The sequence below is a fragment of the Oryctolagus cuniculus genome, chromosome 12 (assembly GCF_964237555.1).
Source record: "Oryctolagus cuniculus chromosome 12, mOryCun1.1, whole genome shotgun sequence".
NCBI classification, from domain to species: domain Eukaryota; kingdom Metazoa; phylum Chordata; class Mammalia; order Lagomorpha; family Leporidae; genus Oryctolagus; species Oryctolagus cuniculus.
Window position 1 is genome coordinate 54,787,564 of NC_091443.1, and position 72,089 is coordinate 54,859,652.

The 72,089-nt window shown below is 36.3% G+C and overlaps 5 protein-coding genes across 5 annotated transcripts; all 5 read left to right on the top strand.

The window, feature by feature from the left end:
• The first annotated feature begins 16,768 nt into the window (after positions 1 to 16,768).
• On the top strand, positions 16,769 to 18,079 carry LOC100345354 (olfactory receptor 4K2). Its single transcript, XM_002717846.2, has 2 exons — positions 16,769 to 17,686; positions 17,978 to 18,079. The coding sequence occupies exons 1-2, from the start codon at positions 16,769 to 16,771 to the stop codon at positions 18,077 to 18,079; spliced, it is 1,020 nt and encodes a 339-aa protein (XP_002717892.2).
• Positions 18,080 to 32,987: 14,908 nt separating this feature from the next.
• LOC100345099 (olfactory receptor 4K15) lies at positions 32,988 to 34,021 on the top strand. Its single transcript, XM_017348380.3, has one exon. It carries the CDS (start codon positions 33,032 to 33,034, stop codon positions 34,019 to 34,021), a length of 990 nt encoding a protein of 329 aa, XP_017203869.3. The 5' UTR covers positions 32,988 to 33,031.
• Positions 34,022 to 43,959: 9,938 nt separating this feature from the next.
• LOC100344844 (olfactory receptor 4K15) lies at positions 43,960 to 44,894 on the top strand. The gene has a single exon (XM_017348401.3). It carries the CDS (start codon positions 43,968 to 43,970, stop codon positions 44,892 to 44,894), a length of 927 nt encoding a protein of 308 aa, XP_017203890.3. The 5' UTR covers positions 43,960 to 43,967.
• A 5,732-nt stretch (positions 44,895 to 50,626) lies between these two features.
• Positions 50,627 to 51,607, top strand: LOC103351148 (olfactory receptor 4K5). The gene has a single exon (XM_008269274.2). The coding sequence runs from the start codon at positions 50,636 to 50,638 to the stop codon at positions 51,605 to 51,607; it is 972 nt and encodes a 323-aa protein (XP_008267496.2). The 5' UTR covers positions 50,627 to 50,635.
• A 14,267-nt stretch (positions 51,608 to 65,874) lies between these two features.
• LOC100344592 (olfactory receptor 4K1) lies at positions 65,875 to 66,810 on the top strand. Its single transcript, XM_002717843.3, has one exon. It carries the CDS (start codon positions 65,875 to 65,877, stop codon positions 66,808 to 66,810), a length of 936 nt encoding a protein of 311 aa, XP_002717889.3.
• Positions 66,811 to 72,089: the final 5,279 nt, after the last annotated feature.

A 72,089-nucleotide genomic window follows, 5' to 3' on the forward strand; every position in this document is an offset into this window, starting at 1 on the left:
CTGCCTTTCAAATAAATAAATAAATAAATCTTTAAAGAAAAATAATAGAGTGAGTAGTGTGGGTGCTTCCCATTGTCTGGAAATATTTGATCTACAAAATAAGAATGTGCAAGTAACTCTTCAATACTAGCATATTTACTTTTCTTTTAAGCACCCTCTAAACATTTATTTGAGAAGGAAACATGAAGCCTGTTCACATCTGCTGGCTCACTTCCCAAATGATCAAAATATCAAGAGCTGACCAGGCCATGCCAGTAGCTAAGAACCCCATGCTGGTGACCAAGTACTTGAGCCATCACCACTGCCTCCCATGATCTACATTTGCTGGAACCTGGAATTTGGAGCTGAAGTTGGAAATTGAATTCAGGCACTCCAATATGGGAGATGGGTATTTTAACCCACATCTTAACTGCTAGACCAAAGGACTGCCCAATCATTTACTTTTAAATGATATTCTTGTAATTTACCAAATCAGAGTCACTCATTCTCTTTCCCTTATATATAATTTTTTACTTGCAGTGAGCCTAATAAAATGAAATGATCCAACTTAAAAAAATAGTAAATCTTAGTGTCATTCTAGTAAAATAAAAATATTTAATAAACGCTCAAGAAATGAGATCATGTCTGTTACTGTTTTAGTTGAAAGGTCATTTATTTAAGTACAAAATTGTGAGTTTTGCAAGTACTAAAATAAATCTGGCTAAAGATCATGATCAAATACTTACTTCATTCTGTTGCCACTTATAAATATATATTGTACTACATAGATACAGAAATTCAGCCAGAAAATTCCTTCATCAATAAAATGGAATGATAAGATTAATTTAACTCTAAATTCCTTGTGAATTCCCACTTTTTAAAAATTAAACTCACAATAATAATTTAGAAAGATCGATGGTCTTGGAATCATTTATCTGATTCTCGCGCTGTGGCTAAGTTTTCATCTATCAAATAAAGTAATATATTTGACTCTTTCAATATTGCAGGGGTAATGTGAATATTAAATGAAGTGGTGATGACACTTAATATATTACTAATCAATGTGTGCTTAAATCAAAGATAATCCTGAAAGCATTTAGATGTTAAGAGGTAGCTCTACTGAATGGAAACAATACCACGAGAACCTTTATCAGTATCTTTGAGTAAAGCCTGGGGGAATTATAGCTGTGTAAATCTGAATAATTAATGTATAGAATAAATTGTACAGGTGCAATAAAGTCTTCATGTGAAAATGTCAATGCAGATCATAGTTGTAGCCCAAAATTTTCTCAGTTCTACAAACTTTCTCTAACCACAAAAGTCCAGTTGATGGATGCTAGAAGCACAGGCAATGGAAGAAATGCTCATACCTCTAAGAGTGGAAATGGAAATGCCGTGGCTTACCTTCTGCAAAAGTCGTAAAGCCTGTTATGTTTTTCTCTGGAGCCCTTATCCTACCCTTTCTGTGTCTTTTTTCCCTTCCCGTACCTTATAAGGAAAATAATACATGTCAGTCATTTGTATGATTCTTGATTTTTAACCCCGGATGTCAACTCTTCTAAGGCTACTAACAATCTCACTTAATTATAATAACTGAGTTAAAGGTTGTGTCCACCATTAAAGTATTTCTAGTCATCAAAAACAGGTGAACATGTATTGGAGGTGAAGATAAAAAATATCACGCTGCTGAATTTAGACCTAAGCCTTTGGTTTGTTTTCCGACTGACACCCTGGCTGCTGTTTTCACTGCGCATAAAGACAGCAGATGAGCCAAGAGAATACTTGCAATATTTTTTTCTATTGTTCCTTCCTTTTTGTTTCTTGCAAATATGGAGCCTTCCCCAGAAATTGGAATCTCCAGGAATATTATGTTACTCTTAAAAGATGGCAATCCTTCCCTTTCTAATAAGAAATTAACTGATCATTCTTGCTATTGCTCATAAATAGTTGTTGTTACGTAGGGAATCTTAGATTTTGAAATCCACTCTCCTGATGTTATAATGGAGAAAGTGCTTTCGGGATTTGAGACTATCACAACCAAATGAATGCTTCCAAAGGGAGTTATTAGACTAACCATTTTAGTTATCAAGTAAATCAGGAAAAGGAAAATACCAGAGCTCTGCTAGGACTAAATATTTTTAAAACATGCAACCTAATAACACAGAGAAGTAATTGAGTAATATTTATTAGTTTAGAAGAAAATAAGTTGAGAAAAGTTAATTTGCACTTGACAATAAAATTCAAAAAAAGGAAAAAGTAAAAAATGTTAAACGATCATTGGTGCAAATCGAGAAAGCAAGCAGGGAAGAACAAGACAAACGTGTATTATAACCAGTATGCTAGCTTGCCCTCAGTGAGCATATAGCAATATACATGATCAACCTTGAGTTGTAGAGGAGTTTATTCTTCCAGATTCTGTGAAGCTAATGTTGAAAAAAGGCTGTCTCTCAATTTTCTTTACTCTTACTGTGAGAGCGTTCACTCATCCTCTCGAGTGAGATGTTCATTTATTCTTAAGTGATCTGCATGGCACTTGTCCATTTCCTCACTGGGTTGTTAATCACACCCTGTTTCTATTCTAAAATAGAAAATGAACTATTTTTGCTTTCAAGTATTTTTTAAATTTAGATTCTTTTAAAAGAAATGAAGGAAAATAAATAAATGCTAAACATGTTATAAAAATCAGAAACCTGTAAAATATATACATTTGAAACAAAACATTAGTCTGAATACTACAATAGTTATCATAGAAAACATGACAGAATTAACTGCAAACTTACATAAAAAGGAAAATACATTGGAAAACTGCCAATTTTTAGTTATTTGTAATAAATACGTAGGTAAATATAAAATGGTTAGGTAAATATTGCCTGTATATATGTCCAGTAACAAAGCGGAAAGGAAGATCTCATTAATAATGGCAACAGAAAATATAAAATAAATTTAAAAACAAGAACTGTAAACAAGGTCTTTTGATGGTTTTTGTCCCTGCCTAGTAACCCCACAAAAGGCCGCCACAACCAGAGCTATGCCAATCCGAAGCCAGGAGCCAGGTGCTTCCTCCTGGTCTCCCATGTGGGTGCAGGGGCCCAAGCACTTGGGCCATCCTCCACTGCCTTCCTGGGCCACAGCAGAGAACTGGACTGGAAGAGGAGCAATTGGGACTAGAACTCGGTGCCCATATGGGATGTCGGTGTCACAGGTGGAGGATCAACCAAGTGAGCCACGGCGCTGGCCCCTCTAGTAATATTTAAAAAATTAACCCAAAATTAGCTAGAAGGAAGGTCAGTTGAATAACTAGCAATGAGCAGTCATGAAGAATTTGTAGCAGTGTTACCAGTACTATAAATCATAAAAGCTACTATGGTAAAAAAAATTAGTAGATTAAAAGATAAATATAAAGTAATTTCATAAGTAAGTTGGGATATTTGACTGTTCACTAAGGCTGGCAGGGTGTTTAAAATTACATACTAAAGCAAATTAAAATTCATATTTAAATGTTTACATTTTTACATTTAAGATATTTTAAAGTGCAGGATCTCACTTAAAGTTCAGTTGAAGGGCCAGCGCCACGGCTCACTAGGTAATCCTGCATCTGTGGCGCCACACCCTGGGTTCTAGTCCCGGTCGGGGCGTCAGATTCTGTCCCAGTTGCTCCTCTTCCAGTCCAGCTCTCAGCTGTGGCCTGGGAAGGCAGTGGAGGATGGCCCAAGTGCTTGGGCCCTGTACCCTCATGGGAGACCAGGAGAAGCACCTGGCTCCTGGCTTCGGATCAGCGCAGCGCACTGGCCGTAGTGGCCATTTGGGGGGTGAGCCAATGGAAGGATGACCTTTCTGTCTGTCTCTCGCTCTTGCTGTCTAACTCTGCCTCTCAAAAAAAAAAAAAAAAAAAAAAAAAAAAAAAAAAAAAAAAAGTTCAGTTAAAGATGTGCTTTTGGTGATAATAGTATCAAAAGTACAATAAAGTAGGTACAAACTGAAATTTTACTAGAAATAATTAGAAATAGGGGATCAAATGACTCCACTAAGAGACTATTGGAACTCATAAAAGAGCTTGGTAAAGTGGAAGGATATAAAATCAACACAGAAAAATTGATAGCTTTTATTGAAATTTATTCTAATATACTTTATCCTTTTTATAGTCATTGCAATTGGAATTATATTCTTCATTTCTTTTTTATGCAATGTCTATTGGTGAATAATGATGTTGATTTTTTGTATTTGATTTTGTGTCTATTATCTTCAATGAATTTGGTCATTAGTTCTTTTTTGTTTTGTTTTGTTTTTAACTTTTATTTAATGAATATAAATTTCCGAAGTACAGCTTATGGATTACAATGACTCCCCTCCCCATAACTTCCCTCCAACCCGCAACCCTCCCCTCTCCTGCTCCCTCTCCCCTTCCATTCACATCAAGATTCATTTTCAATTCTCTTTATATATAGAATATCAGTTTAGTATATATTAAGTAAAGATTTCAACAGTTTGCACCCACATGGAAACACAAAGTGTAAAATACTGTTTGAGTACTAGCTATAGCATTAAATCACAATGTACAGCACATTAAGGACAGAGATCCTACATGAGGAGTAAGTGCACAGTGACTCCTGTTGTTGACTTAACAAATTGACACTCTTGTTTATGGCATCAGTAATCACCCTAGGTTTTTTTTTTTTTTTTGACAGGCTAGTGGATAGTGAGAGAGACATTTTGCCATTGGTTCACCCTCCAATGGCTGCTGTGGACAGTGCACAGTGCTGATCCGATGACAGGAGCCAGGTGCTTCTCCTGGTCTCTCATGGAGTGCAGGGCCCAAAGACATGGGCCATCCTCCCTGCACTCCCTGGCCACAACAGAGAGCTGGCCTGGAAGAGTGGTAACCAGGACAGAATCCGGCGCCCCGACCGGGACTAGAACCCGGTGTGCCGGCGCCGCAAGGAAGAGGATTAGCCTATTGAGCCGCTGCGCCGGCCACCCTAGGCTCTTGTCATGATTTGCCAAGGCTATGGAAGCCTTTTGAGTTCACCGACTCTGATCATATTTAGTCAAGGTCATAGTCAAAATAGAAGTTCTCTCCTCCCTTCAGAGAAAGGTACCTGCTTCTTTGATGACCTGTTCTTTCCACTGGGATCTCACTCGCAGAGATCTTTCATTTAGGTCTTTTTTTTTTTTTTTTTTTTTTTTTTTTTTTTGCCAGAGTGTCTTGGCTTTCCATGCCTGAAATACTCTCATGGGCTTTTCAGCCGGATCTGAATGCCTTAAGGGCTGATTCTGAGGCCAGAGTGCTGTTTAGGACATCTGCCATTCTATGAGTCTGCTGTGTATCCCCACCCATGTTGGATCGTCTCTCCCTTTTTTATCCTATCAATTAGTATTTACAGACACTAGTCTTGTTTATGTGATCCCTTTGACTCTTAGTCCTATCATTATGATCAATTGTGAACAGAAATCGATCACTTAGACTAGTGAGATGGCGCTGGTATATGCCACCTTGATGGGATTGAATTGGAATCCCCTGGTTTGTTTATAACTCTACCGTTTGGGGCAAATCAGAATGAGCATGTCCCAAATTGTACATCTCTTCTCTCTCTTATTCTCACTCTAATATTTAACAGTGATCACTTTTCAGTTAAGTTTCAAAATTTGAGAATAACTGTGTATTGATTACAGTATTAAACCAAAAGTATTAAGTAGAACAAACAAAAACAAATGCTAGGAGGGATAAAGTATTAAGCTGTTCATCAACAGTCAGGGCAAGGGCTGATCAAGTCGCCGTTTCTCATAGTGTCCATTTCACTTCAACAGGTTTCCTTTTTGGTGCACAGTTGTCACCGATTAGGGAGAACATGTGATATTTGTCCCTTTGGGACTGGCTTAATTCACTCAGCATGATGTTTTCCAGATTCCTCCATTTTGTTGCAAATGACTGGATTTCATTTTTTTTTTTTACTGCTATGTAGTATTCTGTAGAGTACATATCCCATAATTTCTTTATCCAGTCTACTGTTGTTGGGCATTTAGGTTGATTCTAGGTCTTAGCTATTGTGAATTGAGCTGCAATAAACATTAAGGTGCAGACCTCTTGTTTGTTTGCCAATTTCATTTCCTTTGGGTAAATTCCAAGGAGTGGGATGGCTGGGTTGAATGGTAGGGTTATATTCAGGTTTCTGAGGAATCTCCAGACTGACTTCCATAGTGGCTTTACCAGTTTACATTCCCACCAACAGTGGATTAGTGTCCCTTTTCCCCCACATCCTCACCAGCATCTGTTGTTGGTAGATTTCTGAATGTGAGCCATTCTAACTGGGGTGAGGTGAAACCTCATTGTGGTTTTGATTTGCATTTCCCTGATTGCTAGTGAACTTGAACATTTTTTCATGTGCCTGTTGGCCATTTGGATTTCCTCTTTTGAAAAATGTCTATTGAGGTCCTTGGCCCATCCTTGTGGAGTTTCTTGATCACTTTGTATATTCTGATTATTAATCCTTTATCTGTAGCATAATTTGCAAATATTTTTCTCATTCTGTCGGTTGCCTCTTCACTTTCCTGACTGTTTCTTTTGCAGTACAGAAACTTCTCAATTTGTTGCAATCCCAAATGTTAATTTTGGCTTTGATTGCCTGTGCCTCTGGGGTCTTTTCCAAGAAGTCTTTGCTGGTGCCAATATCTTGCAGGGTTTCTCCAATGTTCTCTAATAATTTGATGGTGTTGGGTCATAGATTTAGGTCTTCAATCCATGCTGAGTGAATTTTTGTGTAAGGTGTAAGGTAGGGGTCTTGCTTCATGCTTCTGCATGTGGAGATTCAGTTTTCTCAGCACCATGTATTGGATAGACTGTCATTGTTCCAGGGATTGGTTTTAGATCCTTGATCAAATATAAGTTGGCTGTAGATGTTTGGGTTGATTTCTGGTGTTTCTATTCTGTTCCATTGGTCTATCCATCTGTTTATGTACCAGTGCCATGCTGTTTTGATAACAACTGCCCTGTAGTATGTCCTGAAATCTGGTATTGTGATGCCTCCAGCTTTGTTTCTGTTGTACAAAATTGCTTTAGTTATTCGAGGTCTCCTGTGTTTCCAATGAATTTTAGCATCATTTTTTTCTAGATCTGAGAAGAATGTCTTTGGTATTTTGATTGGTATCACATTGAATGTATAAATTGCTTTTGGGAGAATGGACATTTTGATGATGTTGATTCTTCCAATCCATGAGCATGGAAGATTTTTCCATTTTTTGGCATCCTCTTCTATTTTTTCCTTTATGATTTTGTAATTCTCATCGTAGAGATCTTTAACGTCCTTGGTTAAGTTTATTCCAAGGTATTTGATTGTTTTTGTAGCTATTGTGAATGGGATTGATCTTAGAAGTTCTTCCTCAGCCATGGCATTGTCTGTGTATACAAAGGCTGTTGATTTTTGTGCATTGATTTTATACCCTGCTACTTTGCCAAACTCTTCTATGAGTTGTAATATTCTCTTAGTAGAGTTCTTTGGATCCCCTAAATAAAGAATCATATCATCTGCAAAGAGGGATAGTTTGACTTCTTCCTTCCCAATTTGTATCCCTTTAATTTCTGGAACTTGCCTGATGGCTCTGGATAAAACTTCCAAAACTATATTGAATAGCAGTAGTGAGAGTGCACTTCCCTGTCTGGAACCAGATCTCAGTGGAAATGCTTCCAACTTTTCCCCATTCAATAGGATGTTGGCTGTGGGTTTTTCATAAATTGGTTTGATTGTATTAAAGAATGTTCCTTCTATACCAATTTCCTTAGAGTTTTCATCATGAAAGGGTGTTGTATTTTATCAAATGCTTTCTCTGCATCTATTGAGATAATCATATATTTCTTCTTCTGCAGTCTGTTAAAGTGGTGTATCACATTGATTGTTTTGCGCACATTGATCCATCCCTGCATACCAGGGATAAATCCCACTCGATCTGGGTGGATGATCTTTCTAATGTGTTGCTGTATTCTATTGGCGAGAATTTTATTTTGGATTTTTGCATCTATGTTCATCAGCGATATTGGTCTGTAATTTTCTTTCAATGCTGCATCTTTTTCCAGCTTAGGAATTAAGGTGATGCTGGCTTCATAGAAAGAATTTGGGAGGATTCCCTCTTTTTCGATTGTTCTGAATAGTTTGAGAAGAATTTGAGTCAGTTCTTCTTTAAATATCTGGTAGAATTCAGCAGTGAATCCATCTGGTCCTGGGCTTTTCTTCATTGGGAGGTCCTTCATTACTGTTTCAATTTGTCTCAATTATGGGTCTATTTAGGTTTTCTATGTCTTCATGATTCAAATAAGGTAGATTATATGTGTCCAGGAATCTATCCATTTCTGATAGATTTCCCTGTTTGCTGGCATACAAGTTCTTGCAGTAATTTCTGATGATTCTTTTTATTTCTGTGGTGTCTGTTGTTACATTTCCTTTTTCATCTCTGAATTCATTGATTTGGGTCTTTTCTCTTCTTTTTTTTAGTTAGTTGAGCCAATGGGGTGTCGATTTTATTCATTTTTTCAAACAATCAGCTCTTCGCTTGGCTGATTTTTTGTAGTTTTTTTTTGATTCAATCCTGTTGATTTTTTCTCTGATTTTAATTATTTCTCTTCTACTAGATTTGGGTCTGGTTTGCTGCAGTTTTTCTGGATCCTTGAGATGTGTTGAAAGCTCATTTATTTGGTGTCTTTTCAATTTCTTGATGTAGGCACCTATTGCTATAAACTTTCCTCTCAACACTGCTTTTGCTGTATCCCATAAGTTTTGATACATTGTGTTGTTATCCTCATTTACTTCCAGAAAGTTTTTGCTTTCTCTTTTGATTTCTTCTTTGACCCAGTGTTCATTCAGGAGCATGTTGTTCAGTCTCCATGTGTTTGCATATGCTCTAGGGATTCTTGAGTTGCTAATTTCCAACTTCATTTCCCTCTGGTCTGAGAAGCTGAATGGTATGATGCTAATTCTTTTAAATTTGCTGAGACTTTCTTTTTGGCCCAGTATGTGGTAAATCCTAGGGAAAGTTCCATGTACTGCTGAGAAGAATATAAAATCTTTAAATGTAGGATTGAAAGTTCTATAGATATCTGTTGGATCCATTTGGGCTATATTGTCGATTAAATCTGCTGTTTCCTTGTTGATCTTCTGTCTGGTTTATCTGTCTATTTCTGAGAGTGGAGTAGTGAATCCCCCAATACTATTGTATTGGAATCTAAGTCTCCCTTTAAGTCCCTTAACATACATTTTAAATAAACCAGTGCCCTGTAATTAGGTGCATATACATTTATAATAGTTATATCTTCCTGTTGAATTGAACCCTTAATCATTATATGGTGTCCCTCTGTCTCTCTTAACAGTTTTTCTGTGAAGTTTATTTTGTCTGATATTAGTATGGCTACACCTGTTTTTTTTTTTTTTTTCCATTTCTGTTGGCATGGAATATCTTTTTCCAGCCGTTCACTTTCAGTCTGCATGCGTCTCTGTTGGAAAGATGTGTTTCTTGAGGCCGGCGCCGTGGCTCACTAGGCTAATCCTCCGCCTAGCAGCGCCGGCACACCGGGTTCTAGTCCCGGTCGGGGCGCCGGATTCTGTCCCGGTTGCCCCTCTTCCAGGCCAGCCCTCTGCTGTGGCCAGGGAGTGCAGTGGAGGATGGCCCAGGTGCTTGGGCCCTGCACCCCATGGGGAGACCAGGAAAAGCACCTGGCTCCTGGCTCCTGCCATCGGATCAGCGCGGTGCGCCGGCCGCAGCGCGCCGGCCGCGGCGGCCATTGGAGGGTGAACCAACGGCAAAAGGAAGACCTTTCTCTCTGTCTCTCTCTCTCTCTCACTATCCACTCTGCCTGTCAAAAAAAAAATATTAAAAAAAAAAAAAAAGGAAAGATGTGTTTCTTGTAAATAGCAAATAGATGGGTTTTGTTCCTTAATCCATTCAGCCAATCTGTGCATTTTAACTGGAGAATTGAGGCCATTACCATTAAATATGATTATTGATAAGTAGTAACTTTGCCCTGCCATTTCCCAAAGATATTTTCTAGTATATGCTTTAAGCTTCCTATGATCTTTTATTGGTAGGTTTTCTTCCTTTGCCTTCTTTCATATTGATGGCCGTGTTTCAGTGTTTCTGTGTGCAAGACATCTTTAAGCATTTTTTGCAGGGCTGGACGAGTGGCGACAAATTCTTTCAATTTCTGTTTGCTATGAAATGTCTTTATTTCACCTTCATTCACAAATGAGAGCTTTGCAGCATATAGTATTCTGGGCTGGCAGTTTTTCTCTCTTAGTACCTGGGCTATATCTTGCCATTCCTTCCTAGCCTGTAGGGTTTCTGATGAGAAGTCTGCTGTGAGTCTATTTGGAGATCCTCTGAGAATAATATGACATTTCTCTCTTGCACATTTTAGAATCTTTTCTTTCTATTTCACTGTGGTGAGTTTAATTACAACGTGTTGTGGTGAGGATCTCTTTTGGTCATGTTTATTAGGGGTTCTATGAGCTTCCTGTACTGGGATGTCTCTGTCCTTCTCCAAACCTGGGAAATATTCTGCTAGTATCTCACTACAAAAGCCTTCTAATCCTTTCTCCCTCTCCATGCCTTCAGGAACTCCTAGAACCCAAATGTTGTTGTGTTTTTTTTTTTTTTTTTTTTTTTTTTTTTTTTTTTTTTTTTTTGTTAATAGTATCCTGAAGATTCCCAACAATATTTTTCAGATTTCTAATTTCCTCTTCTTTTCTTTGGTTTGACTCTATACTTTCCTGTGCTCTGTCTTCTAAGTCTGATATTCTCTCTTCTGTTTCACTCACTCTGTTTTTAAGGCTCTCTAATGGGTTTGTCATTTGATCAATTGAATTCTTCATGTCATTATGATTTCTCTTCACTACCACAGTTTCATGTTCTACTAGTTGTTTCATTTCATTTTGATTCCTCCTTAATATTTCATTTTCAGGAGAGAGATTTTCTATCCTGTCCAGTAAGGATTTCTGTAGTTCAAGAATTTTTGAGAACTTCTAAATGTTCTTATCAATTTTTTGAGATCCGCTTCTTGCATTTCTTCTATCTCATCATCTTCATAATCTTGAATTGGGGTGTCTTTTTCATTTGGGGGTGTCATAGTGTCTTCCTTGTTCTTGTTACCTGGGTTTTTGCGTTTGTTGCTTGGTATTGTGGAGATATTCTTTAGATTCTTCTTCCCTCGCTGTGGTGTTTTTTTCTCATTATATTATGACTCTAGATTAAGTGGACCATCTGATTTTGATGGATCGTTAGTGGCTGTGATGGGTGTGGCCAGAGAGCTCTGTTTGGTTCTTCAGGGTTAAGGGTGTGCCAAAGGTGACTCACCCAGTTTGTTCTCTCTCTCGCTCTCTCTCTCTCTCTCTCTCTTTTTTTTTTTTGACTCAGAAGGGAAGTAATTCCACTCAGGTGAGTGGAATTGAGGGTAGTTGATGTATGAAATCTGGTGCCTGTGGGTATTAGTCTGCTCCACCCCAAGGACAACACATGGGTCTATGCAGACCTCAGTGTGGTCTCAAATTTCTCAGCAGTCTCTCACCCAGTGCCAAGGTTACCAAGTTTGTGTACTCGGTGAGTTCTCTCACCCACCCTTATATTTTCACAGTCTCAGTTCGTTAGCTCCACACTTTTACTAGGTTCTAACCTCCAGTTATTTCTCCCCACCAGAGTCAGGTTTTTCTGCTTGGCTGATGGCAGGTGCCACTTTATGTATGTCTAAAATGGCACCTGTTCTTTGTCTTGCTCAGCTTTGTAAGGTGAGTGGAGAGAGAGGCAAGTGTCCATGCCGGTTCCCTTATTTATTCGTGTTTTTTTTTTCCTCTCCTCCAGTCAGCCTGGTGAACTTTCCCCAGCGGGGCTTCAAGCCTCATTCACTCTAGGCTCTTTCTGCCTTTCCCCGCCAATGACTCGTGTTACCGAGGTTTTTGTTTCACTTCCCATTCCAGCGCTGGTGCGCAGACTCCGCCACTTGGCTTACGCAGCTTGGCTTCCGCGCTTTGGCTCCTGCACCTCGGCTTCTGTGCTGTAGGCATCCTTGCTCTCCCTGTAGGTCTTCTGTGTCACATCCACTAGATCTGGAAGAGTTTCCTCTGCAATTTTTTCCCGAGCCTTTTCCTGTGACTACAATAACTCCACTTTTATTAAACTATCTTTTCCCAGACTATCAGTGCACACCCTCACTATTCCACCATCTTGGCTCCTCTCCGGTTATTAGTGCTAACAGCTTTTTGGAATATCTTGGGATTTTCATATATACTATTATATTTTTTGCAAACAGTGACAATTTTACTTCCTCCATTCCCATATAGATGCCCATTATTTTTCTCCTGCTTAATTGTTCTGGCTAGGACTTCAAGTACTATGAAGAATAAAAAGGTGAAAGTGAGCATATTCACTGTATTCCAGATCTTAGAGAGGATACCTTCAACTTTTCTCATTCATATGATGTTAGCTGTTGGCTTATTATATATGGCCATTATTGAGTTAGGCTGCCTCCTTCTACTTTTTTCAGTTTTTTATTCTCTTTTAAAAACTATTAATGTAAAGAGAAGAGATTTCATGTATTTCATAGATACAATTCTAAGAGGATAATCATACTTCCATCCCTCCCTCCCTCACTAAATACCTTTATGTCTTTTCCTTTCTTTTTTTAATTTTTTCAATAACATACTTTCAATTTACCTTATAATCATAGGCTTAATACACCATTACCCATAATGTTCAACAAGTAAAAAGTACAAAGACCACTGCTCCACAGGAATATGGATAGGGCTATAAGCAATAAACAAATTATAAAATTTCAGCTTCTTTATTATACATTTTCTTGGTATCTGTATTAAGTACCACATATCAGAGAAATATATGACATTTGTCTTTTTGGGACTGGCTTATTTTACTAAGCATTAAGGGTCTCCATCTTCATTCATTTTGTTACGAAAAACAAGATTTCATCTTTATAGTTGAGTAGTATTACATCGTGAATCAGACTTTTAGTACTACTTTAGTGCCTCCATATTCTGGAAGAAGAACTTTAGTACTTCTAGATGACAAGGATTATTTTCTATTTAGAGATGGCAACATTCTTGGAAAATATATAGATTGAAATCTCTGTTGAAACAACATTACATGAAGCTTCCCATTCCACTGAAGTTCTGAAATCTTTCATCATGTAAATGGTTTGCATGTCTCTTTTATAATAAGCTATCTAAAATAATGACACCCATTGTCTCTAAACTTTAGTTTCTTTTTTTTATATAAAGATTTATTTATTTACTTGAAAGTCAGAGTTATACAGAGAAAGAGAGAGAGAGAGAGAGAGAGAGAGAGAGAGAGAGAGGTCTTCTTTCCACTGGTTCACTTCCCAGTGGGCCACAATGGCCAGAGATGTGACAATCTGAAGCCAGGAGCCAGGAGCCTCCTCTGGGTCTCCCACATGGGTGCAGGGGCCCAAAGACTTGGGCATCTTCCACTGCTTTCCCAGGCCATAGCAGAGAGCTGCATTGAAATTGGAGCAGCTGGAACATTTGGGATGACGCCACTGCAGGCAGTGACTTTACCTGCTATGCCACAGCACTGGCCCCTAAACTTTAATTTCACTTTTCTGGTGTCAATATTTACAAATAAAATCATAAATGAAAAAAAGGGGGAAGGGATTGGCACTGTGGCGCAGTAGGTTAATCTTCCACCTGAGGCAGCGGGCATCCCATATAGCACCTATTTTAGTCCTTGCTGCTCTTCTTCCAATTCAGGTCTCTGCTCTGGCCTGGGAAAGAGCAGAAGATGGTCTAATCCTGAAAGGAGGTTGAATTTTGTCAAATGTGTTTTTATTTATTTATTTATTTATTTATTTATTATTTTTAAAGGCATAATTTCTTTGGATTTTCATTTTACTTTTACTGGAAGATTTTCAGCCTTCACCTTCATTCACAGTCATGACCATGTTTCTGTGTTTCTGCTTGTAACACATCCTTAAGCATCTTTTGTAAAGCCGTACAAGTGGTGACAAATTCTTTCAATTTCTGTGGAGGGAGGGTAGGGTAGGAAGTATCACTGTGTTCCTAAATCTGTACATGAATTACATGAAATTCATTTACCTTAAATAAAAATAAAAAGTAAACAAAATAATAAAATAAAAAAATCCCAAGCCTTTTGACCTGCTTTATTATAGGCACATTTTTTGAGTTATTGTCTGCCACAAAAGGAGTCACAAAAAAGTAAAACAAATAAAAAATCCACTCCTGCAATTTTTTTATTGTTTTCTTTATTGTTTGTTCCTTTTTTTCTCTGTTGTTGTTCATCTTTGTGGCTTATGGTTTCCTTTATAGACCAAGTATGATTATTTTTCTTTTCATTTTTGGGTATAGTTGCTATCATTGAGTTTTATATGTTCATGTGTCTTTTTATTTATTTGACAGATAGAGTTAGACAGTGAGAGAGAGAGAGAGACAGAGAGAGAGAGGTCTTTCTTCCATTGGTTCACCTCCAAAATGGCTGCCACGGCTGGCGCTGCGTTGATCCGAAGCCAGGAGCCAGTTGCTTCCTCCTGGTCTCCTACGTGGGTGCAAGGGCCCAAGCACTCGGGCCATCCTCCACTTCCTTCCTGGGCCACAGCAGAGAGCTGGACTGGAAGAGGAGCAACTGGGACTAGAAGTGGCACCCATATGGGATGCCTGCGCCACGGGTGGAGGATTAACCAAGTGAGCCACGGCGCCGGTCCTCATGTGTCTTATGATGACTGATTTTCTTTTTGCTTCCAAATGTAGAACTCCCTTAATATTTGCTTTGAGACTGGTGTGGTAGGGATAAATTCATTCAGTTTTCGCTTGCCATGCAAAGACTTTTTTTTGTGTTATGAAAGGTGGCTTTGCTAGGTATCGGATCCCTGACTATAATTTTTTCCTTTGGGATTTGGTCATATAATGCCCTTATTTCCAGCGATTCTTTCCGCAGCAACCGTGGCGTGTGTAGCAAGTGCTGGGGGCCTTCTTACTGAACCCCACTGTGTGATGGGCCTTTGGGTCAGAGTTTATGTTGACTGCGGATATGGCATATAATGGCATCCTTGTTCTTCCAAACCACTAACCAGATATCTGGCTCCACCACATATAAATGGCATTGTTTCCTCAAAATATGCTTTTTCTTCTGCCAATCAAAATTATAGTTTTCAATCTAATTAAAGTTTATTTCCTGTCTCCTATAGGAATACATTCAAGATTGACTTATCACAGTGTTTTCGTTAGCTAAACTTCAGTTCACACAGGATCTCTGAGAATGACTGAGCACATGTTCTACTTCGTTGCATTCTTCACTGATTGTTCTAGTTATTAGTGCTCAATACCGCCCGAGAGCTCAGACTCACTTGAAGCAGGGCTGCATGTGTTTAAATTTCATTTTCAATTGCTTTTAGTACAGTGTTAGGTAACCAAGATTAGTTGTTAAAATTAGTTCACTTGTTATATGCTGCTGCCTTATGAAATGATGACTTTTTCAACTTTCATTCTCTAAATCTTTTAGTCCAGATGAAAACAATCATAAATTCCCATAAGATTCTTACAGTATCTCTTTTTGTGAACTCAATAATATCATCTTTGTTGTCTAATAAATCCCATTGCAAGATGATTTTTTGGTCAATTCCCTAGTCCATTAAATATTCATTTCATCTACAGCTGCTAAAAATGAATGGTTCAATTAGGTCATTTATTTATTTATTTAACATTTATTTATTTAACATTATCCTCACGTCCTTTGCCAGAAGTCTACTTAACTGAGTAATCTAAATCCATGGTTCTGCTGTAGCTCTAGTAAGTAGGTTGAATATTTTCCCTTCCTAATTCCATCAGCTAAGCTCTATCACATAGATCTGAGATCAATAAAATAATGAATATATATTGGCAGATCTGAGGGGAGAATTCGATTAGGGGTTCAATGGAAGAATTGATCTTCGGGCTATTTGCCATAAAAGTGATACAATATTTTCTTAAAGAGAAAAAAGGTAATGTTTTAATTTGAAGAATTATAAATGTTTATAAGAGAAATAAATACATATTTTAAATACATATTTTAAATGAAAGAAAATTGCTACCCAAAGAATCAAATACCTTTCATTAGTCTGGATTTCCATAATGTAGCAAACTTAATGTTCTTCCTCTGGATGAGTATCAGAAAAACTGTTTTTCTGGGTGTTTCTTCTGGATTTTAACTGGGAAATTTTAGTCTTTGAGTTTGCTAATAATTCTCTGGAAATTTAGAAGAGTTCTGCATTCATTCATTGAAGGTTCACTATAATGCTGCTTAAGAACCCCTCTATGTGATATAATTTTATGTGTTTCTTCAGCAAGTTTACCTTTATGCATAAATTCTAAAAGACTCAACAGGTATATATTTACACATAAATGTGTGTGTAACACATTGTAGACATAAAGCATTTACTAAATATTGGCTATTATTTATAGGACTATATAGATAATTGGATGGATAAATAGGTAGTTAAGTCTGTACAGAATATCTTGTTTTGATTTCCATTTACTGCCAAAAAAAGAAAATGTTATTTTCAATACCTCATTTAAATATTATTTTGCTATAATCACTATGACTCTATAATTTCCCTTCCAATTAATGTACTAAATGAGAAGAATAAAAATAATAGTTTGGAAAAATTCTCACAGAGTAAACAAAATCTACTAAAATAGATTCTTGGATTTGGAGATTTTGTTTCCTTTGAATAATGCTTTCATTTAACTTTTTTTCTTTTTCTTTTTAATACAGGCTTCTACCTGTGAATTAGACAATGGACCTTGCCAATCAGTCTATTGTTTCTGAATTTGTTTTGTTGGGACTCTCTAATTCCTGGGAACTGCAGATATTTTTCTTTACAGTGTTTTCATTGTTGTATGTGGCAACAATGGTGGGTAATAGCCTCATAGTCATCACAGTTATAGGTGACTCTCACCTACACACACCAATGTATTTCCTGCTTACAAACCTTTCCATAATTGATATGTCTCTTGCTTCATTTGCCATTCCCAAGATGATTATGGACTACTTAATCAGTAATAAAACCATCTCTTTTGATGGCTGCATCACTCAGATATTTTTCCTACATCTTTTCACTGGTACTGAGATTATTTTACTCATGGCTATGTCCTTTGATAGATACATTGCAATATGTAAGCCCCTGCACTATGCTTCAATTATCAGTACTCACGTATGTGTTGCATTTGTGGTAGCTTCCTGGATTGTAGGAATCATGCATTCAATGAGTCAGGTCATATTTGCCCTCACATTACCATTCTGTGGTCCCAATAAAGTAGATAGCTTTTTCTGTGACCTTCCTGTGGTGTTCCAGCTGGCTTGTGTGGATACTTATGTTTTGGGTCTCTTTATGATCTCAACAAGTGGCATAATTGCTCTGTCCTGCTTTATTCTTTTATTTAATTCTTATGTTATTGTCCTGGTTACTATAAAGCATCATTCTTCCCGAGGATCATCTAAGGCTCTTTCTACCTGTACCGCTCACTTCATTGTTGTCTTCATGTTCTTTGGGCCATGCATCTTCATCTACATGTGGCCACAAAGCAGCTTTCTGGTGGACAAGATCCTATCTGTGTTTTATACTATTTTTACTCCAATTCTGAACCCAGTGATCTATACCTTAAGGAATCAAGATGTACAGACAGCCATAAAGAAACTGAAAAATAGGTTTTTAAATTCCCACAAGACAATTCCTTCTCATTATTTCTTAGCTTTGATTTGCTAACTTCTAGTTTTAGCTTCTAAGGCATTATGTGTCATAGTTTGTGTGACACATAATGTTGATTACAACTCCATGCTAGGCTTCTATTTCTGTAGTAATTATCAAATTACAATTGCCATGAATTGGTGTGGGCACAAGGTCAAGTGCATTTTGAAGTTATTTTTATGTGTTTGTTCAAAAGTCATTTGAAATTTCAGAAAAATCATGTTAGCACAAATGAAGTCTTACAGAAACTAAAACCATAAAAGGTCAGAAGTGACTGTTCTGGTTAGGAATTCAATAATGGTAATTAATTCACTGAAAAAGGGAACAAAGAATGAGAAAAATAAATTAAAGAAGAACTAAGAGATAATTACATATAGTTAGTGATTGAATTATTTGGAGTTTTGGCTCTAAACTGTTATAATTAGCAATATTTCTATAATTCACACTTGTGTAGAAGCTCATCTTCAGACAGAAAAGTGATGGTTTCCTGATCACATCCTGTGCCATGCTTACTTAACATTTAAACACATTGTGATATCTCCTATTAAATGAAACTGTGAGTAGAATTTATTGCAAATGTTTATGGGGTGAAAAGCAAATGATGTAATATAGGAGGATGCATCAATCACATTTGGCTAATAAACAAAGCAGTCCTACTAAGATCCTTTTCTTTGATAACTCACAGTAAGTAGAAAGTTTGAAGAATTCTGAAAATTAGAAAATATGAAATGAGTTGCAAAGCAATGCATTTTTGTTTAACACAGATACTATGATTTCTTAATGCCTATAATGTTAAAACTAGAATTAAATCAAGATAGAGCTTATGATAGTTTATGGGGAACATATGCTTCCATTTTAAAGCATTATATTGCTTTACATTTTGGTTAAGTCATGTTTTCTGTTTATATTTGGATACAAATAAGTAATTTGAGCTTAATAATGTAATTTTATATACAAATAGGTATTATTTTTAAATTAAGAACTTTGGCTTTAATATTAACCAGCAGGTATGTAAACTGCCCCTATTCCCGTTTTTTAGTTACTGGAATTTCAGAGTTATGAGTCATGAGAAATACATAATTTTCTTGGGTACCTTGGTTTACAAGTCTTTTTTAAATAGTAGAAAACATTAAAAATCAAAAGTCATTTAGAATTGCTAATGGATATTTATGAAATGTAGGATCAGATTTATTATCCAACTTGTATCCACAAAAGAAAAGATACATTGGAATCATAGTATTTGACAAATATCAAGTTGTTATTTTTTTTCTGACATGATTAAGTAAACTGTTAAAGAATTATATGAATATGTTAATTACTGCCTCTGAGAGACAAATTAATAAGGGAAAATTCTTACTTTTAACTTTTAAGCCAAATAATGGGAATGTGATATTTCATCGTTGGTACATGTTTTTTCTTTATTAATGTATTAAGCAAATACACTTTGTTTACAAAAACAGGGAACAAATGTACAATTTAAGAGTGTGTGATATTGTGTTTAAAACCTATGCAGTTTTGAAATCATTGGATAAAAATGTCTACAGTATTAACACAGGCATACTAAAAATTTATGTCAATGAACTAATAGCACAATTTTATTTAAAAATAGGGATTCAAATGGATGAATTCAGGTTTTGTTTAACTTTCTCTTTTTTGCAGTGCCATGCTTACTTAACATATGTTCAGAATCAGGGACCTTATTTTTGTAGAATATTTTAGTTGATGTTTTATGAAAGATACAACGTGTCAGGAGAATATTTTAAGAAATGAGCTACTTACTTTTTGCAACATAAAATTGTAGAGTCTGTCGGAAATTATGCCATCAGTCATCAGTGCTTCTGTGGAAAACTCAAAGCTCAAGGCCATTTGCCAAAGCAGCTTCAAATGTAAATTATCAGCAGACAAGTCCATATGACAAGTCAGTAGTGAGCCTGGGTGGTGGAACTGAAAGTAGCTGAGAATGAAAGGGCTAGAGACTGCCTCTGGAGGACTTCCACATGTGAAGGGAACTGCTTTTTACCTGGCCTGGTGGCTAGACATGAGGAGTCAACATTCAAGGCATTTCTGCATTTAGAACCCTAATTAGGACTCATAGTGGATCATTGTATAACCAAAAATGCTCTGCAAGCTGCTGACACATTTTTTTAAACCCAGGGTAAGCTCAGCAGCATGGTCATCAACTCCTTAACTTGTTGGAAGGGTGGGTACATTAGCCACCAGCATAGCAAAAGGCAGAAAGTGAGCTTTGCATAGCATGTTAGACAATCAGAAAATGATCTGTTATTACATATACTTATATATAAAATATATGTAGTTTTAAATGGTCTGCACTATTTCCAGTAACACAATTGAGAAAATGTAGAAATACGAAGTATTTAAAAGAAAATTATATTCACAAACAACTTCAGCTCCTTATAGGTATTTGAAGAGCCATGAAGCTTGGTGATAAAAAGTCTATATGAGTTTTTAAAACTGTAAAAAATCAATTGTAATGAGTCTTGCAAAAGTAAGCAGAAAAGTTGAATGCAGTTGAAAAAATTCAAGTAAAATGAAAGATTAGTGATAAGTTGTAATAATTGAAAGAATTGCATATATAATAAAATGCCCATAAAATTATACATATTGCTTACTTTTAAAAATGGGGAGAATTTTCAGAATACCACACTCTGTACGGACCATGGACTTATCATGAAGCTAATGAAGCATAAGATGTAGACCCCTTCCTTTGCCTGTGTCTCCTCTGAGGCCCCGACTGAGCCCTAACAACTTTTTATTGATGACTTGATTTTTTTCTGAAACATGTGCCTTCAGATTGTGTTAGGCTTAGCCTCTGCAGAATCTAGATTCACCCTGAGTGCATGAGTAAGTTTTAGATCCTGGTATCTTTTTAACAGTGTTTAATGCCAGTTCCGCTGTTACTGCTATAAACTTGAGCAGCATATTTAATGTCTCTCAGCATTTCAACATCAATAAAAGGAAATAGTAGGGGCCCTTACTACAGAGTTGTCTGAGGAATAAAGGAAATAAATCATTTTTTTTTTTGACAGGCAGAGTGGACAGTGAGAGAGAGAGACAGAGAGAAAGGTCTTCCTTTGCCGTTGGTTCACCCTCCAATGGCTGCCACGGCTGGCGCGCTGCAGCTGGCGCACCGTGCTGATCCAAAGGCAGGAGCCAGGTGCTTCTCCTGGTCTCCCATGGGGTGCAGGGCCCAAGGACTTGGCCCATCCTCCACTGCACTCCCGGGCCACAGCAGAGAGCTGGCCTGGAAGAGGGGCAACAGGGACAGAATCCGGTGCCCCAACCGGGACTAGAACCCAGTGTGCCGGCGCCGCAAGGTGGAGGATTAGCCTAGTGAGCCGCGGCGCCGGCCAGTAAATCATTTAAAGCTCACAGTTGTTTTCAGTGTTAGTCATATTTTAGGTGATCAACTCGATGTCTTTTATTTATGGGACTTCATATTCTCTTGAATTTATAATTTTCATTTGTTTAATGAGTTTAAGTATTCATTCATATATATGTATGCATATATGTATATCATATACATTAAAAGTAATGTAAATCAAGTTTGATTTGGAGAAATAAAAATGATTTCGACTAAAAATCACATTGGTTCTTATGTTAATTCAAATTTCTGGAAATTTTTCTCTTGGCTCATAATTGTGTAAATCAAAGAACACATTTAATTGTTATCAATCATTATGCTATTGTCTATTTACAATGAGTAATTATTAAATTGATTTAATGATTTTTAGGATGAATTTTCGCTACACTTTTTTGTCAGAATAAGAATGATGATGCTTAATTGTTATATTATCAAGGTGAAGAGATGGGTGAATAGACTAGTAGACATAGAGGATAGAAAGGTGACAGACAGAGTTTTACACGACGCAAACTGTCTTCTATGAGTATGTTGTGTGACTATGGCTTAGGATAAACTGACCACTTTGACTCTGCCCAGTGAAAGAAATTTTCAATAAGATGTTATCTGAGCATATTCAGATTCTTTTAAGTATTTTCAAAGTTAATTTAGGATACCAGGGAAACCTTGCTTGTCAAATGAGCTTTTATAAAAAAAAAATTAAAGCAAAGTTGACAAGAAAGCTAGAATATCCCTTTCTCCTTGTTTTTTTCCTGACACTATTTTGCATGTTGATTTTTCAGTGTAGAGAGAACATAAAGAAGAGCTACGAGACCATGTGAATCTTTTTTTTTGAAGATTTATTTACTTATTTGAAAGGCAGAGTTACAGAGAGAGAAGGAGAGACAGAGAGAGATCGCTCATCCTCTGGTTTACTCCCCAAATAGCCACAACATCCAGAGCTGGCTAGTCCTAAACCTGGAGCCAGGAGCTTCTTCTGGACCCTCATGTGGGTACAGAGCCCAAGTGCTTGGGCCATCCCATACCGCCTTCCCAGGTGCATTAGCAGGGAGCTGGATTGGAAGTGGAGCACCCAGGACTCAAAATGGCTCTCATGTGGGAAGTCGGCACCGCAGGAGGTGACTTTACCAGCAGTTCCACAACACCAGCCCCAGGCCCTGGGAATCTAACATGTTTGTCTTCTCAGACTTCAACAAAATCCACTAAACAATTTGTTACTCTTTCAGTATATGTGAATCTGTTATGCTGATTAATTTTATGAATATCACAGTACTTTTCATTGCAAATTATTTTTAATGCTGTTGTTTATACCTGTGAAGTAACCACATACAAATTACACTGAAACAAACAAGACTGAAAATAGAACTTGGATCATGTGTTGGTGTATTCTATACATATCTGTATTGTTGCTGGCATAAACAATTGACGTTACATTTTTTTCTCTCTGATACTTTGTAAAACTAAACAAATCCCAATACTTGACATGTATTAAAATATTATGTGTACATTTAAAAATTATTTATTTATTTTAGATGCATTTATTAATTTAAAGTCAGCCATAGCAAAGGAGTGGCAGAGGCAAAGAGAGAGAGAGAGAATTTGCTGATTCACTCCCTAGATGGTCACAATGGCCAGGCCTGGGCCAGACCAAACCCAGGAGCCAGGAGTTTCAACTGGGTCTCCCACATGGATGTAGAGGCCCAGGTATTTGGGCCATTTTCTCATCTTCTGCCACTTTTCCCAGTACAATAGCAGGGAGCTGGATTGCAAGTGCAGCAGCTGGGACTTTAACCGGTGCCCAGATGGGATTCTGGATCAGCAGGTAGTGGCTTTACCTGCTTCACCACAGGGAGGACCCCCAGTTTTATTTTTCACTCTGGTAATTTAAACTACAAATATCAGAATCAACTATAAGTCTTTTGCATTTGTAATTATTTCTTTAAAATTCACTTTTTTATTAAAGATAATATTTTTGGCCTGGAGACCCCAGGATTTTTCCCTCATTAGTTTTGTATGACTATTAATAGAAAGCTTGTTGTCACTTTGTCTATCTGCATTCTCCTCTAAAAATTATTTACCGATATATGTATTTAGTTTTTGAAGGGAGGAGGAGAGCGAGAGCGAGAGCGAGAGAGAACAGGGAGATAGACACAGAGTTCCTGCAACAGTGCTGCAACACCAGGGCCGGGCCAGGTCAGAGTCAGGAGCCGAGAATTCAGTCTCTACATGACTGGCAAGGACTCAAGCATTTGAGCACCATCTGTTATTTCCCAGGGTGTGTGTTAACAAGATGTTGGGATGGGAAGCAGAGCTGGGATTTGAAGCAGGCGCTCAGATGTGGTACTTTGGTTCTCCTACAAACTCTGAACCACTGTGCCAAATGCTCCCCACCCCCCTTTCCTATTTGCATTCTTTATCATGGAACTCCAGTAAGACTCTGAAGCTATCAACAAAAGCTGGGGTTTCCCCCTTTTCCTTACCACAACCCAATGAATGAGAGAAAATACTTCTTTAGATTGAGACTAAAAGAAATCCTTTAATTATTAATTTATTTCTATGTAATTATGCATTCATCTAATTTTTCCCCTTGTCAGTGTAGAAAAGAAAAACCTTTAGGCATATTGAACAGATTTAACCATGCAGTAAATATTTATAAAATCTTTGTAAGATTTAGAGTGACAGGCACTGGGGTCACTACTGGAGCACTTGGGTTCCAAAGCTGATCTTAGTCATGGGATTTACAGGTCAAAAAGCCCATGTCCCTGCCCCTGCCTCACTGCCCTCAAAACTCCTGAAATCGTGAACAGTTGTAGAAACACAGTGCTCTCTCTATCTCTCTCTCTTTTTTTTTACAGGCAAAGTTAGACAGTGAGAGAGAGAGAGACAGAGAGAAAGGTCTTCCTTCCGTTGGTTCACCCCCCAGATGGCTGCTATGGCCGACATGCTGCGCTGATCCAAAGCCAGGAGCCAGGTGCTTCCTCCCGGTCTTCCATGTGGGTGCAGGGCCCAAGCACTTGGGCCATCCTCCACTGCCTTTCCGGGCCACAGCAGAGAGCTGGACTGGAAAAGGAATCCTTTGCCCCAACCCGGACTAGAACCCAAGGTGCCGGCGTTTCAGGTGGAGGATTAGCCTAGTGAGCCGCAGTGCAAACACAGGGCTCTCTTCACAGATGCTGTCCCTTGCATTGCATCTTCTTGCTCGCCAGCAGAGGGTCACATCAGTAGGCGTCCTCTGTCTCCTTTTTGCCTTCTAAGCTCTTGTTGGTGAAGCCAAGTGGTAGAATTTTCACAGAAAACCTTGGCTTAAAAAAACAGTTGATAGATTTAATTTTTTTTTTTTTGTTATCCAACAGAAAATATCTAAAAGATGTGGACCAGAGGCTGAATGAATCAGCCAATCAATATCACATTATTATGCATTTTTCATTATTATAATCTGATCCTTGTAGAGTAAAACCATGAAAAAGGAATGTTCAGCTTATTGAATTATTGTAAGGCAAACAAGATTAGAATCATTTTTCAGGACACAAAATAGAACTTTGGCAGCCACCCATAAATCCCATATTTGTCCACCACACTGACAAGTTTCTCTCCTTCTAAAACTATCCATTACCCTGATTTGGTATTAAATTCTTTGCATTTATCAGTTTTATGAATACATCTATATTCAAAGATACATTCTGAGACACTCAAAATTAGTCTCACCCACTTTGTTATCTTTTCATTACACTTATAACATCATCTCTTCTGGTTCTACCTAATTTATTTTTTAAAAACCTGAGCTTTCAACAATCTAGAACATGCTGATTGCATGCTCATAGTCCAGTTCAACACATCTCTGTCCTCTGCAATTTTCTTCAAATTGTAAATCCAGAGACTTGATCATATGCAGGTTGAAACTTCTGCAAGAAAGACTATACAGGGTGTTCTTTTCTCTCATCCAAATGACCTTAATATCTTGTTGTTCCCCCTTCCCCCCTAAATGATAGTAGCTATGTTGCTCAAGGCTACTGCCTGTAGCTGATGTCTCTGCTCAATTTTGGTGTTTGAAGCTTCTAATGTATTCTCTAAGAAAATGTCTTGAGAACCATATCTCTGATTTTGGCACACTGAGAACAATATCTTTGGTTCTTGAAACTTGACAAGTTTAAAATCAGTTTTGCTGTAAATTCCTTGGTCATCACTTTACACCCTCAAGTACCTTAAATTTAAATTATTACTCCATTTTTAAACAGTTTGGTACTCTAAGGTCTGTACTTTTTTTTTTTATTCACCTGACTACTTGGCAAAAATGAAGACTGGGATTGATTTATTAACTTTTTAAAAAATATTTATTTATTTATTTAGAAGAGCAGAGTTATGAGAAGAGAAGGAGAGTCAGAGAGGTCTCCCCTCTGATGGTTCATTCCCTAAATGGCCACAATGGCCAGGGCAGGATCAGGCTGAAGTCACATTCTCCCCTCCTTTCCCAGGTACATCAGCAGGAAGCTGAACTGGAAGCAGAGCAGCCAAGACTCAAACCAGACCCATATGGGTTGTCAGTATCTCAGGCGGCTTAACCCACTGAACCACAAGTTTGGCCCCTGTCTATTAACTTTTGCAGGGAAGTGTCAGTACCTCACTTTGGTATTTCTCTAAGCTGTCTCTCTAGGGTAATTACATAGAATCTCATTGCATCCAATAGTTCTTCAGACATTAAAATTTTGAAATTCCTTTACAAATATTAAATTTAACTAAAATTTTCTATCAAAAGCAACATAATTGGGTCATCATAAATTTGCCTATTTAATTTTTCTAATTATTTCAAGGAAGATACAGCTTTATCAGCCCTTTTGCTTCTTTTTCAAATAAATTAGAACCTCTATTTGCATCTTCAAGTGCTTGAGGCTGTGTCTCCCCATTTTACTTCACACATGCTACATTTCACTTTTCATCTCTAATTTTATTCACTTGGGTCTCCCCCCCCTTTTTTTTTGGTTAGTTGGGCCAATGGTGTGTCAATTTTGTTTATTTATTTCAAAAAGCCAGCTCTTTGTTTTTTGATCTTTTGTATTTTTGGGAGGGTTAATTTTGTTGGTTTCTTCTCTAATTTTAATTATTTGTCTTCCCCTACTAGTTTTGGGTTTGGTTTGCTGTTTTTTCTTTTAGATCCTTGAAATTCTTGATAGCTCATTTATTTGGTGCCTTTCCATTTCTTGATGAAGGCACCAATTGATATAAACTTTCCTCTTGCCAGCACCATGTCTCACTAGGCTAACCCTCCATCTGCAGCGCCAGCACTCTGTGTTCTAGTCCCAGTTGGGGCGCCAGTTCTGTCCCGGTTTCTCCTCTTCCAGGCCAGCTCTCTGCTGTGGCCCAGGAGAACAGTGGAGGATGGCCCAAGTGGAGGATGGTCTCCCACATGGGAGACCAGGAGAAGCATCTGGCTCCTGCCTTTGGATCAGCGTGGTGCACCAGCCATAGTGGCCATTTGGGGGTTGAACCAACAGAAGGACGACCTTTCTCTGTCTCTCTCTCACTGTCTAACTCTGCCTGTCAAAAAAATAAATAAATAAAATAAATAAATAAACATTCCTCTTAACATTGCTTTTGCTGTATACCATAAGCTTTGATATGTTGTATGGTCATCTTCATTTGTTTCCAGAAATTTTTATCAGAGGGGAGGTTTGTTCCTGTCTGTTGGTATAGACTCAGCTGAGCTCCTCTCCTTAGAGGAGACCGGTGCCTGGGCTCTAGCCCCAGTGGGTCCACTCTCCACAAGGACCACACAAAGGATCTGAGCAGTCATTAGTGTAAGTTCAGATTCCCCAGCAGTGTCCCTCACCAGACAACCAGGGAGCCTTGAGGGTGCAGAGCCTCCCACAGTGACTGTCCAAAGTCCCAGCCGCACCCTGAGTCCTCCCACACAGCCTCAGTGTTTTCACAGTCCCGGTACACAAGGCCTCTCACAGTCATGAGCACTCAGCCCCCTGCCTGGTCTCCCCCACAGACTCAGGAGTCTCTGCTCGGCTGGTTCCTTGGCGTGGACACTGGCTGGCTCAGCTGTTACATATGCCCAAAATGGCACTTGCTGTCTATCACCTTGTTACAAGACACCGTTGCAGGGTGATTGGGAGAGAAACGTAACCCCCTCTCTTTTCTCCTCTAGTTTGGCAGGTCCACTATCCCCCACAGGGTTCCAAGCTGGTTTCCCTCCCGGCTCTTTCTGTACCATTTTTGCCAGTGGCTTGGACAGCTGCAGTCTGGTGTCACCTCACTCTCCAAGGGTGGTGTGGAGGTTCTCGGCTGCTGGGTCCTGAGTTGTGTGCATCCACGCCCTCCGTGTTGGTCTACTGTGTCCCTCCAATTCTCATAGTCTCTCCACTGCTTTCTCCCTAACTCTTCCCTGAGACTGCACTCTCCACTTTTTAAAAACCACCTTCTCCTAGACTCGGATACCACTTCTGATTCAGATTCCACTTCCTGCTAATATGCCAGAGGCATGAGATGATGTACTTGGGTTCCTGTTACCCATGTGAGATACTCAGATAGAGTTCCCGAATCCTGGCTTTGGCCTAGTCCAGCCCAGTTTTTGCATGTATTTGTGGAGTTAATTAGTAGGAGGAAGAGCTATCTCTCTCTGTCTCTCCCCACTCTCTATGTCATTCTGCCTTTCAAATAAATAAATATTACAAAATAAAAACAAATAGTTTTGAGAAACCTAAATATCCACCTGCAGAAGACTAAGACTGAATTCTTAACTCACTTCATATTAAAAATATCAATACAAAATCATTAAATCCCTCTTGAATCTGTAAAACTAAGATGAAAATATAGGAGAAAATCTCCTAGACATTAATCTAGACAAATTGGGGGGTGGAGGGTTGTAACACCAAACCTAAGCAACTAAGCAGAACTAGATGAATAAGTTTACATCAAACTCAAAAGTTCTGCAAAACCGAAGAAATAATCAATTGGATGAAAAAAAAATCAATGTATGGAATGGGAGAAAATATTTGCAAATCATACTTCACAGTCATCATGCTGGTCGTCAGAGGATGGTGGATTTGGAGATCAGGAAGATGGTGAAAGGACAAGAGATTTCAGTTAGGAGAAATAAGTTCAAGAGATCTATTGTACATCATGGTGACTTCAGACTATAACAATACATTACATATTTGAAAATTTCTAGACAAATAGATTCTAAGTGTTCTCACAAACACACATGCAAATATTGGTAGGTATGTAAGGTAATTCATATGGTAAATAGATTGATTTAGTACTTCCCCAATGTGTACATGCTCAAAAGCTTTTGGGCAGGTATTTGGCACAGAGATTAAGACATGTCTTGGGCCACTGTTATCACATGTTGGATTGTTTGGGTTTGAGTCCCAGCATGCTTTTGATTCTATCTGCCTGTATTAACCACCCTGGGAAAAAGCAGATAACAGCTGAGTCATTGGCACTCCCATGAGAGATGCAGATTACCCGTGTTCTTGGCTTTAGCCTGCACCAATCTCAATTGGTGTAGGCATTTGGACAGTAAGCCAGCAGACAAAAGATCTCTGTCCTTTGTATCTTTCTCTCTCTCCCTTACAAATAAATGAAAATAAACTTAAAATTTTTAAAAATAAAGTAAAAACATGATGTTATGAATGATAAATGTATACAATTTTGTATCAATTAAAAATATCCTGCACTGTGCTCCTAGAAGGGTACAAGGATTACATTTTCATCAAAATAAAAAGATAAAAAAAACCAACCATGAGCTCTTGAATTGAAAAAAAGAAATAATCTGTACAGTTATAAGTGAAATTACAAGTATAATTCTTGGAGAAGCAAAAATGAAGATAGAAAGAAACAAAAAATCAGTATTGATTAAAGTTGACAGGAACTTCACAATCACTGGAGATTATAAAAATGGTCATAAATTACTATTTTGAGGTTAGATAATTAGAAAATGTCATGTAGAACAGAAGGTCACGGATTCACTCACACAAAATTTTCAATTTCATAGGAAAGCATACGCTAATGAATTTATGTAAGGAGAAGGGGAAAACTGAAGTTGCCAAAAACTATGCAATACTTTGAAAAAGTAGATAAAGATATATCCCTATAAAACTCACAAGACACATCTGCAACTTCTTCTAGACCATCAGAGAACAAATGGTGCAAAGATGTAGACATATTTTTCTGAGGGTTCCTACTAATTTTATGAGCAAGTGAGTCATTATCTTACCACCAAATTTGGAAGTGGAAAGATAGTTTAATAACTTAAAACTACCAAAGGGCAATTGCAGCTTGTAAACCTAAATGCAAGTATCCTAAGTATATATTTGCATATCAAAACCAAGTTGTGATATTAGCATATAATACACTAAAATTGAGTAATTTATGTTAAGAATGCAAAGATGTTTGCATTGGATGTATTGTCAATTATATTTAAGATTAAAAAATGAATTCATTGTACTTTCCCATTGCAATAGACCAGATTTCTTGACAAGAAAACACTGCTAAAGATAAAATTCAATTCAATTCTTCATGTAGTACTTCAGAAATCTCTACACATAAATCTCTGCCTAAAACTATTAGAAACATAGTGTATGTAACTGATTATTGCTAAGATCAGAGCTCTGGGAGTTGAGAGAAAGCTTCAAGTGGTTTGGGTTTCTGGACCTAAGCCATTTTCCCTATTTAACAAGCCAGCAAACATATAATACTAAGGAACTGACTTGGGACATCTTCCCATGGTCCCTGTACAACCTCAGTCCTAAATGAAATGGAGAAATGATAAAATGGGAGAATAGAGTGCCGAGAAGAAGAGGAAGTTTGCCTAAGTTAATACCTACTGCAGTTACGATAGCTCAACTCAAAATCACGGATGCAACTGATGCTCTCTCAGTTATAGGAGCATTTGAGCCGAGAGACGCTATTCTTGCTTCAGCTTCTCAAAAATTTGCAGAAATCTGAATAAGGTATGCTTTCATCATTTTATGTTAACTGCATGCTTTATCCATTTGCTTGAAATTTTCTCTTTGGACAAATGATAATAAGACCTTTAACTAGAGAAAGAAACTTGAAGCATCGCTTTTGGTGTTTGGACTAGAGTTTTATTCAATTTTCTTTGACTTAGTTGCAAAATATTTCAAATCTTAATCAAGCGTTTAAGACTTGACTTTGAATGTGACAGATTATAGTTTTAAGGATCAAGTTTCATAATATTTAAGCTGTGATTTTTTTGATTCTCAGGTTATTCTTAAGAAATAATGAATAGAGGAGACTCTTCAAAAACATATTAATATTTTACATTTATCTCAGTTAATTCCAGCCCAGTACAACATCTAGATGAAAATAGCTGTTGTCAAGTGATACTATGTCACTCATTATGATGATTTCTAGCACTTCTCCTCCTCTGTTCCTACAACATTAGTTTCTAACACCAAAACACAGTTTGTCATTTGATAAGTAACTGACCAAATTAATAGATATGGTCAGGAACAGTGTTATTCTATTTGGATAAAGATTTTCTTCCCAACAGACATAATGTCCCAGGATGAAATCTCTACTCAGCCAAGTTATAATTATTTATCTAAATATGCTTTATAATGGTTACATTTTAGTTATATTTTCACAGTATGCATTGCTCACTCACTTCATTATTTTGTATGCTTATGTTTATAGAAGAAACTTTGTAAGGGTAATAGAATAACAGTCCTTGTCACAATTATTATCAGGGGATAAAGTATTCCAGACTAATGAATTATAAAGTAAAATATATACCTTTAAGTAAAAATCATTAGTCATTTTGGAAATTAAAATATACATTACCTCTTGCTATTTTAACCAGAGAGGGCTACTGCTACAAAGTATATTCATGGATTTTTAACAAGGATTTACATCAACTCTCCTGACTAATCCTTTCATTTTCCATTTCCTACATACTCTTAAACCACATGTGTTTGATGCCCTTAGAGGCTCTATTATCAAGGATTTCAGAAACAGCTCTGAAAACCTGAGATGAATTTTTGGATTTGTTACTTGCTTGCTAAATAATATGGAGCATATCAGTTAACCTCTTGAGTTTTAATTTTCTTATATAAAAATGAAGACCATCTCTTCCTCACCAGATTGTTATAGAGTTCAATGCTCATATATTGCACATAACAACACTTTCAAGCTCAACCGTTTTGTAAACTGACACCATTTTTTCACCATCTTTTATGGAGATGGACACTATCACTTTCAATTATAGCACAGAATATGAGTTGTGAAGGTCTTCTATCTTAAAAAAAAAAAAAAAAGCAAATAAAACCCTTCTTGTAAACTAAGTTCCTTGCCCTTGTAAACACAGTTTTTTTTTTTCTCTTCATTCTATTTGTTGAACTCTTTACTTAGTGTAGGGTTAATCTTATGTGTATGAAGTTAACTGAAAATAGATCTTTGTTAAAATAAGAATGGGAATAGGAGAGGGAGGAGGAAGCAGTGGGGGGAGTGCAGGCAGGAGCAAGAGATGAGTGGGAAGAATAACTATGTTCCTAAATTTGTACATATGAAATGTATGAGGTTTGTGTACCTTAGATAAATGTTTCTAGGTAAAAAAATGAAGTATAGAGTTGTTATCTATCTCCTTGGGAGACTTTTCTGTGTTGTTCCAAAGAAGTTGCATGGCAAACACAAGTAGAATAGATTATCTTTGCACCAAAAGAAACTTATCTTGCAATTTCATTTCCCATGAGCTTTATAAAGTACCCCTAAACTTACAACTTTTTCTTATCTCAACTGTTAATTCCCATAATTGTTACTCTATTAATCTTAATTTTGCTAAGTGAGAAAGTACTATGTTGTTGGATATTTTTCAAAGAATGTATTTTATTTTATTAACTGACAGGTTTTAGTGAAAGCCTATAAATCATATATTCTAGTGAAAATTATTTCTTTTGGGATTCTTTGATCAGTGAAATGTCACAGTTGCCTTTTAAGTGATCTACTTTCCAACTCTAAACTCATTCTGATGTTGTATTTTGTGTTTATTGCTATTCTGTACTGACATATTGGCAATCTCAGTTTACTCATGTTTATATAGTGCAATGCTTGCTCAGGAGACTGTAACCAAAAGTGGTTATCATAACTTCAGAGACAATGTGTACTAAGCACTTTTAATAGTGTGATTGCTAAGCTTGTGTGATGGAGAAAAAGAGGCAAGAGGAGAGAGAATCAGAGTAAAAAAAATACAGGAAAAAAAGATAAGTATTTTTCTTTTAGATGTGACCTCTTACAAATTTTCTAAGAACTATAGCTGCTTGTTGTTAACTTTGACTGGAACAAGAAAAGCAACAGGGCAAAGAGGGTAGTACAAGAATTTGGAAACTTCACATCTCTTCTTAAATTAAGGCCTTTGTGATGTACATTCACTCTTTGCTTAGTACCAGGTTTAACCCACATATTTATTATAAAGATATTTGAAAGAATGTACATGTCAAAATTACTAATACATCATTTCTTAGGGCAGATGTTTGGCCTAGCAATTAAAATACCTGCATCTTCCACCAAAGTACCTGGGTTTGATACCATATTCCAACTCCCGACTCCAGCTTCCTATTAATTAGATCCTGGGAGGCAGCTTTGATGGCTCAAATGAATAGGTTCCTGTGACCTAGCTGGGAGACCTGAATTGCAGCCCTGGTTCCTGGCTCCTGTCCAGGTAAACCTCGGCCATTGTAAACATTTGGGGAGTGAGCCAGTTAATGGGAGCTCTCTGTCTCCCTCTGACTCTTTCTCTGCCAGTCAAATAAATAATAAATTAAAAATTAAAAGAAGAAATTATCTAATAGGATAATTCTGCAAAATTTCTATTTAATTTTCAGAACACTTTGGGATTTCAGTCTACTTTTCTGTTCTTGTTAATAATCCTTTAATGTTTATCTTTGTAGGCATTTCTCTTATACCCTGAGACTATGGACGAGAGAAACTATTCTAGGGTGGCTGAATTTGTGCTGCTGGGACTCTCCAGTTCTTGGGAGCTTCAATATTTCTTCTTCATTTTTTTTAACTTTCTGTACATCACCATTGTGCTGGGCAACTTCCTCATTGTCCTCACTGTGATTTCTGAACCTGCCTTGCATACTCCCATGTACATTATGCTCAGTAACCTTTCTGTTCTTGATGTTTTTCTGGCTACTTATGCCACTCCCAAGATGATCCATGATTTCCTTCACGAACCCAAGACAATCTCCTTTGAGGGCTGCATGGCCCAGATATTCTTACTCCATGTATTTGCTGGTGGTGAGATGGTGCTCCTTGTAGCTATGGCATATGACAGGTATGTAGCCATTTGCAAACCTCTCCATTATGCAACCATCATGAACTTAGGCAAGTGTACAGGCTTTGTGGTAGGCTCTTGGGTCATTGGGGTTATTCACTCCCTGAGCCAGTTAGCCTTCACTGTAAACTTGCCTTTCTGTGGCCCAAATATTGTGGATAGCTATTATTGTGACCTTACTTTGGTTATCAAACTTGCCTGTACAGATACTTACATCCCTGAAGTGCTCATGCTTTTGGACAGTGGCCTGATGGGGATGACTTCATTCCTGCTTTTGCTGATCTCCTACACATTCATCCTGGTCACCGTGCGCCGCCATTTCTCAGCAGGTGTGGCCAAGGCCCGCAGCACTCTGACTGCCCACATCACTGTGGTGACCCTCTTTTTTGGGCCTTGTATTTTCATTTATGTGTGGCCTTTCAGCAACTTTCCAGTGGATAAACTCTTTTCTGTGTTTTCTACTATTTTCACACCTATATTGAACCCCATTATCTACACATTGAGGAACAAAGAGATGCAATCAGCAATGCATAAATTGAAGACTCAGTACATAAGTCCCAGGCTGTCTCTCCCAGGACTAGACTTGTTGAACTGCGCAGACAGGAGGAAAATTGAGGTCACATAGATTTTACTTTTTCTTATGTCTAGCACTTTTCTTAACAACTACTGTCCTTAAACCAATAGATTCAATATATGTTTTTGTTGAATATTGGTAAACTTACACACAATTACATATTCTCTAATCATATTTGTAATAGTGTTATCATTTAGAGCTATTAGCTTCTATTTATCACCTAAAATCAGCGATACAATGTTTTACAAATTATTTTATAATTGAAGCTGCATGGCACTAATTTTAAAAAATTTAAGCTGCACATTTATATTGGATAAATTGTGAACACTGTTTCCTTTATATTCTAAAATACTCCAAGTAATACATATGATGTAGTCTCACATTAAAAACCAATTCCATGAATATTCTTATGTGTTTTTACATCAAAAAAGTTTGTGCTCTTGATTGAAAAGATCCATGAATTAATTCAACATGAAAATAATACTTTTAAAAATTTGAGGTAACACTTTTCATTGTTATGTACCACCATGGTTTCCTCTAAGGTTATCTCATTTTAGAATGTCAGGTCCATATGAAATAAAACAAAGACAGACACTTACTCTGTAGAAGTATTATATTCATGTATGCATTCACTGTGTTATTAAACACAATTCATCCTGTTAACTTATTGCCATCATCCTGTGTTTTAAGTTGGTTGTACTTTCTTGGTATCAGCATTATGGTCAAACATGATCTGTATAGCAATGACTACTATTGATATCCCATCTACAGTTTTTCCCATAGTGTAGCAAGTATTTTTAAAGTCCATGGTGAGAGTAATTAGAGTTGTCAGTGTTCTTCTTTAAACACATTATCCTTGGGTCTCAAGGACTTAATCAAATCATCCTGCTCATTTTCAAAATACAAGTATTTCCTTTGCAAACATCAAAATCAGGATCATTTGTGCTTCTGTGTGCTTCAGCAAGAAACTGACCTATATTATCAACTATACCTGTCTGTCAAAAAGTTTTGAGTCAAGACAGATTTGACTTTAAAAGATTTGACTTTAAAAAATTATGAAAAGCTGAAATGTAACCATTATAGAAATGTGAATCAAAAACATGGAATTCATACTTCATACATCAAGTATATCCTGATGTAGGAAGCTAATCATATTTTAGAACCTCAGTTTTCAATGTAAAGCAGAGCCCACATTGGTAATAAGAACAGTGAGTTAGAAATCCACAGAACCCTCGGATGAAAAGTGAATGGAAGCCTCTTTTCCTTCCTTCTACATGCAATCCTGGAAGTAATGTCTCTCACTACTGATATAGATCAGTATGCCTCCAGCGCTGCTGCCAACATAGCTCACACCACGACTACAGCGGGACAACTAAGATGGGGAGAAAAGTCTCGTCGACAAGCATTCGCTGAGGCATGGCGCAGAATAGAATTGGGTCATTCTGAAAAAAAAAAAAAAAGACACTTTGGGGTCCTACCCCCGCTCTTGTGATGTGCCCCAGATGTTTGGTGCTCAGTTTGTGGATAGAGAGCTCCCACAAGCCTGGTTCTAGTTCATGGATTTCTCATTTTACATTACAGTGAGTGTGCAGGCAGTGTGATGCCTGGAGGTAGCAATGGCTCACAGGTCATAGACAAGGAGATGGAGATTATAGGAAGCTCAGTGGCTACATCCCGGTTTAGGTGACACAGGCAGAGTCATCAGGTAAACAGATATTTATAAATGGTGCTGTCCCAGAGATGTGTCAGTTACTTAATAATATGGCCTTGTTTTTCACTTACAATTTTTGTCATGAATTCCATGTTGTATGATATTTATATATACATGTTTACAGATAATACTTATATCTGAAGCATTTATGGCAAAATTTCAAAAATTGTTAAAACTATGTATGCTCCTCTTTTTACTGTTCTGGTACCTGAAATAATTTAAAATAACAATAAAAAGGAAAGAATTTACATCAGTTGTTTTCAAACTCTTAAAAAGTGAAAAAAGAATACTTCCAAGTTCATTTTATGACTTCTCTGACAACCTCACTTGAAACTGCAACACTTTCAACAATCTATCTTATTTCTTGCTTTACATTTTGCCCCATAGCACTTATACTATGTAGCCTGATTGGTAATTTACTCACTTAAAGGTTATCTTCTCCCAACTACCCAATAAACCTTCCTGTGGGACAGGTGGGTTGTTCACTTCATCTACTGCTGTACCTACTAAGTTTGGGAAATCCTTTGACATGCAGTAAATACAACTGAGTGAATAAGCTTCACTATTATTTTAGGGCAAAAATGCCATTTTCTGAATGCAGTTGAACTAAATACCACTACTCAGTTCACATCTACTTCTATTTAATCCATGTTTATCTTCTTCCTTGTCTTTGTATTGACAAACCACTTTTATAGAAGGACTATGTTTCACTATTTTTTAATTACTATTCTGTAGTAAGTATGAGATTATTACAAATTCCAGAATTAAACATTATTGAGAGATGCAAAAAAAGACATAGCCTCTTTTGCCTAAGTTATTCGTAGTTTTACAATATTAAAATAATTCTATCCCTACCATTAAAGTACTTAGATTATAGCTTCAATCAGTATGTATTTTACCAAGAATATGAATTAGAAGGATTGGGACTAAAATGAACTACATAGAGTGTAAAAGTACTTTATGATAATTCAGTTACAACTGTTGAAATCAAAGGACTGCCTTAGAATACGTTTTCCTAGGAAGTGAATGTTGTACTAGTTAGCAGAGGTCATTAAAACAGTTAACGTGTACACATACTTTGACCGAGTCTGAATCCCTAGACAGAAGTGATATTTCCTATTCTGTGATTTAAAAAAGGCCTTGTGACCAATGGCCCCACTGGGACAAAATTACTCAGCACTAAGAAATGCATTTTCATATTTATCTCTCCTTCATTGAAATGAATAAAATGGAGGGGGAAACATGCTACCACAATATGAGAAAATATTTCAGTTATCATCACAATACCTCAGGTTTTGCATGTGGGGCTTCTGAAATACAAGCGAAAAAAAACTTCCAACACTCTCTGCCTACCCAGCATTGACTCAGGTACGTTTTACTACTTCTACCACAGCTCGCTGTAGACTGTTTTAATATCATTTTCTATTATCTTTGGTTATGCAAATGAGACTGAATTTGTCTCTCCATGTTTGAATGCCTGTTAATGTCCTGAGATGAGCTCAGTTTTACCTTCACACCATGTTTTGTGGACTCAGCCACTGTTGCACCTGAGTTTATTTTTACAGTTTTATGGCACATAATTTGCTACAGTGGTAAATCACCAAGGCACTCAAATGTTCTAAACACAAACAGATCTTCTTTTGGCTTTTACACTCATCTCAATGATCATAATTATGTCACCTTGCTCTTTATCTAGTTTCCACGATGAAAAGTACAGCTTTGTCATGCATTTGCCCTATGTCTGAGCATTTATTGCTCTCTATCTATCTATAGCTATCTGTCCATCTATCATCTATCTGTCTGTATACTTGCCTAGGATTCTCTATGTGTGAATACGTATAATCTAATCATGCATAGAAAAATATGGGTTTGTGTATATTTATATGTCTGTATTTATAACTAAAGGCTTGTAGAATACTTAACACATAACTATTGCTCAAGAAATAGCAACTAAATATCTTATTTCAAAATTACAGGGATGCATCCAACAATCCAATTACATTCAGTATTTGTGCTTAATAACTTTTAGATTTTTTGCACACATTGCCTTTTTGACATGACAGAATCTACAATGTCATATATAAACATATACATTATATATATATCTATATAATCCCAATTCAAACACATAAACGCATAAAATTATTTCTGTGACTGATGAAACCAGAAAATATTTTAACAGTGGGAAAATTAGCAAATTAAAAAAAACTTTGTTCCTACTCAGACTCAGTTATTTCAGTACTTCAATGAAATTTCAGTTATTCTAATTAAAAATTATTGATGAATAACTTGAGGAACTCTGACTCACTGAGTTTAGAATGCATTACCAAGAATACTGCAGAATCTACGCATTCAGAAGTCTCCCATTATTTAATACAAGGTTAAGCTAATCATTGAGTGAAGTGTCCACAATTAATACTCAGAACTGGTCACATACATGAAAACCGAAGCGTGGGACCTTAATAAGGCAGCTTGAGCCCATCTTATCTTGTTCCTGTGGCTTCCGGCTTGCTTCTTAGGAAGCTGCCCACAACCAGGAATTTATGTTTATTCTTCCTTTTATCTTTGATTTGCCACATAGTGACTTAAGGACAGAAGAACACATACATAAATTTCCATAACATTTCTATTAAGTTTATAATGTGCAGAATTTCAGAAATTACCAAAAATTAAATAAAGTAAGAAATCTGGATAAAGATTTGGTTTCTGCCTCCCTTAAGAATTATAAATAACTGATTCATAATTTCTTTTTATTGAAATATTCTTATTCCTTATAATTAATGAAATTTTACCCAAATGAAGGTATCTAGTTGTTTTCATGGTATTCAAAGTTGTCCATTTAAGTGTATTTTTATAATAATAATTCTATGACTTCTAATTTTCTATATCTCTTTTTTTACATCTATATTTTACACTATTCATCATCATCCACAAGATAGGAATATACTTGTGTTTGCTAAGACAAAAAATGGAGAACTTAATCTTAGAAACGGGAGGACTTTACCAATGCTGAGTAAACTGACAACATTGAGGGAAAGAAATATAATCAACTGAAAATACTCTTCCTGCCTCCTTTGTCCTTCTTTTTCTTCCTCCCTCCCTTCCTTCCCTTTCCCTCTTCTCCTCCCCTCCTTTTCCCCTTTCCCTCTTTCTGCATCCTATCCCTTTCAGCAAAGTCATTCAAGGTGATGGAATGTGGGTTGGGTTCTTAATGCTGTTTTGTTTTCATGCTTAATTTCATATTTAATTATTTATAATTCAGTTACCTCTGGGTTTGATTTATTTGTCTACAAACAAGGAGAAAATGATAAAATAATATTTATATTTCATCTAAATTTCTACTAAAATTACACTGCACTGTCATTCATGTATATAATCATTCATATGATAATGCATTAATATGTCCATTAATTTGGCAACTTTTGTGCCACTTTTATAAAGAGTCCCTTTGTGAGACAAAGGCCTAGCTGAGGGTAATGAAAAAGATTTGACTCCTTCTCTCATGGAGTTTATTATCAAATTCAATGACATGAAAGATTATAATTCCAGGGACCTGGCTGTGGCATAGTAGGTTAAGCCTCCACCTGTGGCTCCAGCGTCCCATATGGGTGTTGGTTTCAGTCTTGGCTTCTCCACTTCTAATCCAGCTCCCTGCTAATGGCCTGGAAAAAACAGTGGAAGAGGGTCTAAGTGCTTGGGTCCCTGCACTCACATGGGTGACCTGGAAGAAGCTCCTAGCTTCGGGCTCCTGGCTTCAGATTGGCCCAGTTCTGACCATTGCAGCTATTTGGGGAGTGAATCGGCAGATGGAAGACCTCTCTCTTTGTCTTTCCCTCTCTCTGTCTGTAACTCTGCCTCCCAAATAATAAAATAAAATTTTAAAAAAGATTATAATTCCAGTTTCCTTATCTTAAAATGAACAGCATCTGAATGAGGAGTATAACGCATTTTTTAAAAGATATTTTATTTATTTATTTGACAGGAAGAGTTACAGATAGTGAGAGAGAGAGAGAGAAAGGTCTTCCTTTCCATTGGTTCACTCCCCAAATGGCCACCACGGCCGGAGCTACGCCGATCCAAGCCAGGAGCCAGAAGCTTCCTCCTGGTCTCCCACGCAGGTGCAGGGGCCCAAGCACTCGAGTCATCCTCTACTGCCTTCCCGGGCCACAGCAGAGAGCTGGAGTGGAAGAGGAGCAACCAGGACTAGAACCCAGAGCCCATATGGGATGCCGGAGCCACAGGCGGAGGATTAACCTAGTGTGCCACCGCGTCAGCCCCATAACACATTTTTATAATGTTCAGATGATGTTTGTCTCGAATGCGTTAATGTTTGGTCCTCTCTTGAGTAGCGAGGAAGAAGGTCTTGGACTGTCCTCTGGTCAATGAAACTCTGGAGTTTTCATCTTCTCTGGAAACTTCTTGTATACTCAATTACAAGTACACACACAAGAGATTGGCTCATTTATAAGCCTGCATAGCCTGGCATTAGAAAAAGAAGAATCAATTTTACGAAATAGAAATTTCAGAAGACTGATTTCAGGTACAAGCTAAAAAAACAAAAAACAAAAAACAAAAACAAACAAAAACCAAAAACCCTCATCTTCCTCAAATGTTAGGTGGGTGTTGTAATTTCTATGGGAGAGGCTCATTTTACTTACATAAGGCTTTGATTGCCACAGAAATGCTAACATTCACAGCCATCATTACTTAATTCTGACACCACTATTTTGTCCAAAAAAAATGTAGTTTGCAGCTGAGACCTTTTAAAACTTCCTTACTGGGGCTGGCACTGTTGCAGAGCAGGTTAAGTCACGGCTTGTGATGCTGGCATCCCATATGGGTGCTGTGCTGAGTTGTTGCTATTCCACTTCTGATCCAGCTTCCTGCTAGTGTGCCTGGGAAAGCCATCAATGATACCATATGTGCTTGGGCCCTTGCACCCATGTGGGAGACCTGGATGAAGCTTCTTGCTCTGGGTACAGCCTGATCCAGCCATTGTGGCCATTTGGGGAGTCAATCAGTGGATGGAACATCTCTCACTCTGTCTTTCTCTTTCTCTTCCTTTCAAATAAATAAATAAATTTTTAAACATTTCACTGCTGGAAACTTGATTAGTATACCTTTTATTAGCCTCTAATGTTTGGAAAGTTTTGTTTAAACACTGAATTTATTAATTAATAAATATTTAACTATGCTATTTGAAACAATGAATGCATCTCAGTGTACGAATATTTTTAGGTAAGACAACAGCAGGGAAAACATTTGGGAAAGATATAGGTCTTAATTTACTTAAATATTATAAAATTTTATTAAATATTCTAAAACAAAATTTAAATAAAAACAAACTAATATATTTTTGGAATATATCTAAAAAATAATACCTTAATGTGTAAGGTATTTTAGTTAGTACGTATTAAAAGATGAAGATCCCTATAGAAAAATGGGCAAAAGACATTGGGAAGACAAGGTATAAGAAGAGGAAAAAACAACCAATTCATATATGGAGACAAAGTTGTCTTTATTGTTTAAGTGCCTTAAGAAATCAATAAAATGTTTTTTATTGTAACAAGCAAATAAAAATAAAATGTATAGTATACATCTTGTTGTAAAAGGTGAAGGAGGAATATTCTCAGAGATCATTTTAGTGAGGCAAGTTTGGGAATAGTCAATCAAAGATTTCTGAAGAGCATAATTATAATTTTGTATACTAAGTATATAATAATATTGACTCATAAAATTTTAACTAAATAAAATGAGGTCATTACATGTTAATAATAAATAAATGAAACAGTTGTATAATAAATAAAAAAGAACAAAAGGATTGCATGAAAGTATTAAAGTGACATGGCAAATATTATTTCTAATATATTGTTGAGTAGTGGGTTATAAAATAATATTGTTGTTTATATAATATCACATATATTTATATTCATAGTTACCATACCTGTGTGTTCTCATTAAAGATAAGTTTTATTTCATCTTATTACTTATTTGATTTTCCTAAATTAAAAAATGGAAACTTATTAACTAAAAGGACTTTTACTAATGATTAAAAATGTACTACATTCTCATTTCAGAATAAAAAATTTTAGCAAATACAGAAATGTCAGAAGAATAAAATTACTGCACCATATCTTCCAAAATCAACTACTGACACTTTGCGGTAAGTTTTAAAAGCCTTTCCGTGGATGGTACAGCATTGCAATGGGAACAAGAGATCCCTCTGGTGATTTTAGCCCAATAGTGATTTTCCCTGATTCCAGGTAAAGAAACAAAGTTTAGACCAGCTGAAAATGATTACTCCATCTGGCCACAGGGTTCACCAGCAGTCTAGTGAAAGGGAACAGGATTATCTTGAATTTCTAAAATGCGGCAGCCTAAAGGGGGCAAAGCCACTGAACTGGTGAGCAAAGGAGCGTGGAGAGAGAGGTGCTACAGACTTTGCTACCCTGACAATTTGGTCCCTGATGGGAGAATGCCTTTCTGTTCTGCAAAGATTGCCTGATTTTTTTCCTCCAGAAACACAGCGCTACAAGCTGTGAGTTAGCGCTATCTATTGTCCCCAGGACAGACTCTTAGCAATTACATTCCAGAAAAAGAGTCACTATTTTTTTTTAATTCAAAGTAAGGTGCACACATCCAAAAATGGACGCTGCTTGTCTGTTGGAAAAAATATTGACTCTTCTTCACATGCATTAAAATTATCCTCAAATTGAAATTGTATTTTATAGCTTATGTATTTTGTTTATCTGTAAGTTATATACACATGTGTGTCTTACTGTACTAATAGATTACTATTAGAGAATTATAATGACAAATAGTTGGAGACCATCTTTCTAAAGGTAAATTTTTAATATTGGTGCACTTGGATGTTTTTCACTCTGCATTGTGTAAAATTTGTTTGGAATTAATATTAAAATTAATTTTCATACTTATTTCAAACACACTTAATAAAATATATTTTATTAAAATAGATTTTTTCTCACATAAAAGATTCACTGCCTCACAAGAACCATTTTTTTGTTTTCTTCAGATTACACGTGTATATTACTCTGTAAAATTAAAGCAGTTCCCTTTTAGCTGACATGAAAGTAAAAATACATTTCAGTAAACCATATATATACACACATATATATATATACTACCATCTATGAGTAAAATTCTGTGAAACAACTAAAAATACTTTATTTTTGATAAAGAAAGTAGATGGAAAATAGAAACTATGATATCTTATTTTGTTCTTCATATTGACTGAAGATCACATCTTAGATTTATACAAATTCGGTCACTGGGTGAGGAAGAACCATTATATATTTACAAAGAGCCTAATAGAAACTGTCTCACTGAAAATGTAATATTACCAAATCAAATGTTAATATTACCTGTCTTGATTGTAAATAAATGAATAAAGTGAACAAAATAACTCTTCTTTTTTTTTAATAGCTCTTCCCTTAAGAAGGCTGCAAACACACTATTTTATCTACGTGTGAACTTGAACATACAAATATTTTCATCATAGAAAGAAAAAAAATCATAGTAGCTAACATCTAGTGAACATCTACTATTAGCTGGGAAATGCTCTAAATATTTCAATGGAAAATTTAGACATAAGACCTGAAGCTGTGAAATCTCTATGGGAAAAAATAGGGGAACTATTCCATGATATTTGAATTGACACCAAATTCGTGGATCAGAGCCCAAGTCTCTGGAAAGCAAAACAAAAGTTGACAAATGGGATTTCATCAGACTTAAGATTGCTGCACAGCAAACAGTGAACAGAATAAAGAGACAACCTAAAGAATGGGAGAAAATATTTTCAAGTTCATATAATTATTTTAAATCTCACAAAAACCCTATGAGTAATTACCATTTTCCCCCAGTTTATACATGCAAAATCCAAAGCACAGATTCTGATTAACTCGAAAGGTCACATTCCTGGGAATTACAAGACAAAGAATTTGAATACTGTCAGTGTGACTTTAGAGATTAAGAGTGGTATTAATTAGGAATTTCTAAGTTGTGACAGCAAGATTGTAAATTTATTTTTTGCATGGAACCGTCATGCTGGGATACAGAGAAGAAAACCAATGCCACACAGCCACCACTACAGAACTGATTGCACACAACATTCATTTTATGTGCCTGAGAATATTTAAACTATGTATTGGCTGAGTGGAATTTCATGCCAGACCTGGCTTTCTTCATGTACTGTAACAATCCTATGCTATTATTTACTTTTCTATCTTGTTTTACAGGAACATTTTCTGTTCTCAGAAACTGGAAATCATGGACCAAGAAAATAAATCAAGAGTGACTGAATTTGTGTTACTCAGCCTTTCAGGTTCTAGGGAGCTGCAACTTTTCTATTTTGCATTTTTCACACTCTTCTATGTAGCCATTGTGCTGGGAAACATCCTCATTGTCTTTACAGTCATCTCTGACTCAGCACTTCACACGCCCATGTACTTCCTCCTCAGTAACCTCTCCTTCATTGATGTGTGTCTGTCCACATTTGCCACCCCCAAGATGATTGTCGACTTCCTTATGGAGCACAAGACCATCTCTTTTGAGGGTTGCATGGCCCAGATATTCTTTCTGCATGTCTTTGCTGGTGGAGAAATGATGCTCCTTGTGGCTATGGCGTACGATAGATATGCAGCCATATGTCGACCCCTACACTATGCAGCTATCATGAGTGTACAGAAGTGCACAGGACTTGTGGTGGGCTCCTGGCTCATTGGGGTTCTGCACTCACTAAGTCAACTGGCTTTCACAGTAAACCTTCCATTCTGTGGTCCCAATAAAGTGGACAGTTTTTTCTGTGACCTTCCCCTGGTAATCAAACTTGCCTGCACTGATACCTATATTCTCCAGGTACTGATGCTGTCAGACAGTGGTCTAATGGCTATGGTTTCTTTTCTGCTCTTGCTGATCTCATACACCATCATACTGGTCACTGTGAAACGGCATTCCTCCGCGGGCATGGCCAAGGCACGAGCCACCCTGACTGCCCACATCACTGTGGTGACCCTCTTCTTTGGTCCCTGCATCTTCATTTATGCTTGGCCCTTTAGCAACTTACCAGTGGATAAACTTCTCTCAATATTTTACACTGTTTTCACCCCTCTCTTAAACCCCTTGATATACACCTTAAGAAATAAGGAAGTGATATCAGCCATGCAAAAACTTGGCAGTAGACAAGTGAGCTCCTGACTGTCTTCCGGATCTCCCTTGTGGTAAATGTCAGCTCATGCTAAAAGCCAGGGTCATGTACTTTCCTCTGTGAATTACTGTTGTGTCTAAAATAGCATAAGACATATTTGCCTTTGAAAATAGCATTGGATTTCATAATAGTAAATAAATCATCTTGGATAATAGGCGAATGGGGTTGTCTTTGTCTAGCATAAGAAGTAATGTTTATTTGATTATTTGATTCATAATAAAATAATTTTAAATAAGTATTTTAATGTCTAATAACCTGTGTATATCAAATTCATGTTTTTCCAATTAACTTACTAAGCATAAAAACACAAACTACTAAATTAATATAAGATGTAAATTATATTTTTGGGTTTCAGAATAACAAATTTATAATTATTTTTAGTTATATATTATTTGATATCAGAAATGACAGGTAAGTATTATCATAAGCTGTACAGATGAGCAAAGTTTAGCAAAATTCTCATCATTTTTAGGTAACAGGATACATTTTCTTTTTTTCTGAAACTATTTTTTATGGGCTACAGCAGGAATAGTTCTTTTTTTTTTACCTAGAAACCTATTATTTCATGCATTTCATATATGCAAATTTAGGAACAAAGTGATTCTTTTCACCCCACCCTCTCTCCTGCCTGCACTCCCACCTCTCCTATTTTTTACAAAGAAACAGGATGCATTTTCTTACCAGGGATCCCATCCATCTCTATCTTGATGACTGTACCTCCTCTGCATGTTACACAAATGGACACACTTAAATCTCTTGTTACTCAAATTACTTTTGTCTGAACTGAGGCACTAGATAGATTGAAATAAACATTTTTACAAATAATAATGGTGTTTCTGGGGCTGGCACTGTGGTGTAGTGGGTAAACCATGGCCTGTGGTGCTCACATCCATATGGGCCCGGGGTCAGGTCCTGGCTGCTCTACTTCCAATCCAGTGTGGAAGGTGGCCTGAGTTCTTGGGCCCTCACACCCACATCAAAGACCCAGAAGAAGCTCCAGGCTCCTGGCTTCAGATTGGCCCAGCTCTAGCCACTGTGGGCAGTTGGGGAGTGAACCAGTGGATGGAAGACCTCTCTGTCTCTGCCTCTGTAACTCTGCCTTTCAAATAAACAAATAAATCTTAAAAAAAAAAGAGTGGCATTTCTGGAGAACCTCTAACACATGCTTATTCACCCATGGTCATTTAAGTGTTTTTATAATAGCAAGGACTGAAAGCATTTCAGATATCTATTTACCAAAAAAAAAGAAGACAAATAAACAATGTATTCATACATACAATGCAAAAATCCTACAGCATTAAAATGAATGAATTAAAAATATGTGTATGACTATTGATAACTATTTAAAGCATATGACTGTATGGAAAAACAGTGCCTTGTAAAAGACTGAATAAAGAATGATAAACACTGGCATTAAATTAAATAAAAATGTAAATATAGGTCTATCTATTTATAGATGCATTCTTGTGAGTACAATTTTTCTAAAAACAGGAAAACTCATTTCATGTTTAATTCTGGAAAATGGGCTTGAGATTTCATATAATATGTTTCCACTAATGGTTCTATTTGAAATAAAGGAAATATGACAAATTATTAAAAGATTGAAAAGGTGAATATTGTAAATTTAATAGTTTTTTATTTTAAGTGTCCTTGAATATTAAAAATAATTTTATAGAAGGGTAAACAGAGCCAGAGAATTAAAATGATTTGTTCAGTAGCTCGCTCTTAGATATTTGCAGAATTGAGAATAAGATCTCATGTTCTCTATGTTCTAATAAATTAGAACATCACCGCACACTCAATTCGCGAGGACATGGTGTGTTCCCCTACTCTCAAGTCAAAGCATTTTTTCATTCAGGCAAAAGAATGTAATTTTACACACATTCTCTATGGAGTTGCAGGTTCAGTTGTATTGAATTCACAGAAGATAAGTTATTCCACATGTTGTCCAAAGGCTGAATGACCCTCCCCTTTTCCCACATGGTGCTATTATAATTGCCAATAATATGATTTTTTTGCTCCAGTGGGAATATTTAGTGGTAAGTATTAATAATCCCCATTGAAAGATCTATTGCTAAATCTCAAATGTTTCAAGTGGTCATTTAGATAAATTCATGGTATTATTCCCATCTGACAAAGGAAAAGGACACTTATAAATATCACTGTGCAGGAGAGGTTAATTACACAATAGAAATACTGAAGAATTCAATATACATCTCTGGTATGCATTATAACAGGTAGGATATAACTGATAGATATATACAATAAACATAAAATATTCCCTGCTATGTACTCTAGTCAATTATTACCTTATACTTTAGAGAAGATGCACAAATGAGAGTAAAATGTATTGGAAATTTTAAAAAGTGAGTCCAGATGAGGATGCTCAAATGCCTGTATGTTAGCATGTTTTGGAGAGCTAAAAGGAATTATGGAAGTCAGCGAAGTATTCTTGGGGAGGTTATGAGAAACTCTGTACTTCAAAAACTCCACTGTGACACTTACTTTTTAACAAAAGAAAGTTAGTAAACATGCAATTCAAGTCTGCATATTTTTTGTAGAGTAAATCTATAAAATCATGGAAATGTTGAAAATCAAATTCAGGATATAAGTTGGAGCTGTAGCATAATAGCAATTTATTTTACTTTGCTCTTAGTGAACTACACATGACTTATTTAACTCCATTGAGTGTAAATTTCTTTTTTGAGTATCTCTTTTTTTGGGGGATTTTTGTGCATTCGTTTGTGTATTTTTTAAACTTTTATTTAATAAATATTAATTTCCAAAGTACAACTTTTGGATTACAGCAGTTTTTCGCCCCATTACCTCCCTCCCACCCACAACCATCCTTTCTCCTACTCACTCTCCCATCCCATTCTTCATTAAGATTCATTTTTAATTATTTTATATACAGAAGATCAACTTAGTATATACTAAGTAAAGATTTCAACACATTGCACCCACACAGACACACAAAGTATTAAGTACTGTTTGAATACTAGTTTTACCGTTAATTCGCATAGCACACACATTAAGGAAAGAGATCCTACATGGGAAGTAAGTGCACAGTGACTCCCGTTGTCTGCAGCCAGCGCACTGCGCTGATCCAAAGCCAGGAACCAGGTGCTTCTCCTGGTCTCCCATGGGATGCAGGGCCCAAGCATTTGGGCCATCCTCCACTGCACTCCCTGGCCACAGCAGAGAGCTGGCCTGGAAGAGGGGCAACCGGGACAGAATCCGGCGCCCCAACCAGGACTAGAACCCGGTGTGCCGGCACCGCAGGTGGATGATTAGCCTATTGAGCCGTGGCACCAGCCAAATATCTCTTTATTTCTATGACTTTTTTAAACTTGGTAACCTAAATATAGTTTACTTATAATACAACAAATAAACTATTTTCTCTATGCTGTAATTCAAACTGATTATTTTATTCTCTTTGTACTTCCTGGTTATTTGCACTAGTTTTAAAGACATATTATATTGCATTATCAACAAGATGAAATATTTTTGTTCTGTGTAAATGTTCAGTTTATGTAGGTTGTTTGGGGTTTGCAGAGTTCAAGGCCATTCACTGAGGAGGAGTCCATGAATAGGAAGACAAGAAGCTAGAAATATTGAGTGAATGACATATGAAGTGAAATGCATTTCAACTGATACTAAATTACACTCATGAATTTTTACTGCTTGCATAGCTTATACCAATCCTGATGTGATACATAAGAAGCACAAAAATTCAAGGAGCTCTCAGTGTGGTAGAGACAGGAGATGTATGGTGCGCAACATAGCACTTACCTTGGGGAAATGCATGTTACATATGAAAGGAAAATGTTAAGTCTGCATTAGGAAAAAAAGAAATGTTAACTGAAGCTGCTGAGATTGTTTTTGGAGGAGACAGCATCTGCATTGGCATAGATGATCTGTGAAAGACATGTGAAAGTGAATAGGTGTCAACCAGCTTGATAAATGTCAAGTAGTCTGTTTTGGTTGAAGAGTGAGGGTGTATGGCATAAATAAAACCAGATTATATATGTTTGACTGGCATGCTAAGGATTTCACATTTTAAAATTTTTTGAATTTAAGGAATAATGGGATGTTGTAAATGGGAGAGTGAGATATAGAAAGAGGAAGGCTTCTTTCTTCCAATTACATAAAGAAGGTAAGTTGAAACAAAAAAAAGAGCTGAACAAGGAAAACTTGATGGCACAGGATGAATGAATTGCCCAGGTAAGACAGCGAACAGGAGAAGAGGAAGACGATGGAATAAGGATATACAGTAAGAGATGAAAGTGATCCCTGGATGGCACAGGGACAATTTAGAAACCCAGAGGCTAGGTTCACAATGGAAATTTTCTTATAAGTAGTGTGAATGAAGGAAGGAAACCTAGAGTTCACTTGAGAGCACACCACAAATAGCTATTAACATTAGGTCATTGAGGATATCTGATAAAGTCATTTCCCTAACTTTGGCAGCAATAGGCATAGTTAAGTATATAAGGGTCTGAATAGTAGAAAAGAATTGGTGGGAAACACAGACATTTCAAGAAATTTCTTGCAAAAAAAGAGGAGACATTAAGGAAAAAATAACTAAAGATGATAAGAGTTAAAAAGCATTGCTTTTTGGAGTTTTGCTTTGTCTATTGCTGATGAGTCATTCCAAGTAGTCTGTCAGTAGATGAAAGAGTTAAAACCAAAAGGAGGGATTTAAAAGGTGAGCTAAAGATGTCTTCACCCTGAATTAACTGGAGAATCCATGCTTCATAACAAGTGGAAGATTAAAATCAAGATGTATACTGAGGTACTTCCCACATAGCCTGGATTTCATGGTACTCAGATGTAAAACAGTTTTATGCAGTATTGAAGAGAGCTGGCCCTGGAATCAAAGACACTTGTCCAAATTCTAGCCCAATGACTCTGCAGCCAAGTAACTTTAGTGAAGTTACTTATCGTCTCTGTGCCTCTGATTTATTCAAAATGGAACTAATAAATATGGAAAGATTGAATTATTATATTGTGAAGTGCTTAGAACAGTGCCAGGGCATTGTTGGCCTGTGTTAAATGTTAAATATTATGTTAATATCTGTTTTTAAATCTCCACTAGGATTTTTATATCCTTACTAGCTGTCTGTCTAATTATGATACAGTTATTTTGATAATAAATATCATGAATTATTATACTTGAAATTTAAACCTGTGAAGAATTCCTACTCCTCCTCTCTTAAGATGTAGAATTAAAACTTATAAAAATAATTAGCTTCAAAATTAACTGCAAGTGAAACTTTAATCACTCAATCAACACCAATCCATGAATAACTGTTGGAGAGAAAAAGAGAATGTTGCACTTAAAGAATAATTAAAATAATGACGGAAAATGACCACAAGACCAACAGATATAAATTGCTTTTCTCAATCTATGAAGCCTAATCTTGTTATCAGGAGTGAGTTCAAGATTGAGCTCCTTGACAGTGTAACAGATAAAGACCATCCAAAACTCAAGAGGCACCAAGGGCCTGATACATTATTAAGCATTTCTTAAAAATTCTTCCATGTTTCTTCCTACTACCAAGATATATCATCATAACCTCCTCAAAGGTTTTGTATTCAGCCAAGTACATGTTACATCTGAGATCCAAGAATCCTTCCCAGTTAGTGTTCTTAGTTCCTGACTCTTATGCCTACCTATTTATTTCCCCTTCTTTAGGGTTGTTTCCAGGCAAGTCTGCAGCCTGGATCCATGGATGATGGCAATACCTCAGTGGTGTCTGAGTTTGTACTGCTGGGACTTTCTAGGTCTCGGGAACTCCAGTTTTTCTTCTTTGTTTTCTTCTCTGTGTTATATGTGGTCACAGTGCTGGGAAACCTTCTCATCGTCATCGCGGTGACTTCCGACTCCAGTCTGCACTCCCCCATGTACTTCCTCCTGGGAAACCTTTCCTTTGTAGACATCTGTCAGGTTTCTTTTGCTACCCCCAAGATGATTGCAGATTTTCTGAGTGAACGCAAGACGATATCCTTCGGTAGCTGCATAGCCCAGATTTTCTTCATTCACCTTTTTACTGGGGGTGAGATGGTGCTGCTTGTCTCCATGGCCTATGACAGATATGTGGCAATATGCAAACCCTTACACTATGTGGTCATCATGAGCCAAAGGACATGCACTGTCCTGGTGTTGATTTCCTGGGCTGTAGGCTTAGTGCACACATTAAGCCAGCTGTCATTTACAGTAAACTTGCCCTTTTGTGGGCCCAATATAGTAGACAGCTTTTTTTGTGATCTTCCTCGAGTAACTAAACTTGCCTGCCTAGACTCTTACAACACTGAAATACTAATTGTGGTCAATAGTGGAATTCTCTCCCTAAGTACTTTCTCTCTCTTGGTCAGTTCTTACGTTGTTATTCTTGTTACAGTCTGGTTCAAGTCCTCAGCTGCGATGGCCAAAGCATTTTCTACATTGGCTGCTCACATCACAGTAGTGATATTATTCTTCGGACCTTGTATCTTCATCTATGTGTGGCCCTTTACCACCTATCCTGTGGATAAAGTTCTTGCTATATTTTACACTGTTTTCACCCCCATCCTCAATCCCATTATTTACACACTAAGGAATAGGGATATGAAGGTGGCCATGAGTAAAATTGTGACCCACTACCTGAGACCCAAGAAAATTTCTGAGATGCCACTAGTAGTGAGGAATTCTTTTTATTAAGTTGAAATTCCTTCAAACTCCTCAAATCAACAATGTATCTACAAACAATTTCAATGCATTCTTGTGGCATATATCAACTGTGGGAAAATATTTAAGATTTTTTAAAATTATTTCAATGGCTATTAACAAGGCTTTCCCCAGATATCACCTAAGTAAAAGTTAAGTCATTGGGTATGTGATTACTGGTTCTAGCAGTAAAATCTGATTATTACATGGGTAGAATATATGCATTCATTGTTTTGATTTAGGCAAATATGCATATCATGGGGGAAATGAATGAGAACCCCATTCTTTGGTGGGCATAAATTTAGATATTTTCATTGTCTTATGAGTTTTTTAATGACACACCTTGAAAAACTGTACAAATAATACTTAAGAAGCTGAAGTTGAATTTTTCCAGTGTTAGAGGATAGAAAATCTATTGATTTAAGATACATGCATGGGTCTAAGTATAGATTCTTAGGTTATTAAATCCTACCCTAACATAATTTATATCTATCTTGTATGATTTTCCAGTGTTCAACAATGATTTTAAACATGGAATGGTAAATAATCAGAAGCTTCCATTTCAAGAGTCTCATTTGATAGGATGTCTATGATCAGTTAGGATAATTCCTCTTTCCAGTGAAATTGTGAGTTATAGGAAAGAGAGGAGAATTTTCAAAGTCAAACCATTTCAACACCAGTTTTTTAGTCTGTGCTTTGAGTAGTATTGCAACACTATTTGTACTTGGACCAAATATGAGGTGTGTAGTATGAAAGAACCAGTGTTAAACATACATCCAGTTGGCAACCTGTATCTTACAGCTGCACCTCTACCTAGGACTCTACAGACCATTAGATTTACTCATGTTCATTATAATGTTTAACATTACTTTTCCAAATCCCTCAGTTCCTAAAAGAAAATGAAACATTATGTCAAGGATGAAGACATTAGTTTAGCACTTCATTGTTTCCCTTATATCCTCCAAGATACAGTTAATCTTTTCTGACTCCATCTCTAACAGAAACATCGTTAAATAAAATACTGAAGGAATCTTTCCACTATGTGCTCTCTCTATAGCATGTGAGCGCTTCTGTGACCCGAGATTGTTGCTGTTTTCTATTCTCAAATGTTCTTTATGAGTAAAGGTGGCAAAACGGTAGTTTACATCTTGGTATATATTTAAATTCCTCACCTCTTCCAGGAATCTTTACATGCTTATTTATTTCTAATTTTGGAATTTCCTGAGTAGCTAGGAGGAGAGTTGGTAGACTAGATCTAAAACAAGGTCAGTGAGATGAGATCTTACCAGTGTTCCTTGACTTTGGACCATTTCAACTGTCTCATAGTCAGTTCATGGAATGAGATTTATTAATATTTAATTCATTTAATTAGTTTTTCCAATGCTTGGTGATTCACTTGCTCTCATGAAATTAAGTTTTCTTTCTAGCTATCAAAAAGTTCCATTAGCTATATTAGGCTATGAGAATTAATGTGCTAAGAAATTCAAAAATATATTGACTAACTAATTTGTACTATTTATTAGCTACCCTTGCATTCATAAAAGTTTTGACTGAGTAAATTTTTTGAAAATGTGAATATCAAATTAGATGCAAATATCTTACCATATATAGAAATTTAAAAAGATGAATCAAAAACCTAAATTTAAGACCTGAGACTATGGAGCTGCTGGACTGTAGGGGAAAGACTTGTAGTCATGGGTGTAGGGGACAACTTTTTGGACAAGATCCCCGAAGCACAGGCAACAAAAGCAAACTTAAAAAATTCAACAACAGTGGAACAACCAATCAAGTTGAGAAATGGGCAAGGGATCTCAAAAGACAGTTCTCAAAAGGGGAAATACAAATGACCAACAAATTTATGTAAAGTGCTCAACATCACTAGCCATCAGGGAAACTCAAATCTAAACCATATTGAGACATCACCTCACTCCTGCCAGAATGCTAAAATATAAAACACAGAGAGTAACAAATACTTGCACTACCATGTTCATAGCAGCACTGTTCACAATAGTCAAAATGTAAAATCAACAAAGGTATCCATCATCAGATGAATGGATAAAGGAAATGTGGTAAACATACACAATGGATATTATTCAGCTATAAAAAGAATGAACTTCTACTATCTGCAGCTCAATGGATGCAACTGGAGGACATCATGTTGACTGACACAAATTGGACCAAAAAGACAAATATCATATGTTCTCCCATGTGATCTAAAATTTAACAAAACAAGCAAAAAAAGAAGAAAGAAAAAAGAAATGTCTGTGTGTATCAGTATTGCTGCAAATATAGTTTTGTAAAACTTTGTTTTATACTTTGAGAAACCAATAGTTAAGAATGTTATACTACTATATTTTGAATGATCTGTGATTACTTTCATATGTACTGTGTGTGGGTGGAATGGTCATTGTGCCATTAAATCATTGTTATAGTTGCTGTTTGTATTCACACTAATCTAGGGTCTTTTGGCTTTTTAGCTGTTAATGCTTATTCAGCAAAGTACCCTTCCAAATAAATAAACTAAATACTTACACATAAGATTGCATATACAGAATATTTATTATTTAAGACATTTGTTTCACTCAAATTAATCAAATTTAAACAAATTTAAATATTTTTGTATTTTTTGTTAAAAATTATTAAGATTTTAGTAAAAATAAAAATTGTTCAAGTGGTTTTAGCTTTGTTCAGTATACATTTTAATATGAAGACAGTTGTTTTTTAGTTTAAATAAGATGACTTTGGAGAGTGATCTATGCCTTGGAAAATATATGCTATTTTAAATTTATTAAAATTCTTGAGATAATGATAAGTATTAAGAACTGGAGTGAAAGCTCCCATGGCTAAGTTTTGCAAAGGAGGAGATGTTTGGGACCAGGAACTCCAAATTTTCCCTGATTCTTCTAATTGTTTTCATATAAGTTCACTGACTTTTTTTTTTTTTTTTGGTCAACAAATAAATTCAAATGGTCTGCTTCATGAAAAGACTAATAATAGTCTATATTTTAATTAGTTCTTTCAAAGAATGTTTGGAAAACCAGCAAGCTTTCATATAGTAGAGGAAAATACCTTTATTCCTAATCATTGATAGACTCTCTTGATAAGTAGACATTTAAGGCCTTACATTTAAATGTTGAAGTTGACTAATTTATTAGCAGGAAACACAGTTTGAGGACTGTTACAATAATTTCTAGCCAATCCATGCCAATAAAAAGAGCAGTGATCACGGTAGTAATGTTGAGAGTGTGATCAACAAAATAACCACAGTTGAAAACTGCAGAAAATTACAAGTACTCTATTTAAAAACAGTATAATTTTTTCCTTTGACTATTTCTTGACAAAGACGCCGCTATCAATAATCAATTCACAGCCTCTTGACACCAAATGTATCTTTCATGGCCAGCTTTGTGATACTGCAGCAGGGTTCTGTCAGTTGTCATGACGGGCTGGATGAGCACCACAGCAGGGAAGGACTCCTGGTCCAGAGTGCTTCCTCTCTTCCTGTCCCCACCATTCGGCCCATCCCACAGCGTTTTAATCTTAGGGCATTCTTTAGAGTTTTCTTTTATTCTCTCTTAGTAGCTAACCCATGTTAGTCATTCCCAATTCTTTATGTTAAATATTCATGTTCAAATTACTGATGTGTGTTCTGTTTCCTGAATGGACTCTGACTGATGCAGATAATTTTAAGAATTTTGAAGACACTGGAAAACCAGAAGCATCCAGAAGATGATGCACATAACGAGGAAAGTCAGGAGCAAGGAGAACCAAAAGATGTCTGCAGCATCATCTATTTAAAGGCTGAAATAAAATTTATTTATGGCATGCTTCAAAATACAAGCATTGGTAGCACTCACGAAATGGATGGCATCATTTGGGAAATTCATTGCTTACACTTCTTTACTGAGAATGGTTATTTCCATTATTAAGCAAAGCTTTGTTGTTGCTGCTGTTTATGTGTTTTTTTTAAATTCATTACTTGTTTCATCCAATTATTAATGGATTTTTCGGAAGTATGATTTAAAAAAAAACCTGCAGAGTACTCTGTAATGAGAGAAAATTCCAGTGTAAATAACATTTATCTTTTAAAGTCTGTATAAAAGTTTAATCCTTAAGAAAAGCTATATCTAGGCCGGCACAATGACTCAATAGGCTAATCCTCTGCCTGCGGCACCAGCACACCGGGTTCTAGTCCTGATCAGGGTGCCGGATTCTGTCCTGGTTGCCCCTCTTCCAGACCAGCTCACTGGTATGGCCCAGGAGTGCAGTGGAGGATGGCCCAAGACCTTGGGCCCTGCATCTGCATGGGAGACCAGGAGAAGCACCTGGCTCCTGGCTTCAGATCAGCGCAGTGCGCCATCCACAGCGTGCCAGCCGCAGCAGCCTTTCTCTCTGTCTCTCTCTCTCACTCTCCACTCTGCCTGTCAAAAAAAAAAAAAAAAAAGGCAATATCTCTAGGAATAATTTAACTAATGTTGTATAAGACAGGCAATTAAAACTATAAAACATTGCTGGAAGACATTGAAGAAGACCCAAAAGATGGACAAATATAAATGTTGGATTTAAAGGATTAATATTGTTAAAATGTCATTATTACCCAAAGCAATCTACAAACTGAATATAATTCCTATCAAAATGACCATGACATTTTAAACAACAGCAATAACATAAGCCAGAAAAAAGGATCTTAAAGTTTCCATGATCTCAAGTACCCAAAGAAATTTAGGACCCAAAGAACCAAAGCTGGATATGCCAGGCAGATAATCAGACATGATGACTGGGGAGGCACCAAAAAATTCTGCTCCAGGGGAGAAACCAAGGACCTTGCTCTCCACCAGGACCCACCCAAGGTTCCCCACTCTGTTGATTAAATTGTGGTTAAAGTGTTCTGATAAATGGGAACTCAGTCAAACTGGAAAAGTGTAGTTTATGGCACATGTGCAATGATACCCAATTGGACGCTGGAGTGATCCTACTTCATTATATGACGATTATCATATAATCAGCATTGCAATCCCCTCCCCGACGAGTGGTCATTCCAGATGCATACCGGGAAGTCACAGGCACAGAGAGCTCAAGGTATGTAACTACTAGATGTCAGTTAAACATGGTATCAGGAGCGTGAGAGCCACATCGCCAATCGACGTCCCTCACTTTTTAGATAAAGAATCAAACCAGGTGAAATGAGTGACATGTTTTCTCCTTTTTATGTTGTTAGCTTTTTATTTATATTTTAAACTTCTAATTTAAAAGTTATATAAGGTGAACAAATTTCATATATTTTAATATATACAGATTTAGGAGCATAGTGATACTTTCCACCTACCTTTCCTGTTGCTCATGCTCCCATTCTACCTCCTGCTGCCTTTCTTTTTTTCTTATAATTTTACAATGACATACTTTCAGATTACTTCATAATCATAAACTTAATCCTCCACTAAATATAGAATTCAACAAATACTAAGAAGAAAAAAACTGTTCCTCAACAGTAGAGACAAGGGCTGTAAAAATAATCAAATCTAAAAATGTCAATTTTGTTTACATATATTACATTTTTATGTATTTATTAGTTACCACAGATCAGGGAATATATGTGATATTATTCTTTCAGGGACTGGCTTATTTCCCTAAATATAATGGTTTCCAATTGCATACATTTTTTTGCAAAAGATAGAATTTCATTCACTTTTATGGCTGAGTAGTATTCCATAGTGTTTATATAGCACATTTTCTTTATCCAGTTGTTGACTGATGGGAAATGTGCATTGATTCCATATTTTGGTTAATGCGAGCTGAGGTACAATAAATGCAAATTACAGATAACTCTTTCAAATGCTGATTTCATTTCCTTTGGGTAAATTCCCAAGAGTGGGATGGCTAGGTCTTACGGTAGATCTCTTTTCAGATTTCTAAGGAATATCCATACTGTCTTCCACAATGGCTGTACTAGTCTGGATTCCCACCAGCAGTATATTAGGGTACCTTTTGCCCCACAACCTCACCAGCACTTATTGTTTATGATTTCTGTATGAGAACCATTCTTACTTGCTTCAGGTGAAAACTCATTGTGGTTTTAATTTACATTTCCCTGATGGCTAGTGATCCTGAGCATTTTTGTTTTCAAGTGTCTGTTGGCCATTTGAATGTCATCATTTGAAAAATGTTTATCAAATACTTTGCCCATTTCTTTTTTTTTTTTTTTTTTTTTGACAGGCAGAGTGGACAGTGAGAGAGAGAGAGACAGAGAGAAAGGTCTTCCTTTGCCGTTGGTTCACCCTCCAATGGCCGCTGCGGCTGGTGTGCTGCGGCCGGCGCACCACGCTGATCCGATGGCAGGAGCCAGGTGCTTCTCCTGGTCTCCTATGGGGTGCAGGGCCCAAGGACTTGGGTCATCCTCCACTGCACTCCCGGGCCACAGCAGAGAGCTGGCCTGGAAGAGGGGCAACCGGGACAGAATCTGGCGCCCCAACCGGGACTAGAACTCGGTGTGCCGGCGCCGCAGGGTGGAGGATTAGCCTAGTGAGCCGCGGCACCGGCCTTTGCCCATTTCTTAACTGGATTGTATGTTTCATTGTAGTGGAGTTTCTTGAGCTCTTTATAGATCCTGGATGTGAGTCCTTTATCAGCTGCATAGCTTGAAAAAAGTTACTCCCATTCTGTCAGTTGTCTCTTTACTTTGTCGAGTGCCTCCATTGCAGTGCAGAAGCTTCTTAGATTGATGTAATCCCATTTGTTTATTTTTGTCTTTATTGCTTGTGCTTCTGGAGTCTTTTCCAAGAAGTCTTTGCCTATTCCAATGTCTTACAGAGCTTTATTGATGTTTTTCCCTAGTAATTTGATGGTAATAAGTCATAACTTTAGATCCTTGATCCATTCTTTGTATAAAGTGTAAGGTAAGGTTTTGTGGTTTTTTTTTTTTTTTTTTTTTTTTTTTTATATTTTGGCACATGGAGATCTAATTTTCAAGCCCCATTTGTAGAAGAGACTGTCTTTTCTCCAGCAGTTGATTTTATCTCTTTTGTCAAGTATTAGTTGCTAGTAGATGCATGGATTGATTTCTGGGGTTTCTAGTCTATTCCATTGGTTACATATTTTTTTTGCCAATACCATGCTGTTTCGATTAAAACTGCCCTTTAATATGTCTCAAAATCTGGAATTATGATGCCTCATGCTTTGTTTTTGTTAAGATTGCTTTATATATTCAGAGTCTCTTGTGTTTCCATATGGATGTTAGCATCATTTCTTCTGAGAAGAATGTCATTGGGATATTGATTGGGATCACACTGAATCTGCAAATTGCTTTGCATAGAATAGACATTTTGATGGGATTAATCATTCCAATCCATAAAAACGGGAGATTCTTCTTTTTTTGTGTGTCTTATTTTCTTTCTTTTTAAAAAAATCTTTTGTAATTCTGTAATGTTCATTGTAAAGTTCTTTCATCTTCTTGGTCAAGTTTATTTTAAGGTATTTAAATTTTTTTAGGTGTTGTGAATGGTATTGATTTTATAAGTTCTATCTCAGCCATGGTCTTGTATGTATATACAAAAGTTATTGATTTTTGCATGTTGATATTATAGCCTGCAATTTTACCAAACTCTCTTGTGAGTTCTAATAGTCTGCTAGTGGAATATTTTGATTTCCCTATATATAGGATTATGTCATCTGCAAACAGGGATAATTTGATTTCCTACTTTCCGAATTGTATCCCTTTGGTTTATTTTTTCTTGCCTAATGGCTCTAACTAAAACTTAGAACTCTATTGAATAGGAATAGTGTAAGCAGACATCCTTGTTTGGTTCTGGATCTTAGTGGAAATGCTTTCAACTTTTCCCCTTTCTTTTTCTTTTAATGGCATAATTTTCTATTTTTTATAGAAAGCTTTTATTTAATACATGTAAGTTTCATAAGTCCAACTTTTGGATTATAACTTTTTCCCTTTCAACAGTTACTGGCTGTGGGTCTGTCATACATTGTCTTGATGGTGTTTAGGAATGTTCCTCCCATACGCAATTTTCTTAGGGCTTTTATCATGAAAGGATGTTGTATTTTATTAAATACTTTCCCTGCATTGATTGAGATAATCAATTATTCTTTAATTTGTTTTTTTTTTATTTGTTTTTTTATTTTTTTTAAACTTTTATTTAATGAATATAAATTTCCAAAGTACGACTTATGGATTACAATGGCTTCCCCCCCATACCGTCCTTCCCACCCACAACCCTCCCCTTTCCCACTCCCTCTCCCCTTCCATTCACATGAGGATTCATTTTCGATTCTCTTTATATACAGAAGATCAGTTTAGCATACATTAAGTAAAGATTTCAACAGTTTGCTCACACACAGAAACATAAAGTGAAAAATAATAGATGATTTTTTAAATGATGATGAAATCAGATCAGACCTATTGTCATGTTTAATCCCAGTGAGAGTCAAGTTGGGAATTGATAATTTTTTTTTTTAACAGAGGATCAGTTTAGTATGCATTAAGTAAGGATTTCAACAGTTTGCACCCCCATAGAAACACAAAGTGAAATATATTGTTTGAGTACTCGTTATAGCATTAAATCTCAATGTACAGCACATTAAGGATAGAGATCCTACATGAGGAGTAAGTGCACAGTGACTCCTGTTGTTGACTTTACCAATTGACACTCCTGTCTATGGCATCAGTAATCTCCCTATGCTCCAGTCATGAGTTTCCAAGGCTATGGAAGCCCTCTGAGTTCTCCGACTCTTATCTTGTTTAGACAAGGTCATAGTCAAAGTGGAGGTTCTCTCCTCCCTTCAGAGAAAGGTACCTCCTTCTTTGATGACCTGTTCTTTCCACTGGGATCTCACTCGCAGAGATCTTTTGCCAGAGTGTCTTGGCTTTCCATGCCTGAAATACTCTCATGGGCTTTTCAGCCAGATCCGAATGCCTTTAGGGCTGATTCTGAGGCCAGAGTGCTATTTAGGACATCTGCCATTCTATGAGTCTGCTGAGTATCTCACTTCCCATGTTGGATCACTCTCCCCTTTATTTACTCCATCGGTTAGCGTTAGCAGGTACTAGACTTGTCTATGTGCTCCCTTTGACTCCCAGTCCCTCTACCATGACCAACTGTGAACTGAAATTGATCACCTGGAACAGTGAGATGGCATTGGTACATGCCACCTCGATGGGATTGAATTGGAATCCCCTGGTATGCTTCCAACTCCACCACTTGGGGCAAGTCAGCCTGAGCATGTCCCAAGTTATACATCTCTTCCCTCTCCCATTCCCACTCCCATGTTCAACAGGGATCACATTTCAGTTAATTTTCAACACTTAAGAATAACTGTGCATCAATTACAGAACTAAACCAGTCATATTAAGTAGAACAGATAAAAAACTACTAAGAGGGATAATGTATTAAGTTGTTCATTAACAGTCAGGGCTATGCTGATCAAGCCACCGTTTCCCATAGTGTCCACCTCACTCCAACAGGTTTCCCTCTTGGTGTTCAGTCAGTCGTCACCGATCAGGGAGAACATATGGTATTTGTCCCTTTGGGACTGGCTTATTTCACTCAGCATGATGTGTTCCAGATTCCTCCATTTTGTTGCAAATGACTTTGTTAATGTTATGGTAGCTGAAACACTGGCAGGAAATAAGGAATGGAAGATTGGATATTCTTTCCATCACTCCCCTTGACCCAATTCTGTATTTTGTGTTTCCTGCCCCATAATTCTAGACTTTACTATGATCTTATTTTTATTCTGGTGTTTATTTATAGAAATTCTTGATTCTATTGTTATGTACTTTAATTTTACTGCCAGGACTTTTTCACTGTGGCTTTAGTTTTCCTTTATCTCTCTTCTGTGATCTTGAGTATATGTTTATTAATCTTTTCCATGGCATCTCATGTGTCTCTTACACATATATCTTGTTTGCCAATTTAACTGATGATGAGAACCTTAGTTTTCTAAATTTCTTATTAAAGAAATTTAGGAAAGAAATTTTCAGGAAAGAAAAAGAAAAGAAAAAAAATCAACCAATGATTCAATTAAGAATCAGCTAAATTAAATCATTGGTTGATTTTTTTTCTTTTCTTTTTCTTTCCTGAAAAAAAGTTGCTTTGTAAAACATAATTATTCCCACTGCAGGCTGACTCAGATCTCTAAAGGGTGATTTCTTACTTCCTCGGTGATATTGATTTCCTGGGAAAGGGTAAAAGGTTTTATATTGCACCACCCTACGATATTGTAACTGTATGACTGAGGGCCAGAGGAGTAGATCCCTCACTACGTCAGGGAGAGGCCAAGAGCTTACTTCTACAAAGTTTAGTTTAGGAAGTCATGATAAAATGCATCAGTTCAAGACTATATTACAAATAGTTTCAGTATGAAAATTCATAGCATAAATAGGTGTCTTAGAAACAAACTGTAAGACACAATGTTTGGAGAAAAAAAGGAATGAATGAAACACAGAAACTATGAAAGTGTAAGTATTACATAAATTGTGAATATAGTGAGGGTTGAAGAAAAAATGGGTAAATTCTAGATACAAACTCAGCAATAAGATAATTGGGGAAGTTATTGATGTCTTAGTCAAATTGAAAACTCCACCTGAAAAATGCCAATTTCTGTTCTCGATTTCTGTTTTTATAACTTCCTACCGCAATGGTTTGAGGCAACTGTGATAGGAATGCTATCCAAACTTAATAAACAATGAGAAGTATGTTACAATCATTACTGGTCCCTTCTCATCCTCTTTTATATTTTCAAGACAGAGAATATTTAGCTGTTAGCTAAAGTAGTATTTATGTATTTCAAAATTTGCCTTAAATAAAGAATTCTACAGAGTAGAATAATGGTCAATAAAGTGTCTTTTAATGCCTTTTTGTCTGGGATTATAGGAAGCCAAGTATTATACGTTAAAGTAAGGCTATTAAAATTACGCATACTTGTGTTTTGAATCCTATTGACATATTTTAGAAATGGATGTTAATTTAACATCATCTTCTATCTTATTATGTATTTTGGGATCTGAAAATACTTCTATCTCTAAGATATTGTGACAATGAAAAAGTAAATGATTCATTAACAGAGAAGTTTTGGGGTGTTATATAATTATGCAAGGAATTCTGAGTGACTTGTAAACTTCATGTGTTCAAATACATAACTACCTCTGCACTTAGAATTTTTGAGATGAAAGGAGCTTTCAAGATATCCAGCTCTTCCTTTTAAACTCAGCCCCAAGTAAGCAACAGAATGCTATTCATCTTTACTAGGGACCTGTCTTTAATAATAAGGAAGTGTGATACACCATGGAATTTGATCTGTTCTACTTGCATTAAGAAATCATAGTGTGTAACCATAGAGAAGATTTTCTAGTTATTTCCCTCATTTGAAAAATGAAGGCTGGCAAAATGATTTTCTGAAGACCTCCACATTTTCTCCTAATCCCATCTTTACAATATTGAAGACAGAATTCATAGAGATTTTGGATATTTTAAGAAAATCTTTGGCCAAATATAACGTGATTTTTGAATATGTATTAAACTGCAAACATTAGGCTTAGTGAAATAAGCCAGAACCAAAAGGATAACTATCATACGTTCTCCCTGATCTGTGGCAACTAATAGAGCACCTAAAAGGTAATCTATAGAAGTGAAGTTGTCAATTTGAGATAAACTGACTTTGAATATCCCTTGTCTCAACTGTAGAGGGACATTTTTTTTCTCATACTATTTGTTGAACTCTTTACTTAATATAGGGTTAATCTTATGTGTATAAATTTAATTTAAAATAGAGCTTAGTAAAAAATAAGAATGGGAGTAGGAGAGGGAGGAGGAAGAAGGGTGGGAATGCAAATATGGTACAAAGAATCACTATGTTCCTAAGTTTGTATTTAGGAAATGCATGAAGTTTGTATACCTTAAATAAAGGGTTTCTGGGGAAAAAAATGAACTAATAATCTTACGTAACAATCATGAACCATCTTTTCCTCCTCCACTTCTTCCTTCTTCATTTTCCTCTCTTACTTTCACTCTTGCTGTTTCTCATATAAATATCTGTAATATTCCACCCTGTAATCTAATAAGTGAGATTATCATTGTACACTAGAAATGTTAAGAACATTTCATTCATTACAAAGTCCAGGAAATGAGATTCAATACAAATCTCTTCCACTACATAGTAATAATGTACTATTCTGTTACTCTATCATGAGATTTATCTTTAGTTATATATTTAAAAACAGCACCAGTCTAATGAATACTATCATGATACAACTTACCAGGTGGGTAAACTCAGAGAATTTCTCTTCTATGTTTCTCTGTGCTTCAGTTCCCTCAACTGTACAACCTATGTAGAAATGGTGGCTTCCTTTCAGAGTTATTGTCCTCAACACAAAATAGTAAATACATATAATATGCTTAGGACAGTGGTCATAGAAATAGATAAAAATTATAATTATTAATATCAGTAGTTTATTGTTAATGAAGATGTAGTAATATCCTAGTAACTGTAGTATCAAAATATATGTGAATGTTCTGTATCAAGACTAATTCTTTGCTTACTAATATAGATGATTTTGCAATACCCAGTGAAACTGCAGTGCTTTCTTACCACGCTATAATAATATCTAACAAATTTACACAATTAACTGGATTTTATCAGTTCTCTTGTGGTGTCAAATTTTATCTCTCTAAATTCAAACTATAGCTCTTTAGGAATTTTTAATTTTTACAAAAAGGAATGTCTTTCTATTACAATGTCTATTTTCTTCTCTCTGTCTTTTCCTTGTAAACATGTGATCAGGTATGCCAGTATTGTCTCAAATCTTCATATCAAATGAGAGTCCCAGGATGTAAGTTTGTACCTAGGTGAGTTCATGTCTCATTGAAGTGTTTATATTCCTGAGTAACTTAATTTTCAGAATAGTTTTAAAAAACTTGATGTAATAACAAAATGCAAAAATGGAATCGCCTGAAGGGACACATTTTAGTGCTGAAACATCCAGATTAAAATTACATAAGGAAAGCTTTAAAGAGTTTAAACATATTTTAGTTTGTTAATTTATGGTTAACAATACATATTCTTTAAAAATATTAAAATACTTATTCTTATTTTGGAGATAGCTTAACAATTTAGTCCTAACTGAAGAATGTGGAGGACAGAGCTTCAATCAATGTATGGGCGAATTCATATGTGTTGTGTACACTTGGGTACACAAAGCTAAAGTTAAAATGTTTTCTGAACACGTCAGGAAAGTTGTGTCCATTATGTGGTCATTTGGTCCCAGCAGAAAAATGGACACAACTTTCCTTGCTAGGACCAAATGACCTCATGTTTGATAAACAAAATGTAAAAAAAAAAAAAAAAAAGAGAGAATTTACATACTACTTAACTTTTCTCAATAATCTATTAGTTGTTCAAATATAGCAGGTATAGTCACATATTTCTGAAATGATCATTCCTGAAAGATGTTACAAATTCTGGAAAATTCAAGTGTGTCACAAATAAACAACAAAACTAGAACCAGATGGAAAATACATTGGTTCTCATCAGTTATTCATAATTGGTAGGTATTTTTGTGACAAAAAGTGAATGTCAGCTAACTGTTAAAAAATATGAAGGTCTCTTGACTTTCAGAGAAACTTTTTGTGTCATTATTGCACTCTTTTTTATAACAAATTTCAAATTTCTTCTATTAAACTTCTTTAGAAGAGCCTGCCAATTCCAAGAACAATAAATCAGTCCATTTTGTCTTGCACTGAAGGCTAACAATGTCCTCTTCTGTTTCTCGTTCTCTTTTTTCAATGTATTAAAGCTCATTAACAAGCTCTGTTCTACAGCCAGACACTTAATTTGTATTATCCTGTTGTCTGAAACAGCCCTGTCATTCATATTTGGCTGGCAAATCTCAAGCTTTTAAAATTTCAAATAGATTTCATTTAAGCTAAAACTTATATGTTTGTACAGTCTCATTTATCTTATTTCTATTTGTGATACCAACGTATCACTGACGTATTTGCTTGTTTTGATTTTATTTTTAAAATATTTTTAACTATTCCCAATTACGACAGAATCCATACAGAATCCTCTTTTCCAACTTTTCCAAATTTTCATAGCACTCATTTGTGTTAAATAATAGTCAACTGATTATTTATTTATGTTTCCTAAATTAAATGGACTCAAAAGCATCATATTTCTTTTGTTTATCAACAATATATGTTATAATATTAATTATTATGATACGTCTTAATTTTTTTAGGTCACTGTAGATTGGATTCATGGGTCACACAAACGATTCAGTAGTGTCTGAGTTTGTACTTCTGGGGCTCTCTAATTCTTGGGAGCTTCAACTTTTCTTTTTCGCCATCTTCTCAAGCATCTACGTGGCCTCACTACTAGGCAACATCATGATTATCGTCATCATTTCCTGTGACTCCCAGCTGAGCTCTCCTATGTACTTCCTGCTCGGTCACCTTTCTTTCATTGATATCTGCCAGTCCAACTTTGCCACCCCCAAGATGCTTGTGGACTTTTTAGTTGAGCACAAAACTATCTCGTTTGAAGGCTGCATGGCACAGATATTTCTTCTTCATAGTTTTGTTGGAAGTGAGATGATGTTGCTTGTAGCCATGGCATATGACAGATTTATAGCCATCTGCAAGCCCTTACGCTATGGCACAATTATGAGCCGGAAGCTCTGTGTCATTTTTGTGTCTATTTCCTGGGCAGTGGGCATTCTTCATTCTGTGAGTCACTTGGCTTTTACAGTGGATCTTCCGTTCTGTGGTCCCAACGAGGTAGACAGCTTCTTCTGCGACCTTCCCCTAGTTATAGAGCTGGCTTGCATGGATACATATAAAATGGAAATTATGACCCTAACTAACAGTGGCCTGATCTCACTGAGCTGTTTTCTGGCCTTAATCATTTCTTACACCATCATTTTGGCCACTGTCTGGCGCCGGTCCTCCAGTGGATCATCCAAGGCACTCTCTACATTAACTGCCCACATCACAGTTGTAATTCTCTTCTTTGGGCCTTGTATTTATTTCTATATATGGCCATTTAGCAGGCTTTCAGTGGATAAATTCCTTTCTGTCTTCTATACTGTTTGTACACCCTTACTGAACCCCATCATCTACTCTCTGAGGAATGAAGATGTAAAAGCAGCAATGAGGAAGTTGAGAAACCGTCATGTTACATCCTGGAAAAACTAGGGATCACCATGTAGCAGCATAATCCTGAAACAGAATGAAACCTCCACTGGTTCATAGAATTGTGCCAAATATTTTTGCTAATGATATGGGTCATTGAGTCACTTGACTTGTTGTAATGGCAAGAATATTGCACAAAAGCACATCTTGGGTCAATTTCATTATAATTAAAAAATTTTTCATTGTTTTTAGAACATGGAATGAATCATCTTTATAATATTAAGTAGTATTAAATTATTTGATAATTTAATGTGCTTAAATGTTCATATTACTAAACTTGTGATTCGCTTCAACAGAACAAAGATATAACATACTTTTGAATCAATATAACAAAGAAATTGAATTTCTGATATCTTCATTCAATTTCTTTGTAACATTTTTCTATATATTGATGTAAAAACTGTTATGACTTTTGTTTCATTTCTTTGATATATTTTATGAGTTTATCTTTTCCTTGTGTATATTGAATATTTTGGATATAGATAATTCACTTGTACATATGGTTACATTAATATGGTTATATTAATTTTCACTAGGTAGTACTTTATTCTTATATTGCTAGAATATTTTTCTGTTTTTCAGGATTATTTCATACATATTTCTACTTATTACAAAACTTTCTATTTGGTGCCATCAGCAGCACATATAACTATTTTCCGAATCTACTTATTTTTGAGGTACGATAAATTGGTTATAGTTCACCCATATTATTAACATAAAAGTACAAATATCAATGAAATTTCTGAAACATAACAATACTTAAAGAAAAAATTAATTCCATATGTTTCTAAAACATAAGTATACAAAATGACAAATTATCTACAACTGAGGATAAAATCTGAAATCTATTCTGTCATATTTCTTTGAAAACAGAAGAGTAAAATAAAATTCCTTTACATATAATAATACAGATAAAATGCATCTATTAAATATTGTTTGTTTACTAACTATTTTCCTATGTATTTTCCCCTGGGATTTACACTAGGAAAACAGTCTTATAACAGGAAGAATAAATGTATTCTAACAATGAAAACAAAAACTACTTACAGAAAGCAGAAAGTCTTCAAGTTGTTATCACTCTGGATTCAGTATTTTAATTACTCTGCAAGACAGAAGTTATTGGATATATGCGTAGATATTAAGTCTGTATGCTAAGTCCTAGTGAAAGGAGCATTTTAGATATAGATACACAATCCTACTGAACCATAAGAATATTATCTTCTTGGCACTTTGGACTTTTGTTCAACTTCATTTGTACAATGTCAAACATGATATGATCTGTTAAACTTGATTAATTGTAATATATTTAAATACAGTGCTGAAAGCATTTTGGTTATACAATAAACCTCAAATAGGCATAATTTTGTTGGTTTGCTTTATCCTGTTGGGAATATTGGAGTGCTTTTTACTGTACACTTGAAAAATCAGGTCATCCCATGACTCTGTCCTCAGCATTCTCATATGTAAAATGAAGGTTTTTTTTTTTTGTAAGATTTGTTTATTTATTTGAAAGAGTTACAGAAAGAGATGGAGAGATAGAGAGTGTTATTTCATTTCATGTTTCACAATTCATATGCCCTCAATTGCCAGGGCTGGGCCAGGCAAAGCCAGGAGCCAATAACTTCATGCAGGTCTCCCATATGGGTGTCAGGGGCCCAAGCACCTGTGCCATCTTTCACTGCTTTCCCCAGGCCATTAACAAGGAGCTCAGTTGGAAGTGGGCTAACCAGAACACACACTGGCATTCAAATAGGTGCTGGCATCATTGGAAGTGGCTTTGCCCTTGATGCCCCAAAGCCAACAGCCTAAAATGAAGATTTTCATAGTAACTATTGCATAGGAACTACAAGAGATAAGAAGATATAAATAGTTTTACCGCTACTATTTTGAATAGGTAATTCAGTAGACAACTAGATCTTTATGGATTCCATGCACACAGGCTTTTGCTACCTCCAAGAAGTAAACTAAGTTGGTGATGCATTTGCATGCTTTCTCTGCCTTCTCTCTCCATCTTATTAAAATGCATACCTCTAAATTTTTAGACTTTTGTAATGATTACTTATTAGCTGCAACTTAGAGACCAGATCAAATGTGTTAAGTAAATATATAATGTGCACAATATGCTTGTCAGGATTAGACAAAGATGAATTGATGGAATAGTATGCATTATGCAATTTGAAAAATTTGCCATAAATATTTCTATGAAAAGTAGAAAGACAAGGAATAGGGCAAACATAAATTTTCCAATATTCAGAGAATCCCAACCAAATTTGTATCTTTTCCCTGACTTCCAATAGGCTGTGAGTGTGTGGGATAATGTTCACTGCCATGAAAAGTTTAGAGAAAGGAAATAAATGAATATGGAGGAAGTTATATCATTAAATGAGGACAAATGTTGCTGTTGCAAGCTTCTAGGTCACTGTCTTTTTCCCTTGTGCCAATGCCCTGACTTGTAATTATAGGTGATAATTTAAAAGTTCTCACCACATGGTTTTGGGAAAAGCCACCAAAATTTTGTTAATTACTCCCATAGCAGGATGAATTCACTCCACCAAGGAAAGTCTTTGATTGGTTGTTCCAATACATGGGATTGGTTATCTGACATTTTAGGTGTGTGGTGGTTTGGTATTTAAATATTTGTTTATGGACTCTTGTGATACATGCAAAAATGGATTTTGAAGTTGCTTTTCTTCAACCTGTTGTTGCTCCCTTGGGATTTCCTTCAAAATTGGTATGTGGAATTTAATCACTTTAAATTAAAAAGAATAGATATACCTCTCAGAGAGTTAAAGAGATTCTGGGCCAAAGTTATTAAATAGACTTAGAACGACCTAGATTCTTTAAAAGTTTCTGTGTAAGATTCTAAAATATGAAACAAAATATTAAAGTATGTATGATTATTGTCGTGATAACACAGGGGATGAGACAGCCAGACAATGGTAACACTATCAACATATAGTTCAAGAATAATACAGACAATGATAGAGACTAGAATAGGATATAATATTGTCATTTTAACGTCTAGGTAGTCTTCCTCCTATCAAATTTCTCAATGTTCAGGTCCTTAATTAAGAAATATATAGTGATTAAATACGTGTTCTTTAGGCATACAAAGCCCCTTGACTAGTAGTGTGCTCCATGACAATATTTTTACCATTAAGACTTTGCTTCTTCTACTTTAATGTTAGAATGATAGCATTATCGGGCCAGCACCATGACTCACTTGGTTAATCCTCAGACTGTGGCGCCGGGTTCTATTCCTGGCTGCTCCTCTTCCAGCCCAACTCTCTGCTGTGGCCCAGGAGGGCAGTGGAGGATGGCCCAAGTGCTTGGGCCCTGCACCCGCATGGGAGACCAGGAGGAAGCACCTGGCTCCTGGCTTTGGATCGGCACAGTGCCGGCCGTAGTGGCCATTTGGGGGGTGAACCAACAGAAGTAAGACCTTTCTCTCTGTCTCTCTCTCTCTCACTGTCTATAATTCTACCTGTCAAATAATAATAATAAAAAAGAGTGATAGCATTATCTCCTTTTTAGTGTCGTAAGGATTAATCATATAATGCATGCACAGTTTACTACCATTATTTGCATGAAGTTTTCCAATGAAATACTGTTACAGTGTTGACTAGAAAAATCCATTTCCTCCTAGCATTTTACAAATGCAGAGTGTCATAATTTGATTTTTTATCTCATTGAGGGCCTTTTCTAGCTTTTGCTCTTTTGTACCCTCTTGTATCAGAGATACAAATATCACTGCAAGGCAACTTAATCAAGTGCTCCATCCAATTTGGTCAATTTTCTATGCAATAAGAAGCCAATATTCTCCCACATATAGCTGACTTCATTGTCAAACTTTTTCCATTCTTTCATTTCTTCAACTGACAATTGTCATGTCTACCATTTCCACAACTATCACTAAGACCTTGAAATCATTGTATTAATCTGAACTGAAAAACCTAGCATTTGATCCAACGGAAAAGTTCTTACAGTGTGACTTCTTTACTTAGCAATGTCCCTTCTTTTTTCCCCCTTGATGGAAATGCTTTTAGTTGAACTTCCTGGCTCGACCAATGTAATTTCTGAATCCAGGCAGAATATATTAGAATTTTACATTTCTTAAATGGGAGATGTGCTTCATGTTGTGTTTATCTTTTGGTTAGCTAGATACCTGCACTTTCTTTCCAAAGTTAGTGACCAAGGTAAAATTATCCTAGGACATTGTGATGTCTCACACTTATGAATTTGAAATCTGAAGTAATTTTGTGATGAAATTCTTTTTAGTATCCCCATATATTTCAAAATGATTTGGTTTTTCCCACTTTCTTTTTTTTACAGGTTAGGGCTAAAAAACTCTAAAGACTGGAAAAAAGGTAAATATAAAGGAGGGTAAGAAAGCTTACCTGGCTTTTCTTCAGTGCCTACTTTCCATTTGTCATGTTCATATCCCATTGTTTCACTAAAATATTGGCTTATTATAGGAAAATTCCTTCATTACAATATTTTATATTGATCTTTCATTAACATATTAATGCATATTTAATTTTAATTTTATTTTTAGCTTCTAAGGTTTTGTAGATATTTAATCTTTTCAGAAGCAGATATTTTTCCATTTAAGTAGTCTTTGCACATCTGGAAATAAAACATTACATATATACAATTTTAATAATAATAGTATGTTAACTAGTGTTTGCCACTTTATAGTTTTTAATGTCTTTCAAATGTGTGCTATCACAAATAAGAAATCAAAAGATCAGAGAGTTGTGGTGAGTGGCACGATGACATGAATTCTGTTTTGGTAATCATCATGTCTGCAGGCCTACAGAATACCTGTATATAATCATGTAAGTGCTCTGTAACTTGGAAAAAATGAATGAACAAACACTAGCACAAAGAGTAAACAGTGAAGCTAGGAATTAAATTTGGATTTCTGACCTCGAATTGTATATATTATGATATCCTATGGAAACTTTCATTCTTTGCCTTTCTGTAAAGACTGGCTAATTACACACTGTGAATAGCATATGTCATTATCTCTTACTACAAAAAATATAGTTTCAAGGTAGATTTAGAAAAAAAATTCTGTGGGCTGGCAATGTGGTGCAGCGGGCTAAAGCCCTGGCCTAAAGCGCCGGCATCACATATGGGCTCAGGTTCTAGTCCCAGCTGCTCCACTTCCAGTCCAACTCTCTTGTGTGGCCCAGGAGAGCAGTGGAGGATGGCCCAAGTGCTTGGGCACCTGCACCCACATGGGAGACCAGGAGGAAGCACCTGGCTCCTGGCTTCGA

What these genes read in the sequence shown, in the direction of transcription:
- LOC100345354 (XM_002717846.2), top strand. Translation starts at nt 16,769, where the DNA reads ATGGACCTTGCCAATCAGTCTATTGTTTCTGAATTTGTTTTGTTGGGA. An exon ending in AACTGAAAAATAGGTTTTTA is followed by an intron (nt 17,687 to 17,977) that starts AATTCCCACAAG and finishes AACTAAAACCAT; the next exon opens with AAAAGGTCAGAAGTGACTGT.
- LOC100345099 (XM_017348380.3), top strand. Translation starts at nt 33,032, where the DNA reads ATGGACGAGAGAAACTATTCTAGGGTGGCTGAATTTGTGCTGCTGGGA.
- LOC100344844 (XM_017348401.3), top strand. Translation starts at nt 43,968, where the DNA reads ATGGACCAAGAAAATAAATCAAGAGTGACTGAATTTGTGTTACTCAGC.
- LOC103351148 (XM_008269274.2), top strand. Translation starts at nt 50,636, where the DNA reads ATGGATGATGGCAATACCTCAGTGGTGTCTGAGTTTGTACTGCTGGGA.
- LOC100344592 (XM_002717843.3), top strand. Translation starts at nt 65,875, where the DNA reads ATGGGTCACACAAACGATTCAGTAGTGTCTGAGTTTGTACTTCTGGGG.